Source organism: Falco biarmicus, chromosome 3, assembly GCF_023638135.1.
Source record: "Falco biarmicus isolate bFalBia1 chromosome 3, bFalBia1.pri, whole genome shotgun sequence".
Classification (NCBI taxonomy): domain Eukaryota; kingdom Metazoa; phylum Chordata; class Aves; order Falconiformes; family Falconidae; genus Falco; species Falco biarmicus.
In genome coordinates, this window is record NC_079290.1 from 95266156 (window position 1) to 95338244 (window position 72089).

A 72089-nucleotide genomic window follows, 5' to 3' on the forward strand; every position below is an offset into this window, starting at 1 on the left:
CTGTCACACCTGCACTTCTGAGATGCTTTACTAACCTTTTTCTTTTTACCCTTAATTTCTCAAGCATATCTGCTGAAAACAGACAGTTGTTAATTTTCCAGGCAATATTTACTTATGTCATATAGACTACATTCAGATTTCTCTTTCAAGAAGAAAACATTGCCTCAAACCGCACATACATGTAGGTAAGGCACCTTTGCTATATTTAGATTATTTTTTTTATAGCTGGGATTTACATCTTCCTGTATTGTTTTTATACTGCTGTTTCTTTTTATTAGGGTTTTTTAACATATTTTTCTTGCATGGCTATGGCTTTCTCTGTAAGCCTTGAAAATATAAGTGAAGCTTTTCATACAACAAATAAGAATTATCTGATTTCAGAAAACGAAAGGACAAAAAAAAAAAAAACCAAAAGATTAAGGTGGGGTTAAAGGCTACAATTTGCCTATAAATGCAGTCTAGCACTTACACAGGCACGTAGTTTTAACTATATGAATATTCCCGCTGAAATCTAGGACAGGGAACTGTATTTAGAACAGGTTTTAAACACTCTTCTGACCAACTGGGGTTGTAACAAGTTTTGCGTTCAAGCATAACACTATTAACAACCACGAGGAAGGAAAAAAAAAAAAAAAAAAAAAAAAAAAAAAGAAAAGTAGGCTAAAGTGTTATCCCGGGTTGCCTGTCGAGTGATTTTATTCCTGATGCCTTCCCTTAGCTGGACAAATAGTAGTGCCACAGGAGCTCACTGGGCATCCCGAGGTTGTGGGACAGCCACTTCTGAACATGAGAGCAAAGGCTGCTCTGCCTTAGCTCACTGCGTGGACAGGACCTGAAGCGCTAGAAAACAGACGGAGATGTTAGACCTCGGTAATTCAGGTTTGTGGGAGAGTGCAGTCACTCTCAGTCGGGCTGCTTTTTTACCTTCCTTCTCCAGAATTAAATCAAAACTGACAGAGTAAGGAGAAGATTAACACATTTGGAGTTTGGGAGCAGAAAGACTGACTCATTCTTGTTTATAATTCTTGCCTGGTTTGTGATTTGGAACAGAAGAAAAGTATCCAGCTACATTTTTCAAGCACATGCCAAGCATGAAGCGTTGCCGGGCTTCAACCTTCCTCGTGACATCATCTGAAAGGCTACATAACTCCCTGCAGAAAAATATTGACAGAGATCATAGCAGCTTGCTTCAGCAGCAGAAATCTTTTTGCTGTCCTCTACACACTTGCATTTGGGGGAGGGTTTATGATTATTATCTAACTGGGGGTATGGAAAAGTTCAAAGGCAGTTTGTAAATGAACAGGGAGGATAGCTGGGTAGAGACATTAAAACAAAGGTGTGATCTAGTGGCAAAATAAAAAGCAAGAGCTTTCTCTAGGCTCCAGGTCCCAAAGTCCTTAATCTTTCTACCAGAAGAATTTGCGATCTTGTGGAAAACTAACAAAAAATAAAGAGATCTCTTTCCTTCTCCCAATAACCAGTGATCATAAACGATCTGTCAAAAATAGCATCTCAGCGCTGCACAGACCTACTTGATCCCTGTGTGTTGAAAAATATTTATATATTTCACCACTGCTAACCTAGTTCAGATAGTTTGTGGACCTAGCTTGATTATTTTCACCTTGTGGAACAACAAAGTTGTTAATTTAATTCTAATTCAAACTTTTGCCTTACTGCTAATGCACATATTGGGAGAACACCTTTTAGCTTTCAGATTTCAAACCAAATGTAATAATTGTCATGTCTTCCTGAGAGGGAAAAGCTGAATCCACATATTTCCTACGTTATTTCTTCTGTGTAATTTCTTTTGATTTAAAGAAAGATTGCAGTAAGAGAAACTAATGCAAATTCTGTTGTCTTTTGACAAATAGAGTAATCTTGTATTTTCAGACTACAACTTCCAGACCTGAAGACTTCAAGCATTAGAAAAAAACTTGTATTTTTATTACTGTGCCTTGTCTTGTCTTTATCCTTTTAGTTCTTCAACGCCACATGGTTTTAAACAGTGCTAGTCTCAATCTGAGGTTTTTAAAACAAGTCAAAACATCAATCTTGTGGCATCACTAGTAAAGAAATATAAACTCAAGTCTGCATTTTTTACATCAGTTTGCAACTTCTGGCTGCAGAAATTTTCTTTTCAGGAAGCTGCTGGTTTTGGCTGGGATAGAGTTAATTTTATTCATAGTAGCTAGTGTGGGGCTATGGCTTGGATTTGTGCTGAAAAGTGTGTTGATAACACAGGGATGTTTTAGTTATTGCAGAGCAGCTTGCACAGCATCACAGCCTTTTCTGCTTCTCACTTCACTCCACCAGCGAGCAGGCTGGGGGAGCACAAGAAGTTCAGAGGGGACACAGCTGGGACACCTGAGAGCTGACCCCAACTGACCAAAGGAAATTTCACAATCACAGAACAGTCAGGGTTGGAAGGGACCTCTGGAGAGCATCTACCCAACCCCTGCTAAAGGGGGTCTGCTCAGGGTCTCCCAGGGCAGGCTGCACAGAGCCGCGTCCAGGCGGGTATGGGATGTCTCCATAGCAGGAAACCCCACAGCCTCTCTGGGCAGCCTGTCCCAGGGCTCTGGCACCCTCTAGGTAGAGAACTTTTCCCACATATTCAGATGGAACTTCTTGTGTTGCAGTTTGTGCCCGTTGCCCCTGTCCTGTCGCTGGGTACCACTGAAAGAAGCCTAGTCCCATCCTCTTGGTACTCGGTCTTAAAATATTTGTAGAGGTATTTGTAGACATATTTGTAGATAAGATCCCCTCTCAGTCTTCTCTTCTCCAGGCTGAACAGGCCCAGCTCTCCCAGCCTTTCCTCATCAGGGAGATGCTCCAGCCCCCTCACCATCTTCATAGCCCTATTCCATACCATATGATGTCATGGCCAGCATATAAAGCTGGGGGAGAAGAAGGAATGGGGGGACACAGATTCAGAGTGATGGGGTTTGTCTTCCCAAGTAGCCGTTAGGTGTGATGGAGCCCGGCTTCCCTGGGGATGGCTGAACACCCACCTGCCCATGGGCAGTGGTAGATTAATACCTTGTCCTGTTTTGCTTGTGTGCAGCTTTTGCTTTATGATTTAAACAGTCTTTACCTCAACCCACGAGTTTTCTCACTTCTACCCTTCCAATTCTGTGCCCCATCCCACCGGGGGGGAGCAAGTGGCTGCGTGGGGCTTAGCTGTCAGCTGAGGTTAAACCACGACAGGGAATTACAATTTTTTTTCTTTAATTTCAAAGTATTCAGTTAGTTCTTTCTAATGGATACTGCAATCAACATTAGAAACCAACTGGAAGTAAAATAAAGAGCTTGGGTTTGTCTTTCAATGATTATGCATATAGTAGATAAAAAAGGTTGAGCTCTACCACTTTGAAAGCCTTGATGGAGATTATGAACAGAAACAGTTGGTTTAACTATATCATTATACTGTTTCTTTTATTTAATATGCTTGATTGAAATGAAAAAAATCTGGTTTAAGTACATAAATTTCTCCTCCTGTACATCTATTAATTTTAAGATAGATTTACATACCTAGTAAGAACTATTATAAATTGTTTTTCCCTGCAGTTGTAGAGATGTTGTGAGTTCCACAAAAACAGTTTTTATCACAAACATCAAAGAAAAACTAGTATGCACCTAATGAAAAAGAGGTACAGCACTCACTGTATTCTAATATTATGTGAAGTTAAAAAATGAGAAATTTATACTGTATTAAACTAAAAAGCTGGCTAATTGAATGGGCAAAGATACAAAATATCCTTCTGATCAGCAACAAATACATGAAGCAGGCAGCTTACTTCCTAGGATGTGTTTAGCCACGTATTTTACAGCTTACCAACCAAAAGCTTCCCGAGAAAGGGAAAGCTTTCTAAACTGTACCAGAAAAGGACAAATGCTAACAAAAGTCACAGATAACTTAAACCAAGTTAACCTCATTGGTTAAAACAAAGAATTTAAATGCTCGAGAATTAAATCAAATCAATGAAAGCTTTGGGTTTCTACACACATTTCACACGTATCACAGTGAGACCCTGGCACATGCCTGCCACACCAACAGTGGTCATCCATGCCTGTTGTTGCTTTGGAGCTCTCTTCTGGTAATCTGCTTCGACAGGTTCCCCTGCCAACAGGATGGTTTAGCTCTGGGCCACAGCTGGATTTTACCCATAATGTTTAAGGGATGCGCAATCCCAGAGGTTTGAAAAATGTGTCGTACCTAAATGCTTGCCAAGTTGCTACTAGTAGTTCGTGAGCCACTCTGGGACGGTATGTGGCACAGGCCTGGGAGCAGCACTGCTACCATGGCTGCTGGTACCCAGAGGATGCCAGCTCCGCATGACAGTGACCTGCCTCCTGCCCTCAGAGCAGAGCAAGGTGGCAACTTCATTTTCTCCCAGGGTCTGCAGTGACCAGTCTTATAAAGATGACCGTGAACTTCAGGTTCAGAGCTGTCAGCTGGACCTCTCATGCTCCTTGCAACAAGGAGGTCCCTGCCCATTCCTGCCCAGGATCTCCTCATATCTGGATGGGGATGGCAGTCAGTATTACAAACAACCACCAACAGGCTTTTGCTTTGACAATAACTCTCAGCAATATTTACCCTTTCTCCAATACTTCTTTCTCACAGGGAGTGGCCTGCAATGGCTACATCAAGGTTTGTTTGGAGATAAGAGTGTCCCCTGATCTCCTGCCCCTCTTCTGTTTCAAGCCAGCCACTGTGCTGCAAGTTGAATTTCTCTAGCAAAGAGTATGACCCACCAGTAATAAAGTTTACCATGTGGTAGTTCTGGGGGAGATAAAGAGACAATTTCTTTGATCTCTAAATGTGTAACCTGCAATGTGGTGATGGTGAGTCATTTGGCATTTCCTTTTTACTAGAAACCCACCAGTTCCAACTTTTAACTCATTGTCTGTCTTGCTAGGATTGAAACCTGAGCAAGTGAAACACAGTTCAGAGCTCACAAAAGCCTCCAGTCAAGGGGCAGGCTTGATAGCTGGTCGCACAAGAGAAGAAATCTATCTGGTTTTATTTCTGGTAAAAGAAGTCATTTTTTGAGAAATTGGATCTATAAAACTGCAGGGCATGATACAACGGTAATAAATGCATAGAAGCTTTCATATTTATTAATTGCACATATTATAAGATAGAAACCAGCCAGAGTAGTTTTCTAAATCGGGATCAGAATTTTTTAAAGCAGCAGCTCTTTTAGCTGCAGCTACTCATACAAAACCCACCAGTGAGGTTTCTGAGTATCGGGAGACTGAGTACTGAATTAGTATTCGAGAAAAGGCAAACAAGACTATCATGTGAAGTGCACAGCTCCTTAAAATTACCTTGTTCATATGTCCCAAGATGGACATTAAAAACAAAAACAAAGCAAGAAGTGACACTTTCTAAAGTCTTGCCCCAAACCAGTCAATAAAAAGCAACTTCTAGAGATCACTTTCTCAGAAATTATTTGCAAGCTTCCATTTAGTGTTCTGAAACATGAATGGTAAGTGGCAAGAAACTGCTGTTATTTCCAGCTTAGAAAGCAGAAATTCAGGCACAGAAATTTTATGTATTTTCTTCAGAACTCACAGAGGACTTGGGAATACAACCCCTGTCTTTAGCCTCAAGATCCTTCATCCATTCTCCAGAAATGGGAGACGTTACTGTAATGACTGTATCGTTTTCCTTTCAGTGGGGGGTGAGTTTCCTACCACCCTATTTTCTTGATATTGAATCTTTGATCTTTCTTGTCAAACTGCCTCTTGGGGCTGTCAACAGGGCATTTAAAAAACAAAATGTGTAAAGGAAAAGCTATGCCACATAGCAGGTATGAAACAATTCTAAGGATTGGTGCAAATATTAAAACATGCCTCCTACATTTAACCTGGCATTTTTCTGCTACACTGGCCAGTGGCATTTCATTGTTTCCTACAAAACTACAAAGGGATACTTACATTTTTCCTTTTGCTTTTATTCCAATAATTAGTCACGACTGACATTTAAAAGCATGCAGGGTGAGACACCCCCATGCATTTTCTTTTGACATTCCTCGAATTAGGCTCAGTGCTAAATGAAAACATTTTCCTGCTCTCTTCCTCTACATTTTTAAATGAATGTCATCCAAATGGTATTGCCATTCAAATGCTACAGTGAAATTCCTTGCATGCTGATAGTGCAGCGTGGGAATCTCTAAAATTGTCCCCCGTAGGTTCGAATTCAGCCCCTGAAGGTTCACTTGAGCTTAATTTCACTAATCACACGGGGACAGTTATTTTTTGCTCTCGCTCAGCTTCTCTTTCACATGCGAGCACACACACCATACACACACACACACTCACGCTGCATCCCTCCCGTTCTGTTGCACTTAAGTCCAGATTAGCTCTGACCATCCCTGCACGCACGCGGAGAGCGACACAACACCGCGGTGCCTAAGACCATAGGTGGGTCGTTTGCTTCAAGCCAATTTATTCACATTTGCAATGGTAAGATTGATTTTTATCCTGCATTTCTGAGTTTATTTAACTGATTTCAGAAACTGCCACAGAGGTGGGGGCAGAGATCGTCTTCAAGGTTGCTGTCATCTGGAATTTTATGTCCTTCATTTTCTTTCACTCTGTATGCCTGTCACATCGGCTTAACTGTGAGTAGCGTACTAGCCAGTACCTCTGGCATACTGTATATTAATAGAATATTGATATAGCCCAAATACTGTTGTGGGATTCATCATTTGGTAAATCCTCTGCCGTCTGCAGTTTTACAGAGCCGTTTAATTAGCAATTTTACAACCTCCTATTCTCTCATTAAATTAATTAATAATTAAGTTCAAATATAGGCATCTTTAATGTCATAATTATATTTCAGTTTTATGGTCACCAGAGTTTAGCTCATTAGGCAAGGTAGTCATAAACCATAGCTCTATTTAGGGGCTGAGGCACTGATGCACAGGTAGTCTGCTTCTGCTTGGTATTTTTATCCTTCTCGTTTTCTCCTCTTCTCCCACCCCCCCACCCCCCACTTCTCCAGCTCCCCTCCCTCTCATTGCTCTCTCTGCTAGCACTAGCTTTTTTTTCCTGTAGCAGCTCTTTCTCATTCATAGGTAAGGTTTAAAAAATCCCTGACACACACCCCCACAGCCCCCCCCCCCCCCCCCCCCCAATTACTCTCTCTGGAGCAGCACAGTGACTCTGGAGCAGCACAGTGATGCTGGCCTGTCATGGGTCCTGCTTCCTTGCAAGCCTCAGGGACCACCACCTTCAGCCCTGGGCACCCAGCAGTGGCAAATTTTCTGTAGCGTCGTATTGGTGTCGTTGTACTCCTGTTTGACTGTGTGATTTACCAAGGCATGGGACTTAGTAATGGCATTTCACACAATATGATATGTTGTGCGTTGTTTTATACGTAGTGGATTTATTTCAGTCATTATCACTGATTAAACCAGCTTAGTTGAAAAGACAAAGCAAAACTTGGCTTTGAAATTGTTCTTATTTAATTTTGTTTGTGCTCACATAACCCAGGACAGCACTAATTATCTCTTTAGTGTAGCTCATATTTCTAATGTAATTCATATGTAAATTGTAATTTAATTCATATGGGAATGTTTGTGTTCCTTGCATATTCTCAGTAAAGAGCACAAACAGTGAATTAAAACTGTTTGGAAATGAAAACTTCATGTTGCCTTTTTTGAACTGTCTTTGATTTGTTTTGGCTTGTTGTTTCTCTAATGAATTGTGATTCAATTGGATGTCTAAGGCCAACGTATTCAGTCTCCTCTCTCTGTATTTAGGCAGCTTGCTCACTGGCCTGCTTTTCCTCCTGGGTTTGGAAGGTGGGGGGGAGCTTTCTGCATGCTTGGTACCTTCGGAAAAAAAATCATCATGTGATGACTGTTATTAAGAACAAATAATTACGGGGCACATTTGTATGACTACAGAGCCTACAAGCACTGCCTGGCACTATTTGTGCCACTTTGCTCCTCAAACAGAACCACGAGAGCACAGCACGGCTTTATTTCTGGCTCAGCATATCTGATAACATTAAATTAAAATTTTAAGCCCAACCCAGATTTTCCATCCAATAACTTTCACATTTTTATTGCCTTTTAAAACCATCAAACCGCTTAATGCAATGTTACTGCCATCTCTAAAAACTGCTGTTGCCCACAGTGGAGTGGTCTTTTGACAGGGCAAGTCAAAACTTCTGAGTTGTATGAGTAAAGTTTGTATGAGTAGGCCAGCAAAAGTTGTTCCCAGGCTGCTGAATTTTCAGGACAGGTTTGCTGGCTGTACGTGGGAATAACGCAGAGGTACGCCCTAACACCAAAAGCAGAACTAAAAGTCACAGCAAATGCAACAACCTGGGTGTCACCAGGAGGGTGAGCTTGGAAGCACGCGAAGTTACGGGCAGCAGGTGTGAAGTGCTATCAGCTAGTGCAGCAGACAAGGTGAAGCGAAAGACCTGAAGGAAACAGGAAGGGTAAAAAGTTCAAATGGAGGAATAATTAAACCTGAAGAGCTGGCAAGTTACTGAACGATGACATCAGCTACAGCTTTCTCTGCTGGAATGGCTTTTCACATTTTCAAACTGCACGCACAATATTGGGGAGATAATGAATGTCTATTTCTCATCCTGACGAAGAAGATCTTTGCTCATCCCACGCCAAATGAAGCCACCTGTGCTGTAACGGCCGAGGCCAGGCCCAGAGCCACTGCTTTACCCCAGCGAACCACCACCTGACCTGCCAGTGGCCACAGATTTGGTGCCACCCCCACGTGCAGACATGGTGCAGAGGACTCATGACGTGATGGTCCGGGAAGCCCCTTCCCATAGATAATTGCGTCTCAGGCTGGTATGCAAAGCCCTCAGGGGAAAAATCCTGAACCCCCAGACATCCTCTCTGTTGCTCCTGGGTGTTGCTGTGGCCAGAAGAGAGGTAGGGCTTTGAGGACTGATATTTGTGCGTTAGTCCCTGCTGCTGTAATGCCGAGCTCTGGGACAGGTGGCCCTGCTCTCGGGTAGGAAAAGTGGCAATTTCCAAGAAAAGAGGCAGAGGCATCACACCCCTCCGCCGACCTCCCCATCATGAAAAGCCCTCTCTATTTTATGGCAATTTTGTCTTTCTTGGGCTTTGGGGACCCCCTGCAAATAAGCTCAGCTCAGGAAGGCGCAGCATTAGGGCACTCTTTAGTGGAGCTGAGCAGAGGGAGGACAACATGGGCAAGAGGGAGCACTGGTCAGTTTGTCTGTGATCACACAGCCCCCCCGCAGCCAGGTACCCTCCAGGGAGGGATGCTGCCACATCTAGGGCACGCGTTTGAAACACACGTGTACACACACACACACACACGCACACATGCATGCACACTCCCTGTGACGACACAAGAGCTGTCCGAAACTATTTTCAATAATTGATTTGCTGTTTAATTGAACATCATGACTGACTAACATAGCTCATTACTTTACTCATTAGTTAATTATCGGAGAAAGTAGGACAAGTCAATAAAATGGAAGGCTGTAAATTCCAATACTAATTAGCACCATTTCCTCAGAGACATATTTAAGGGCAGATTGGCTACCCGAATGTCCCCGGACCTTGTAGATGAAGGGAAAGGGTAGACTTACCATAAATCTAGATTACCGGCAAGCAAGGCTCGTCAGCAGTAAGTAGTCAAGTACACAGGTGCTGAGCTACTGCCAGGCACCCTGTTTGAACTGGAATATTGGAACGCAAGCAGCACAGAAATTCCTATTTTTAAAAGAAAAGAGGGGGGGCAGGGGGAGTGCTCACACACCAGAGAGTATCCATATTTAAAATAAATTATGCAAACTGAACTACTTCTGCAGAGCACATTTGCTTTCCTAAGATCTCTTTCACAGTCTCTCTCACATGCATTCACTTCATCCTCTCTCTTTTTGGCAGTCCAAATCCTAGTCAAAACATCACTGCATCCCTTCTGGAGTGGACACATTTGTAATGTGACGGTTCTGAATTATATCTCTTATTTCATGTTTTTGAAAAATAAACTATTCCAGTAACTGAAATTATATTCTCCTTTTATTGCTATTATTTTTTGTATTATCTTTAATTTAAAATAAGTCTGAAACACCGTCAGAGGCAGAATTCAATGTGTCCAGCAGAGCTTTAATTGAGCCAAAAAGTGATTTACACAAATAAAGACAGTCTCAAAGACTGGGAGAAAATGAGGCAAAGAGTGTATATATGTATATGCATGTTTGTATTCATGGTATATATTTTATATATACATGAGCTTATATTATTTAAGTATATATACACACATGTATAGAAGTATATGTGTGTGTGTATGTACATAAAAAACATGCAAGCACATACATAATGCACACACATACACAGCTACTGAAATATGCCTATATAGGGTTCTTGTTGCTCTTTAGGAGGAAATCAGCAAATTCCTTGAGTTCTGCAGTTTAAAAGCCCCCAGGTCTTACTGGCTGCTTTTTAAAAACCAACACAAGAGGACACACACTATGAAAAGGTTCTGTTGACATACTGGTACATTGTTCAACAGTTTGTCTAAATTAATTATAAAAAACTTCCCATCAGTGGTCTTCCTCTCAACAAACTCCCACTTTTGAAGAACTAGTCTCCAGGTAGGTGAATGAAAACGAAGACCACAAGCATTACCTGGGCTCAGCTAAAGCGAAGAAATCACCCTAAGAATAGCCCTGTCTGGAGCTTTAAATATTTAGCAATTCTAAAAATATATTAACAGATTAATGTAAAAAAAAAAATGCTAACAAATGTCTATTACTTGACTTACTATATTTTCTGCCTGCGGTTCTGATTCTTAAGCCACAAATTGTGATTTATTTTCAAATGTTTTAAAAACGTACCTTGCCAAATTGTTCTAAAGATTGCATGGATTTTTTTAATCAGCAGTTTTGAGAATCTGGCCTCTGGTGCTAATAAAGCAAGACTGAAATTTAGGGCAGAAGGGGAAATGTGGTTGTTTTGCTTAATAAAAAGCTCCTGGTAGAAATAATGCAAGGAAAATTCTCTAATGATTTTAGTAAAAGGTAAAAAAATAAAAAGTGGTATATTATGTACATTTGGGAGGGGATATTTGTTTGGGATGTTCTCTTCACATTAGCAAAGGAACAAAAAAAAATACTCATCATGTAAAATTGGTCTTCTATAGAACAGAGAGGAAAAGGTTTCCCCAGTTAGATGTTCACTCAGTGTAAGCTAGGGCACAAGGTATATACGAACGCTCAAGCACCACATACTTGCTAGCAAGTTGGAAGTTATAAAAGAGAACATTCTGAAAAGCAGGAGGTGTGCTCTCTGCCTTGTTTCCAGAGAGTGCCAAGCACTTTTTGACACAGAGATATTTTTTTTATGATTCTGGTGGGTCACACAGGATCCCTAGCTACGCTTGAACACCTTGGCTACAGAGCATAGGGAAAAAACCCCAAACTGCACAGCCAGCATGCTCAGCCTGCAGAAGGGCTCGGTGTACATGCTAGGGATGGAAGCGAGAAGTTTGGGAGAGGACCCAGCCTCAAGCTTTGAGTCCTGCTTTAGAGCCACAAATGGCTCTAAAGCGTACACTGAGGTTTAACATACGCAACGCTTACATCTTACACTGCTGTTTCATACCTACACAATGTAAGGTAATTCTCACTTGCATTTTTAACTCCTTGTCTGTACCTGCTATCAAATACTCCAAAACTGGAGGCAGAAGTTGATTACCAAGTGCAATACCTAAAGTACTCCGTGCCAGCTGATGGTAAATGCGCAGACTGGAAGTGCTGTGGTGAATTTGCAGTGGTCCTCTTTTTGAGATGGGGCCCCCAGGCCCCTGCAGCCTTTAATCAGCTGTAACTGGAGTGAAGCTGTCAGCTCCTGCTTGTATTCTGTCAGCTTCCGTACCACTTAGAGCATCCCTGACAAATGCACAATGCATATTGAACAGTCAATCTGTGAGCAAGCTTTTGATTTCGGAAGAAACTTTCTAAGATTCTACAGGGGAAAACTTGTAAATTATTAAGGAAGAAAATTGTGAAAAACATCTTTTAGTCACACTCCTTTGTTTATGGAGAAACCCAGATGTTGCTTTTTCTTTAGTAGGACGATGAATTGGCTCAGTCCAAGGTAAAATCTCAGGCAGTGTAAGACAGAGCAAGGGCTACTGTATGACAAGGACACCTCTGCCAGCCAAACTGTGCTCACTGTATCATATGTCAGCCTGGCGTCATTAGTAGTATTGTCATATAAATTATTCATACTGAAATATTTGTTCAGTTCTGGTGTGTTCATAAGTTTCCCATTAGGAATTCCAGTTTAAAGAACTTTTCCAGCTGCATAAACTTCCCTACATACCTTTCCCCCCACTCACCTACCTCTGGTGTTGCTTCAACAACATCAGGTGTAAGCGTGACTGCCTGGGATGAGTGACTTTGAGCAAAGCTGTTCCTATATTTCTAAAATACTAAATACCTTTCAAAACAATGCAACCCCCTCATCCACACCCAAGAATTCCTTCCTATGTGTAAATCGTTCGAAGATTTTTTTCCTTATCCATTTCCTTCCCAGCACATGGTGATTTTTTTTTTCTTTTTTTTTTCTTTATGGACAGTTTATAGGCTAAACCTATTATTCGCTAATTAAAGGTCCTTCCTCCTCCCCTTGGGAGCTTAAAAATTCTAATATTATTTCTTCACAGAGCTCAGTCCTACAATATCCCTGCTGTAAATGCAGCTAAATCTTAGCTAACGGTGACAAAAATAAGGCCATGGCACGTCTGAGCAGACTGGAAGAAGGGACGGACACAGCCTCTTTGCAAGTCAAAGCATTCCATAGCATTCCGTTTCCCCACAGTCCCCCGGGTAATGTCATTGCAAGAGGGAAATTATTGTAACATTACAACACTGAGCTCCAATAACCACACTGATCCCTGGGGACTCTGCCATTTGCCGTCCCACAACACAGAAAATTCCCTGAATAGGCTCCTTCCCTAACCCCATTAAAAACAGAGATTTCCCAAGGAGAGGACAGAAACCTCCTTGAGGTTGCTCTAAGAGATAGAGTCCTCATAAGACAGTATTTGGAGGCCTTCTACGCCATTTCTGTAAAATGGGAACGAAAACACTCTGGACTCCTAAAAGTGCCACATGAAGATCATGGCAACCTCATCCAGACAGAAATTAGGAAATGAATTCTAAATTAATTAGAAATTAAATTAAGCATTAGAGTAATTAATATTTATGTGGCACCAATATGTAACTATTTATTACTAGTAGTATTACTGTTGTTGGTGTCACTTTTACTATTTTAATTATTTTTTCATTACTGTAGCACTTCGAAGCCCCTGCCACAGTTGAGACCGATGTTGCATCAGCCAACAGACCAAATTGTTGTCCCTTCCCTAAAGGACTGAGGAGCAATGGAAGCAGTTCTGGTCCTACCAATGCAGAAAGTTGCCTAGTGAAATATGGAAGATTATTTAAAGGAAAAACGTATTAATTCATATTGCTTTCAGTGGGAGTTAGGTGCCTAACAAATATTAAAATCCAGTCCCGGATTAGGCAACCACAGCTAGAAAGAGTATTTACGGGCAGACTCAGCAAACTGAAGCACAAGGCACAGCTTTAAGAAAAAAAAGCAGCGACAAACTTTTGCAGACTTTAAAGCGGGAATGTTTCCAGTCGTATTTAAAAAGAGAAAAAGTTTCACACAAAGCCAGGCCTACCCATTTTGCAGAAGTTCAAGAAGCGAGCAGCGTGCCAAAGAGTCCAAAATGAAGCCACCCATCTCCATTACACATTAAGAGGCAGGCAAATGAGGAAAGAAATAAATATTTGTGCATATACTTGAAAAACCCTTCTTTCCTGCAGTTAACATTCATCACATTCTCACTGCCTCTCCCAGTCAATCCTCTCCTTCAATTAACCAATAAGTCAATTTGTTCCTTCTCCATCAGAAAAATCCCCCTCTCAGCAAAAAATGCATCACTTCACTATCAGATCAATTCGCCCTTCCTTCTCACAGCTCAATCGATATACTCCTCCTCTGCATCTGCTAAACAACAGGTCAGCTGAAGGAAACCTGCCTAGGAAGCTTCTCTCCTTTTATTTGGCATACTACGTGTGTACAAGTGCCTCGCCGGGCACCTCCTGAGTACGCAGACGCGGCAAATATTTGAAACAATACTGTCGAGAATCGTATTTTAAGACAACAAAAAATTTGAACTGAGCTTTCATTTCCAATAACATGTTCAAATAACTGCTGTTCAAATAACCAGTGGAATTAGATGTTAAACCAGTAGCGCATGCAACATTTCACTATATAAAAACAAACAAAAAGTTGAGGCTGCAAGGACAGACTGCACCTTTTTTAGACAAAGTACAGCTTCAACAAAACATTCTATTCCACTGAACTGTTCTGATAAAAGTAACAAGTGCCCATACACAAAGCTCTAGGCATCCTTACATTGCAAATGGAGAATGTAAAAAAAAAAAAAAAAAAAAAAAAAAAAAATATTACTGAAATCAAGAATTACTCTAAGCCAGGGACTTTTCATTCAACTTTACCATAAACCATCAATAAAATTCAGTGCATTCAAGACGTCTTTGCAAATCAAAAACGTAATGAAATATGGTATTAGAAAAGCACAAGCTTATCTAAGAGGTTGCATCTTCTGTATGATACACATGTACAGATACAAACCCAGAGACTCCTTCAGCACAGGCAGGCATCCAGCTCTGGATGAAATACCGTTACCGTGTAACTAGACAAAGTGGCAATGCCCGGCAGATTCAGGCACAAAGTGAAAAATCTGAGGAGTTTGGATTATATAAAATAATGCAATTTAGCCAAATTGGTTACGATGCCAATATCAGTACTCACAGCAAAGAAAGGGCAAGAAACTCACTTCCACCAGAAACCACAGGCAAACTACAATAAGCAACAAGCACTCCATCCAGTGATTAGAAATAAATGTGAGATTGTGTTTTGGGGGGGTTCTCCACCATTTAGAAGTGTGAAGACTTAAAAGTATGAAGTGCTAAAAGCAACAGGACTTCATGCAATTTTTTAAAAAAGTACTGCTGAGTGTCTTTTCACTTTAGTTTTGTTTTTGGGTTTTTTTTACCAATTCAGTAGTTTGCTTTCTATAGCAGTGAGACTGGATGTGGATGGAGTACATTTTTTACTTCCAGCTGTTTATCAAACTAAAAGTGAAAGCTACCCTTTTTTTCCTCTGTGATCTCTTAAGATTTGTGATTATTTTCATAACTAGAGCACTACTTGAATATTCATGGATAAAAATCCATGTAATAGTAATGAGTTTACCATTCTCATTCGCTAGCCTGTTTCTTAGTCGGTTTTACCATCAATTGATAATCCCAACACAGCAGTCCAAATTAGTCTTGGGAAAAAGTTTTGGCTGAATGTTTTATTTAGGGAAGAATGTAAATTTGGGCCAAGCCAAACTATTCTAAACTTGTGCTGGATTTTGTTAGTAGGTCACCTGAAACAAAAAAGAAAGAAATTCACAGAAGTCAGACTTCCCCTTTCCCTTCCTTCACAACCATGTTTCCAGTTGCTGTCTCAAATTGATGCTTTCTGTTCCAGGGAGAACGAGGTCTCAGTTTAACCCACTTAAATACTTTCTGTGCAACCGCAACTTTAGGCACCAAAATTTCCCTCTAAACACCCAGGGAGCTGTAGTCTCCTATGGGAGCCCAGCTGGTTTTGAGTGCCTTGCAACTGGGCACGTCGCTTGCGTCAAAGAGCTCCCGGCACAAGGGCTCCTCCCTGCAAGGATGCTGCATCTTGGCTCAGGCAGCAACAGTGCTGCCGCAGTGAGCTGGGACCTCGCACCGGACCGCAAATTTAACTCTCCGCAGGAGAAAAGAGCCAGAGGTTGAGGTTGTAAAAGATGCTACAAGATGTACAACATTAGAAACCTTTTCAACAGAAAAGCTAGAATAAGATGCAGCTTCTTTCAGACAAAAACGTCTTCACCTTTGAGACATTTAGGCCTGCATGTATAACATATACATACGTATTTCACATTATAAATGTCATACTGTGAACATGTACATATGCATTGCTGATCATTTCTGATACAGCCTCTTTTGAGACCATCCCACAGAAGCTGAGACTTTGCCAGCGTCAGCACTGCAGTTCAGTTTACCACTGATTTTCTAGGCACAGCAAGTGGAGGTGTTTTTAAGACTGAAAGCTCTGTGCAATCTCTCCAGCCTGACCTTCCATAATATAGACATGAGTTTACTTTGGATCGCAGCTGATTGTACGTGCCTTAAGACTCCAGCATACGGAAATAATCTTGCTTTACTCTGTTGAGCTGCCCTGGGCTGGATAAACACAGTTTTCAGTGTTACCTCAGGGCTGTAAGAGCTGCATGGCGGGGAGGGAGGGGAGGACTAACCTGTGTGCAAGATTATGGAGGGGAGAGAAGAGTGCAGGACATAGGCAGTGCCTACCACACTCTTTGTGATCATCACCCAACAGGTCTTCCTTAACCTGAGAGTACGGGGAGAAAAAGGAGAGGATGCAAGATCTTTTTTTGGCCAAGCAATTTACTTCCTCATTGTGTGGTAACAGCAAACAATACCCGTACATCACTTGACCAGAAAGACATTTTCATGCTGTTTCCCTTGAAATCCATATTTTTGTTAACCACAGGGCTTACGGCTTCGCTCCCCTTCCCTGCACCCCCTTCCCTCCCAGCCCCTGGTAGCAGGGAAGGGGTCGGGGCAGCCCGCTCCTGGCCCCAGGGAGGAGGTGGCAGAAGGCTGCCTGTATTTGCCTTGGCCACTTCCCCATGTAATCTGGGTAATAGTGTGGCTAATCGGCAATGCGGAGGAGCCCCCCATGCTGCGATTCACAATGCCGACCCATTCATATTTCATACAATAGGGTATTTAAGTCATCCCATGCCTTGCCGAGGAGATTGTGCTCCCTTTGTTCCAATGTTTTGGGCAGGGGTCTCCTGCCCTACCCCCTCTTTCACACCAGCATATGTCCCAGCTCTTGCCTGCTGCAGCTGGACAAGGGCTGTTGTTTTTGTTTTCTCCTTCGAAACCAATGAATTGACTATGGTGGTGTGAAATGTGGGGTAAAACAGTCCTCCTATGTATGCATACATTAGCCATTTGCTACATTACAACTTCACAGCAAGGTGACCGAGGAGGCAACAGTGTTCGTGCTCTTCCATTTCGAATGGGCAATCTGTTGAGCACAAAAGGAAATAATAAATAAAAGACTGACTGCACGTATTGTTTCAAAAATGGCTTGCCATGCTATATCAAAGTGACATAAAAGTGCCTCTACCCCAATGTACTGCAACCATAAAGATCAAAACCTGGCCTGTAACAGAAAATTACAGGGTTCACATGTATGGATATTGAATATTAAATTCAGACCACATTCCTGCAATAAAGATTGCTATTGCATATTCACCTTTACTTGCTACCCCTCTCACATTTGGGATGTACTAAACTCAACAGACTCACAGAAGCAATAGGATCTGACCTCATCTTTGTACAAACCAAAACCAAAAAACCCTGCAGTTCAGGATTTACCCCTCATAGGGTGTACTGATCCATGGATCGGAATTGGCACAGAGGTTTTGCCTTCCTTTGCTAGACTGGACTATCAGCTCTCTTCCAGCCCAAGCTTGCAATAAGTCACATCTCTCCAAAAACTCTTTTGTAGCTTGTACAAAACAAGTCCTGTGGCTCCATTTCTCTCCTGAGGTATAAAGAAATGACACATCACAGGAACTCCCTCAAAATTAATATTACAAGCTAAGTTAAAGTCTGGAACAGAAATACCTTTTTCATTTTTAAGAATAACCCTAAATGCATTATAATGTAATTCAGCTAATTAAAAAGATAGATGTGTTTAATGACAAGCTAGAAAATGTCATTCATTCCTGGTTCAGGTTCATGTTACTCCACGGATGTCACTCCTGACTTTTCTCTTAGAAATGCCTGAGCCGTGTTCTTTGGCTTCAGTTCAGCATTTGGAAGTTCACACCTGTGCTCTGTATTACAATCAACTTTCATTTTTGCTCCTAAAATTGGGGGAAAAAAGGCTTGAGCCTCCGTCTTGAGAGCCAATTTTCCAAAGAAAGCTAAACTTTCTATGAAGAGTTAATTAATTAGAACACGTGCAATATTTTACAGACTTATAAATAGTACTGTTTTGTATAAAGTGTGCAAAAGGAAAAATTTGTACAGCATGCTCATCTAGCTATTTGTGTGCTAACTGTGAAACTAGAAGCCAGGAAATAAAAAATCTTTAGGGGAACAGAGGGCACAACACAGATGTATTTAAAATTTCATTTTGATGATCAAAGAAGTTACAATATCTTCTTTCAACAGCTAACTTTCTGATGTCAATATTTTGAAGCCTCTACTCCACCCCACCCACCCCCTTCTCAAAATCACAGAATAAGAAAACCAAAAAAAGCTTCCCAAGGCTGATCTTTGAGGGCTACTGGCACTCTTGTGTGCAGTAGCAAATGATCGATCAGTACCTCTCCCACTGAAGTAAAGCAGATTTTGTTGAAAATGCTATCAGTAGAATTTATACCACTTGAAAATGATCCTAATACAGCTAAATTTGTAAATGGTTACCTCCCCCAGCACCCAAACAGCAGGGACGCAGCTACAGCAATATAAATGTGCTAATCCCAGCACAATGTATTCCCACATCTCCCTGTATCAAATCATTCTAAAGGGTTTTCAATATACAAGTTAATTAGCTACAATGAAGCAGCAGAGTAACATCTAATGAAGACCGGGGCTTAAAATACCAGAAGTGGCCTGTTGTACCCTTTCCCCTCTCTTTAATATTGACATACTTGTCTGAAATAGGTTACAGATATAGTTCAAATGTTATTTAACAAGGTATAGAAGGCACTTAAAGAACACAATTGTTTTGACTATATTGGAAACACACTGGACATATTTAAATTTGCATATTCAACAATATCTACAAGAATACCACTTCTGTATTAGCACCTCAACATGCTACTGCCATACAGTATCTATCTATAAATATACAGATATACACTTGTAATGCTGAGCAAGAAGATGGTACCATCTTGTTACTGAATGTATAACATTATATTCTAATTACATACTCAGTTTCTCATTGCTTAAAACGATCAGTGCATGGGGAAGTAGTTATGTATATTCTTCTCAAAAAAATAAATCTCTCTGAAATGAATTGCACAATGTTAAAATGATGCAAGCAATCAACGTCTGCAAAACACAACTTGAAGAAAGAAGACAAAAAACAACACAGGAGAGTAAACTTAATTACCTAAGAAATATATGCTACTTTCAGAAACAGGGAGCTGCCACGGTTGCATGTTTCAGATTTAACTAAGGAATGAAAAGCCCTAATTAATTAAACTAAATTCCTGATCCTGACTGGATGTGGGAGTCAATGAGACTTTACCCATGCGAACCTCATTGCTGGAGTGGGACTGAACTCTTCCTTTTGCTGTCTATCAAGGAGGAAGCTCATCTTGTAATCCCACCACTTCATTAGCACCTTTCCAGAACATTATCTTTGCCCTAATCCTCCTGTCACTTTAGGGATTCAGGGTCATTAGAGCACTTGAAGGGTCGATGTTATTGTCGAGGAGGTGTGAATTGATCACTAAGATGACAACTGGTGACAAGTGTACTTTATTAGTCTGCTACTTTGCCTCTTAATTGCTACTGATTAGCCTGTCTGTTAGAAAGGAAATTTGGGCTCCTTCTGCCCTTGCCAAAGATTACACTGCTTCCCTAACAGGACCATCTAAACAACTTTCCCCCCCTGCCCCCTGCAGTGAGCCCATTTAGACATAGTATATTCTCCCAACTCAATGCAACTATTCACTTGAGTAAAATCAACAAAGTAGGGCCCGTTAACTCTCCCATTACATTTAGTGTAGCTTTTAATGGATAGGAGAATTTCTCTGTTAAAAACTAAAATATTTCCAATTGTTTCTTTTTCTTCCCAAAGGCACGAATAGGATCATCTTTTTTTCCAAAAATCCCATTTTAGACATGGCCATGCTTACTATTTGAATGGATTTCCCAGAGGATGTGCTGGCTCTTGAAATATCATATTGCACTTAAACTACACGTTAAGACAAAGCAGAAAAAAAAAAAAATAAACCATGCGTCTTGCCAGAGTTCACATGCTTCAAGATTTAATTGCTGTTGACCACAAGAATTGAATATTGAGTCATACAGGGCACATTGGCCAGCAGCGAAGAAGTCCACTCTAGTATTTAGTTTTATAGAGCTTGCTGCTTAAAAAGAGGAAGAAACAAGAAGAAAAAAAAAAGAGAGAAAAAAACTTTTTTTTTTTTATAACTAGATAGCTAGGATAGTAGAAAAATCTTAGTGTACTGTAAATGTAGGGTCATAGTTGCTTGACAGTGACAATCTTTGCATTGCTAGTGGTTTTTTTTTTATACCAGGTTAAACATATCTATAAGGGATCGTGCTTAGCAGCAAGATAATACGGATGCAGATCTCTGTAAGCTGTCTGTTCACTTTTATCAACTGTGATTCAAGAATAACAAGGACAACAAAAAGAAAACAACTCCCAGATCTCCTGTTCCTACTCCAAAACGCACATAAAAATGAGTCTGTGGATTACACTCCCTTCCAAAAGCAAGTGCTAAACCTAAACCGGCACATATTAAGAGCTTTAACAAATACCTAATCTTGAATTGTGCACTGGAGACATTACAGTATGACTCTAGCTGCTGAGGATGAGTATTTGACCTTCCTGGAGTCACCTGAAGTGTTCAAGGTTATTTTACAGAATCGGTATTACACATCCTAATTTTCAAGGATGACACATTTCCCATGAAGAAAAGCTGATGCGTAAAGTTCCGTGATTGGCTCTTTGAATTTAACTGTGGTCAAAAGAAAACTTCAAACAGCTTGTGCAATAACCTGATCCCTCCCCTCCTCTTTTAACCATGCCTACATATAACATCTGCACAGGCATTTTGTTTGATTAAAAAAGCTTGAAGATGATGGGAACCTTTAATTATTTTTTTATTTGATTTCACTAGGGAAAAATAGCAAATACTTATGGTATTAGTTGTCCAAGAGTATGATTGCTTTTTATAGATAGTTGTACGTGCATAGTCCTGTTCAAGAAAAACAAAGGTTCTTTCACTTTACCTCCACAGGTTAACACAAAGCACACATCTGCTCCTGCCTGGAGTCTTGTTTGGTCTTCTGGTATCACTGTCTTCTGCAAAAAGGAATCCTACTCATTATTTGGATGGAAGTCTCAGTAGATCGTATTTTAAACTGTAGCTACTCTAACTTCACAAGTTCAGGTTTTAAAGCGTATTAATTTAATTAAGCCAAGGCCCATGCGTGGTCAATGCAATTTCAGGCTGAGTGACACACCTCAGTTTTGATTAACCAGGACCTAAACAGCTTGGCTTGCCTGAAACAAATTGGCCTGTGTGGAAATAATACTCTTACTGACTACAAGAGGTACTGTGTTGATGGGCAAGATAGCTGGGAGACAGAAGGTATCTGGGAAGTAAACGGGAGCAGGTGAGCACCATCGAGGTCACTTCTGAAACAAATGTCTATGCTTGCTTTACACTGTCTAACAAATGTACCCTTAGGAAATAACCGTTATCTGGCAGTATTTCTGGGAACAATAATTCCTGGACATTCATGCTACAAGAGGGTTACTAAGAAACAAGATACTGCAACGGCATCAAGACAAACTGGTGCAGTGAGATGTGGCTGAGGTGTTTCCTTACCATTGTCACTCTGATGATTCAAAATGTGGCTCCCACAGAATGTAATTGTCTTCCTGCAACAGACAACTAGTGAGCAGCCCCTCCGGGAAGGAGACTGGCTGACTAGCCATGATCTACTCATTATGATTTAGGTAAATCATAAGGTCAGGTAGATTTTTGGCTAAAAAAAAATATTTCAGGCAAATGATCCCTGCTTGTCTGGACCACCTTTCCAATGATTTGAGATCTTTCTATTTTACATTAGAAAACACGGACTTTCCTGTTGGACAGCCTTTAAGTGTTAGTAGAAGTGTGTCAGACAGCAAATCGTGTGGTCAAATCATTTCATACTGTTGAGCTCTTTTCTCCAGGACTACTCACAGATCAGAAAGGTACTGTCCTCTTGTTGAAGTTTCAACTACATTAAAATACAAGAAGATCACCTATCTTACAAAAAATAATTCTCAGCAGGTCCAAAAATTCACAGGAACAGCTTTCAGGAAATTCCTGGAAAAGAAGGTAGTGTTTACGTGAGATGGGAAACAGCAGCTCAGAAGAAAGGACACAAAACAGCTTGGGGAGGAGAACCTTAGTGGACTGCAGTGGCTAACTGCTACCTCAGTGGCACGGACAGGACAACACCATGGAGAAGCAAACAGGTGGTATCACCTCTACATCTGGTAAAGAGAATATTGCTACTGAAATACACTGATGTCCATACTTAAAAGATGGAGTAGATAATTTGAAATATTTAAGAGAAGGATCACAAAATTAAAGGGCTGAAAAGTATGACCAAAAAAAAAAAAAAAAAGGGAGAAGACTGTAAAATTCTTTTACAGAAAATAGTGTCAAAAGGGAAACTAGGACCTCCTGGCTAAAAGCTGGGAATAGTCATGCTCTGAGCTGAAAGAGGGCATATATTTTTCAGCACAGGGAGGGTATACACATTCCTTTGCAGCAACTGGGCAGAGATTGTTCAATAACAGCTCCATCCTCACAGGCAGAGCTGAACAGTTTTCTCAGAGACTTGCTCTTTTCAAGCAGAGCATCAGCAGATTATAAGGCACCAGAGTCAGCTCCAGAGTGGAACTTCCTGAACTTCCTGTGGCAGAGGCTGTATCTGACGGCAGCAGTGATGAGTTCTAGACTTAGCATCTCTATAGAAGTATCCCAGACCCTACCAATTTCCTCTCACTGCCTGAGTAATTCCAGGGTTTCTTCCCTCCCATAGCCTTGGCTTCCCAACCTCTTGCACTTGTGTATAACACCCAGGCATAATGCACCTACTACACACCCAAGGCCCTCTCACAAACAGCCTTAGTAAACAAGCCTAAGGATGCCATAGCACATGATCACAAAGAAATTAAGGTCGTCTTTTACTAAAAAATATGCTGATACTATGTATTGGTGTTAGCAGGACTTTCGGTTCAAGAGATAGCTGTTTGGATAGGCAAGGCTCATGAAGTCCTGGTCAGATTGATAGCTTAGCTCAGAACTCTGGCATTTGGATTAAAGCAGTATAGAAATGAATCATATATTTGACATTTAAAACACTTTCAAAGGGAACCTTTTCCACTGCCTGTAGTTTCTTAAATCATAGCAGAAAGAACTGCCATGGCAGAACGGTGTGAGAAATTACTGTCCAACTGCTTCTCTGTTTTCCCACATTATGACTGAAGACATTAGTCCCTGAATCATTTTACATCCTGGCATTATGTGCAACAACACTGTGCGTAATAAACAGACGATGCAACAGAAAAAAAAATTTGAAAATTCATTTCTCCTTTCCTTTGAACAACATCTAGAATATAAATGTGGTTTGTGGCAGCTCCAGCTGAAAGAAAAGAAAGGGCTGCTTTCGGAGGGCTAGCATGACTAAAAACTTTGGATTTATACAGCCAGACTCCCATTTCCTACGCGACCTTGGCAAAGTCACTTATTGTAACATTTTCAGAAATGGATGCTATTTCCTCGGGCTTTCATTCTACTTCTCATCTCCAGAGTATCTGACTGTTTTGCATGTACAACCAATAGCAAAAGTAAATGTCTCAAGGGATTTCATGGAATCTCTTGATCTCGATCCTTTCGGGGCTTCAGAGCTGTTTGATGTAACATATACATGGCATGATTTGTTAGCTTCTTCCAGGACTTCCCGCTCAACACTTCAGTTTTTACAGAAAGTCTTTATGGACTGCCAGAGTTTTTCAAGCCCTGTTTGAGATGGCTAAGTCATCCAGATGAAGTCGGTGGGAGGTACAGTAGTTCCAAAATATTAGATCTTTTTCCAAGTTAATTTCTTCCCATGCACATGAAATGATATGTTTAATAACTGAGGGACACAAAACAGAGAAGTGGGTGTTTCATCTCTCCCTTATTTCTTTGCCCTCAAATTGGGGGTTAAGCTATTACAGAATGGTTGAGGGAGAAGAAGTAATGAGACAACCACTGAACAAGCTGAAGACCTCCATACTTGGTGGAAGTTCAGTAATATGGTTTATACATATGCTTTTTAGACATAGTGCTTTGTATATTTGCTAGCAACTTCATTGGTTTATAAGAAACATCCTCTTGAACCCGGATATTCAGATTAAGTTAGTAATTGCAATCTCACTCTGCCGCAGCATAAATAAATAGTACATACTTTAGGACTGAAAGAATCAATCCAGGAAGGACGGACTACATCAGACTATAAATACAAACAGAACAAAGCTCTGCTGATCTGTTAGATCAGTTATTGTAGGAGATTCAAGTACACTGCGTACTTCCTCTTTACCTTCACCAGTCTCTCTCCTGCTCAGGTTTGGCCTGAGATGGGCTACCAACCTTCACAATCATCAGAAATCTCATTCTGGTGAATATTCAGGCAAATCTGGCAGAGCATGGGAAGCTGAGTGCTCTAATAGGGCTGGAAAAAATCAGACACTCTGTTGGCGTTTGTACCACCAGCCTTAGATATTCTTTAATTTTTATTGTAGGATGATTTTAGTGATGCTGTCTTATGGTTCTCACTGAATTTTTCCATGTATATGTTCTACATTTTACTGTGCCCATAGGAAATGTCATTTCTCATTGCCATGGCTTAGATTTTTATTTCCACTTTCCTCCTTTCAGTTGTGTGCATATGAAGTTTTCACTGGCTAACATTTCTTCTCCTCTTCTTTCTTTTTTAAGAGTGTTTGTAAGCATGTTATCACTTAAAACGTGCTATATATTTCTTAATAGATGTTCCATTAAGTCAAAACTATGCCAAGGTGAAAATATCCCTTGCTTTACATGCCAGATCATAAAAACAGCTTAGCTTTTCTTAAAATTCTGGACATAAGGTTTGCATATAAAAAATGAAAATGCTAACGAACCTATGATGAACCTATTCTTCAGTTCTTTTGGACAGCTCTAACGGCCATCAGCAGGACAGCAGACAATGGTGTCTGCTGCTCTTACCAGCAAAACCTACAGAGGGACAATAACCAGAAAAGAAAGGAAATTGCATGTATTTTTTTCAGTAATTAAATCAAAATGGAGTGAAAATCTTCTGACAGGTGACCATAATATTGCATACCTGTTAGTGGAATACTGATAAATAGCTGTGTCAGTCAGTGTGTGTGCACTGATTGCCTTTTACAGTAGCAAAATCCAGTTGTAGCAAGATTAGCCAATAAAAAGTAATGAAAGCTGATGAGTAAACTATGATATAGGTATGAAATACATAAAAGTACTAAACGGGGGGGGGGGGGGGGGGGGGAGGGAAGAAAAGGCAACACCTGGAAAACAACAAAAACCTGTAAAACCAAGATCTGAATAGGATCAGACAAATTAGCTGTGGCGTTCACTTCAGATTTCCTCAAAACATAATGAAAGATATCATTGTTTGTAAAATCAAAAAGGGACTTGGCTCCAATAGCTTTCTTAACTGCTACTTTGTAGTGTTTTGGAAACAAAGAAACTGCAGTACACTGACTGTTTGAGCTAAATGAGAACATCTAACACCTCAGTAAATACTTGAAAGAGTGCATTACTCTAATATCTGTAAATCAGGGCACTTCAAATTAAACCCATGTTCATTAAAAAGCTTGCTGATTTTATGTTTTTGTTATCATTCTGATACAAGTCTGAGAACAAAAGTGCTTAACAATTCCAGTCAAATAGGATAAGGGCATTAATTCTTGTTTGGATGCAAGAGCAACATAAATCATCTGTTCCAAGCTAACAATTTAAAGAGTGCACAGCACGTTACGTTAAATAAAGTATTAACACTGAGTTAAGAACACCTATTAAGGGACTTTGAGAGTTCTGGCTCACATTACCTTACACCAGTTTTGAAATAACCTTATTCCAGGTTTTTAATCTCATAATTATTCCACAACAGTATTGTCAGAAAACTCCCCTGCTTCTAACAATTTATAGCTATAAGACATTATGTGAACCACTTCAGTTAAATTCTTGTACTTCATCATATTATCAGCCTGGCCCACATTAGTGACTTATCTTTTAAGCTTTAAGATAAATAATTTTGTAACTGCAAGATGATTAAATGAAGTGTATTTGATAATCTAAATTTCAATCTTTTTCAAAACTGCTAAATACTGAAGAAGAAATCAAATTTCATGTGTGCATGCACGTATATGCACATACACACACACACTTATATTTCACTTATGACTGGCCTTCACTCAGTCATTTAGCAGAATGATTTCTTCCCAATCACTTTCAAAGTTTATAGGTCAACTATCTGAGTTTCCTCTTTCAGGGCCTCAGTTTTCTTTCCAAGATGTTTTCTCTTGGTTTATGACAATTTCAATGGATGTATTAGATCCACCGGTGTGCATATACTTGTATTAGATATTGCCACAGAATTAATTTAATGCCTGAGATGCTGAGAGGAGAGTGTAAGAATTCCTGGCAGAAAAAAGGAATGGTGGGTGGCGCATCCATGGCCTCAGGCATTAGTTTGTGTGCCTGGTCAGGCAGGCCATACCCATCACTTGTTTGAAGCAGGAGAGACACTTCTACCCTAAGTACCTGTTCCGAGACATTTTGCACAGCCTCCATTAATGTAGTTACATCTTCCTCAGCGACACCCGTCTTTGAATCAAATAGGTGGGAACTGTGGTGTGTGGAGTGTCTAGGGGCAATATGGCAACTATGTATGCTTATACAAATACGTATCCACAGAGAAAGAGCTCTCCAGTGTTAAGAATTATTGGTGTTTAGCTAGAAATCAGATAAAATTTAGAACATTTTTCTAATGAAAAAAAGTTCAGATGATCTGAAATCAGCACTATGTAACAAACCTAACCAAAATACCTTCATGTTACTGTAGTTGTCAGCGATGGCAATCAATGACCTTGAAATAGCAGGTCTCTCACTGTCCCTACTTTTTGGCCCTTCAGTACAAGAAGGAGAGGGAGAAACTGGAGAAAATCTTGCTGAAGGCAATCTGGATGGGTCCAGGACTGGAGCTGTACATGGATTTTGTACTGGACAACCCCCTCATGTCCCTTCCAGCCTGAATTATTCTATGACTGTTAGTCTTTCTGGTACCTTTCTTAGCTAAAAATTACTTGGAATATAACAGGAATAATATGAAATATAAAAAGGTCCCAAGGATCATCCTCATCTGTTCCACTTTTATCCCCTGCTTGGCCAGACTTTTTGATCTGACATAACTCCATAAATCTTTAAGCTAGCTAAGAAAATAGCACCAAACCCTATTGGATGTAACTACATTTGTCACAGAAATTGATTGGAACAATTGGCTGAATAAATAGATATAGCATATCTTTTAAGTGCCATAAAAGTGATGTGACTGCAGGTAAATCATGTAAATAATTACAACCAGGATTCAGGTTTTCCAATCACTCTTTCACATGCTTTGAATCGCAGGGCCTTCTGGTGACTAATTTGCCACTTTCTATAGAGAAATTAAAGAACAGATTTGCAGTGATGTCCAAGCTGCAAGGTACCAGTGAATGAACAGCAAAAATACTCAAACATGACACTTTTAAGAAACATTGAATTTTGCTTCATCTTTGTTACTTCTCACAAATATTAATGTGACTACGCTGTCAAGAGACTGAATTTTATGTCTGGAGCTGAGATTAATTCATTCATGAAATGAAAACAATTTTGTGAAACAAATAAGCCTTACTTCAGGCAGAAGTGAAAGCAGTTTATAAAACCTTACCCAATCAGTGAAATAAGAAAACTGCATGATTTAGATAACTGCTCTGATTGTATGAACTATTTAATTCTCAAAGGAACATTCCAAGCAGAGAATCTGTGGGAAAATCAAATATGAACACTGTTTACATGACATAATTGACATTTTTTTCATTTGACATTTTAGACAAAAATTCCTTCTTGATAAAAGAAGGCCCGTTCTATTGAAATGGTCCATTGTCAAATTAAAATAAAAGCTAAAATGGTAAAGAAAACTAAATGGAACAAACACAAATTAAAATTTCCCCCCATTTTACTACATACCTCAGTTGGCTTTGGAGCTGGGAAGATTCTGAAAACCTCTGGACATACTTTTAAATACATATAGAGAATTTGTTTTCATAGAAAGTTTTGAACACCTGACTTCCCAGTCAGGCCTACTTTTCACAGAAATGTTTAGGCATCTGAAAATAATGAGATTTGCACTGAAAAGACTAATTACTACTGAGAAAAAAAGGACTACATTTTCTGAAAATAATAAGCTGCTATTACAGATAGGTTATCCAGCTCATGAATTTACCAGAGAGATTCTTTCTCTTGCATCCTGCAATAATTTAATTTTAGATTTTGGACTTCTGATCTTAATATTTTCTTCTTTATATGTATGTATATACATGTGTCTCTGTGGCTTACTCTTATATATATATAAACCAGCTGCACAAACCTGAGACAAACTCCAACAGATAAAACCTCATGTGGCAGTTTTGGCTAACCTTTTCTCTCTCTCCTTTCAGCTTGTTTTATTTCTGATTAACACAATTACTTCTCATTTCACTATAATTATTTTTTACTTTGTGTTTTTAGTAAGACTTTTAGTAAGACTTGAACTCTGCAACAAGCCAAGAGTGTATTGGCACGGGCCAAGACGTTCTCTTGTAAAGGGTATTGTAAAAGAGATGGTTTGGGGAGCAGGAAGGGCAGGGTTTTTTGTAGTTTCACTGTTTCAGCTGAAAGCCACCGTTGTGAAATGTAGCTGAACCTCTACTTTGAAGTGTCCAAGGGAGAACATGCATACTTGCATTTCAGAACCGAGTCTCAGCTTGGCCAAGAAAACCAGAAATGTGCCCCACCACAACTGGTTTTCAGTCCCTCTGAATGGGATCCTCCTCTAGATGTGCTGATAGTCCCAGGTGTGAGCAAATCCATTTGAAAATGTCAGGGGAAGAAAAAGACAAAAAAATGTTTTGCATTTGTTTGGTAATTATTACTTACGGAAACTGGGTTATAATCTAATGTTAATGATTCATAAAGGTTTCAGACACTCAGTTTATATAAACACACAAAGTCTGGAGGGGTACCCAAGTATTGTCAGTCTGGGAAAATGGTGAGGATTCACTTGCTGGGTCACTAGCTCAAGCTTCCAACTGCATTCGTGTCAGGCCCTCAGCTTCTGGATCAAACCAAAGCAAGTTGCCAACAACAACAGACAAGAGAGAACTAGAAGTTTTCCATCCTGAGGAAAAATCTAGTTCAGATGGGTACACCCTGATTTGGACCACAGTTCAGATCTGTTGTTTTGTCTGGTCTCTGCCTTCATGAGACATACAAAGAATTCAGATTCTTACTTACATTTGCCAAAATAATTCTAAAAGCAAATCAAACACCAACAATTTAAAATAAACATAACTGAATCTTGGTCTGAACTGGAAGAAAAAATTGTACAAACCAGCAAAGCCAGCAACAAAGCAGATGGCTACAGTTACTTAGCAGTATAATATCACTGATACTATACTAAGCACACAGGTTATAGAGCTCCTTAGGCTTCCAGAATTTATTCATTTAGACCCACCTGTTCTCTTTTCTTTTTTTTTTTCATGTGCCAAATGCTAGCCCTTGGAGACACAGACCTTCTTTCTTTATACGGACTTTGAGTTCCTAATGCAGCGGAGTCCTACTTCTCAGCTGAATCCTATGTGTCAATTTGAGAGATCAAAACGCTCATACACAATGGAGCTGCAAGGAGACAAATGAAGATGGGTTTTCCAGACTCTTCCAGCCTGGTTTTCTGTTGAGTAGCAGTGGGGCATCAACAAATTTGGCTACAATACAGAGGTAAGAATGCTGCAGTTAAGCTCCCTTTAGGTTTATGGGTTCAAGGGTGCTGTTTAAAACAAATAAGGTGGGAGAGGGGAAGAAAGTAACAGCCAGTTTTGCCAAGGTTTGCTTTTCCCAAGCATGTGCAGTTCTGCCCATCAACAGGCATATCTGTCCTAGTTTCCTTCCATGTCAAATAATGTCATGCAGTGTGCTCAGTATGGGCCAGATGCTAACACAAAAAAGGAGGGGCTGAGGCCTTTCTAAGAGTGTGTTCATTTGAAGAGGTATTTATTCAGTATATTAAATCAGTGTTCCACTGGGGATGGTTCTGTTCTCAGTGTTCCTCTCACTGAACTGATTTGGGATCAATGCCTGATCTTGCGCCTCTCTTGCAGCTTGCCTTCAGAGTCTTCTCCTTAAGGAAATCATGCATGGAAATTCCTTTTTACGAGCTTTTACTGAAACCACAAGTCTGTATCTGAAATATATACTACTGCAAAATTTTGCCCAAAGCTTTGTCTTGGCTATATAAAGAAATTATAGGTGTGGACCAATTTTTGAATTAGCATGAAAACTGCTTTTATGTGCATATGAGAAAGGCCTTTGAAACATCTTGCCAAAGGCTTTTTTGTCTTCTGGTTGTTATAAGAAAACATGGTTGCCCAAAAGAAAAAACCTGATCATGGTTCCACCTTAATCAGATTCACAATCGTGTCCTAATGCAATTTGTCCTAATCCATTTCTAGGGAAGACAACCATTTATGATTTGGAAAGACATGTGGGAATAAATGTGGCTATATGGAAAACCCCTGAGTTCTTTATGTACTATATTTTACCAGTTCATAAAAAAAACTAATTACATTTTAGAGAAGGCATTATAGATGCGATGTATATTCTAATACAAAACCCCTCTGCCCAGGTGTCCTACAATCAAACTGTGCTCAGTTTGCAGTATCACGGTGTATTTTATATCTCTGTGGCTGGTTTTAGAATAATGATGCCATGCTTAACACATTTTAATACTGATCACACATTTCTGCACATGGCTGCAAATGCTGCTATGCTTATTTTGTTTGGTGCAAGAATACCTTCTGCTTAGTACGGCAGCAAATTACCCTTGCAGCAAAATAGTTAATTACTTGGTGCCCATGGAATAAATTAATTAATACTTGTGCAAATATCTGTATACTCATCCATACAGAAAACCCTATATAGTTATCTCATTAAAATGACGTGCTCCAGAGAATGAAGACAGTTCAGCGTGTTCAGGAATCTGCTTTGACATCTCTACCTCACCCTGTGCACATGCAGGTTGGAAAGTGAAGGGTGGGATGGGAAAGGGTGCACGAAAATGCCTAAGACTTACCTTTATCCATATGAGTTATCCCATTGGAATTGTGTGAATAAAGTTAACCATAAGTGTTTTGAGGACCAGGTTCCTAAAATAATACAGTGGAGTTCCAAATGTAAAACAGTTGAGGTTTATTTGCACTGAAATTCTTTCATGTGTTATTTCCCTCCATACACACACATTAAATATTATAAATGTTATTGTTAGGAAAAATTTTGCTATAAACATTACTGACTATAATGAATGGCATAAAACTGGGGCAGGTCAGCAGTGTAAATAATCAGAGTCTTCTTATTTACCCATTTGTAATAATTAGAAGATCACGTAACTCATGAAATCATAATTATCCAACATTTCATCCTTTGTTTTTTACTTGAAAAGTTTGGGAGAGAATGTTTTTCTTTTTCCCGCTCGCATCTGTGGATGATCATTTGCTCTTTAGGTGGTGAAAACTGAGGTCCTAATTCAAAGCTTATCATCTGCCCCATCCTTTTTATCAGGCAATTGGTTTCACGTATGGGAAAAGTTGCTGCTGCTGAAGAAACAATGGTTTTGCATGCACCCAGTAAAGGGATTTATTTTTATTTGTTTGCCTTATGAAAAAAAGAGCTCCACTGAAGTAAAAGTTTTGTTTTATACAGGACTACAAAATAGAAAAAATTGGCCCTGTTCCGAACTGGAACAAAACCAGTGCAGTTGCCTCGGAAGGAAAATTCCATTACTTGTTCAAAACACGTTGATCTTATTTCATGCAGCTATAATATAAAATAAGACAAACAGGAAGAAAATAAAGTGAAAGGCTGTAGAAAATTAAAAATTTGTTTGAATTCCAAAATATCAGAGCAATGTTTCAATATGAAATTATTTTTTAAGATTTTCTGAAACAAAGAGATATTGCAAAGGATTTTAATCTTTATAAATTTGCATATTTCAAAAGTAAAGTTTCCTCAAAGTGTCTTAAAAAAACAATGGAAAATTAAGTGCTTCTTCATAAGAAAGTATGTTTTTTCCTTCCTTTTTTAATTATTTACTTTTAAACACACAGAAGTGCAATACCCCCACTTGTTCTAATGATTCTCTACGTAGCGCACCATATGACTGAAAAAGAATTGATTTACCCCTTGAAATCTTCTAGTTACTGTCAGAATTAATTTTGATATTCAGAAAACTTCATGCCATAGCAGCAGCATCGACAATCAAAGACTCGAAAAAACTTTTGGGGTCAAAAAGGAGCATTGTACGAACAACTTTAAAAGTGGCTTTTAATGAGAAGAACCAAGGTTAGATGCCTCCTGATTCATAAGCAGAACTTGAAGTAATTCAACTGAGTGAAGTTTAGTTTCCAAGAAAATACAAAGTATCCATCACTTTTACAGTTGAATAGAAAGTGAGACAATACATTTTTGTTTTCGTGCACTGCATGAGCACATCTCCAAACTGAACACCTAATTAATGCATGAACCAAACACTGCAGCAACTCAGTCCATCTCATTTCAAGTTACTACACATACACAAAACAGAACTGTTCTTTGATTTTTGTTCTTGTTATCGTTTTGTTGTGGGGGTTCATTTTTTATGGGGTTTTGGGCTTTTGCTATATTAGAGCTTGCTTTTTATTGGAAAAATCATTTCTCCCCACTTACTTGGTTTCAATGTTTGTCATATGATTTTTATGCACATATTGCATCACATGTAGGCCTGGCCACCATCATTGGTCCAGACAATACCGCTTGAGCAAACTTTGCAGTCATATGACAAAAAGAAACTTTTTAGTGTTGAAGAATATTGGAACTAGTACAGAATTGATGTGTTTTGAGATGAAAGGCAATCAGCATTCAAAAGTGACAAATCTAACCAGGTGTGACAATGAACATGCTCAGCTTGAGACATTTTAGAAAGAATGGTTGCCATAGAATGGACATTCAGCACTTTCTTAAATTTTACCTTCTTTACACTGGATTTCCAAAAATAGAGGTACTAAAAATCTATTTTTTCATTTAATTTTAGTTTTATTAAATTTGAAAGTTGCAGACATAGCTTTTGCAAGCTCAGCATGCTCAATATGTAACTTTGAGTACCTTTAACAAGACAAGACTGATTTTCCTGTTGGGAAGATTAATTTTTCATTGCTGTTGTTGTATAAGTATAGGCCTGTTTTCTTTTGTAATAAATAAAGCTGAAGTCAACACATGTAACCACCAGTATAATACGTGCATGTTGTGAAACTTGTCCTGACTCAAATCTGTTTAATGGTTTTCCACTGAAAATTCAACATCTGCCAACACCACACAAATCTTGATAACTGATGTCATCATGAACCCATTAAGCCTTAGTTTTTAACATGTTAGGAAAACAAAGGGTTTATGGAAGACTGCTAACAGAGGGCTAAATCCTGGAGCCCTTATTCAACAGTAGGAATTGTTCCTTAAGTAAGGTGTGAGTAAGAACATCTTAAGCCTGGCAAAATGTAAGCAAGCTCTTGTTCCACATTAAATTTAATTAGCCAAGCCATTCATTAAAATGACACCGTAAGATATGAAACCTGTCACTGAAATCACCTTTTGTCACTGAGGCTGATTTGGAAATGCATGTCCTGCCACACCAGCTACTAGCTTTGATGTGTCACAGCTGTGATACTGCAGCAAGGAAAAGCCATTTAAATAGAGGGGGAGCTCCAGAGGAGTCAGGCATTTTCCCCTAAGGATCTGAAACTTCTCAGCAGAGGCCATCCAGAGATACATACTGAATAAAAACGTCCTCATACTAAAATCTCATAACATGCCTGCAGGATCCCTGTAGCTGTAGCTAGAGGAAAAAGCTGTGCAGTGTTGAAACAATAAGGAGCATCCATCCAGATAAAGGAGGAATCCCATGTTATCTCTAACATCCATACACCTGCAAAACTGATAATGCTTATCCAGCAGTTTGTTTCCTGGGCACAGAGGTGGTTAATCAAAGTTACAGCATAAGACCTGTGGGGGAGGGAAAGTCATTTAATTAATGTGCCAGATATCCTTGCCAAAGCTTTTGCCAAGATTAGGTTCAGATTGCAAAGAAATCTCCAAGAGAAGGGTAATTCTCAACACCTGCGGGCACTTTTATTAGCTGCTTGCACAGAATAGAAAACCTTATGTTAAGGTATTTGTCTCCACTCTACCAAACTGACCTCACATGCTTTTATCTGGCCATAACCATAAGCAGATTTTAAAGCAGGCTGCAGAAGAGATTGCTAATGGGCAAGTGCTCTGTGGCAAATCCACTTGAATAAAGTAACCTGTGGATGGAAGCAATCATATAAAGCTGTTCAAAAGGGACGCCGTCAAAATTCACTGTCAAGGGTAGATTCAGGTGCATGGAGGAGGAAGAAAGTGAAAGACATCACTAGGATCTTTAACACATCCAGAAGAGGCATCCACCTAAAGCAGCATTATGCCAGACCCAGGTCCAGGCCACCAGGGCAGAACCTTGGCTGCCTCTAAATTTTTCCCCCTTGAAAAAACTTCAGCAGTGTTCTGGGGGTTTTTTGTTTGGTTGGTTGCTGTTTTGGGGGTGGTTTTGGTTTGTTTTTGGTTTTCTTTCCAGAGGCAGCAGATTCTACAGCACTCTGCAGAATGAGGTTCAAAAGTTGAATGCATAGCCACAATGCTTTTAAGGAAACAAAACCTCAGTAAACACCTGATGTGTTTAGAAACATATTACAATAAATCTAGGAAATTGTTATGTTTTGGTACTGCATAATGTAACTCCTCGTTAAAAGAGTGAATTGAAGGTTCGTTTATCTGTATTTTGTTGTGAAATAACTTGTTTGCATCTGAAATGAACAGTTACAACTGTCTAGTGGAGACTTGTGGAACTGTTACTCACCCTTGATCCAACAGTATGCACTTTTAGCATATATAAACACATACACATGTGCAACCCGATTTCCACAACCATTTGCAGTAGTGAAACATGAATTCTCAAATGTTCATCATTCCACGCACTTTAAACAGTCTCTCTTTAATCTGTTTTACCCATTTAAATAGTAGCTTTCAGGAGTTCAGAAAATTCCTACCTCTTTTCTAGTTAGAACAATAGCAAAAAGGCTCTGATTTCCATTTTGCTAACAGTAATGAAATAAAATTACTAGTAATTATAAAAAATATCAACATCCACGACTTTGGAAAATATAGTAAAACACAGATTTTTCAAGAAATAGTCTTGAAATGTTGCCCTGGTGTTATTGTTCTCTTTGCATTTTCTTGCTTCTCTCCTAGCTGCAACGGAACTCTTTTAAACAGAACGTTAATGACAACTCACAGCTCAGTAATTTCATGTCAGATTCTTCCTCTTCAGTTATGCTAACTAGCATCTTACTCTGCAACAGCCTAAGTCACTAAATGAGTGATGATGACAATGAATAAATGACCAGAAACATCAGGGAAGCTGCCGTAAATCTAAACCTTAACTCATCTGTCCTTCCATTTTTTTCCCAGGAAACATCACAAAAACAGTGAATCACCCTAAATATTGATTATCCTTTACATCAGGTAGGGTAATTTATGGCACTTGCCACTTACTGTGCTGGCAATGTTGCATGCTATAAAGAGCTGCATGAGGTAAGGAGACCAGAGCTGTGACAGAGCCCTGCCACTTGCCATCATTTGCAAGGGAATTGCAGAATCAAAGCCTGATGTCACGACCCTAAAATTCGGGAAGCAAAGCCCTCCCACAGCCTCTGAGAATACTGCAACTGATCTAATAGCTCACACACCAAAGTAACTCCTGAGCAAATCCATCAGTTCAGAGCTGATGTCGCTTCTTAACTTTCAGAAAGCTGAATATAGCCATAATTACAACTAACTTTGCACACTTTATACATTATAAATCTATAGCTATGATTAGCTTTTAGAAAACAGATAATCAAAAAAAAAAAAAAAAAAGCAAATGTATTAGGATATTCCTAAAGGTATTCATGCTTGTCCATGAAGATAAAATTGATATTAGGGCTTTTACACCGTAATTCCTAATTTTCTGAGTCGCAAGAAAAAGAGCAATCCAGCACTTTCTGTATATTGGTCCTCTCCGCACTCCAAATTCAAGGTGATGGCCTTCTCCTGACATTATGTTACGACTTACAATCATTTTAAACCTATCCCTAGGAATTTACTTTGAAAACAATTTGGAGTGTATATATGGAAGAGCCATCTTTTAGAAGACTGATCCTAATACTTAACCCACCTTTTTCAGTACAATAAAGATCAAAGGCAGCTGTGCAGATATCCTCGTTAGCATTGCTGATACAGGTTTATCTGGGTAATACCTAACTATTCAACTTGCTACGAACAAAGGAATAAGAAATGATGCAGACTTCTGTAAAACATAACACACTTGTGTTCTGCAGAATTTGCTCGGGCCCCAGCCCCACAGAGTGCATACATCAGAGTTTTACACCTGACTAGTTCCACCAGTTGAGAGAGGGTTACTCATGCATATCATGTTAAACGTGAAAATAAGTGCCTGTAGGATTTTAAGGAGCAACACAGGCACTGAAAAGACAGCATAATCTTGATGGGCAAATAACAAACATGTTCCTCCATGAAAAAAGACAGAAAGTGAGCCTGCCGTAATAGCTTCATCAGTGCAAATTTGGCAAACACAGCACCATGGCGCTGACTGCAATTTTTCCACTATAAGCCTGACCTGTAACTTATTAACCTACCACTAAAACAGTATTCACCTCATGTTCAGTTCTTCAAAATACTCAAAGGAAAAAGAAATTGGAATCAATTTTTATTCCTCTCCCCTGAAAAACGGGTAAGGCATGCCATATTTGTAAAATTTCATAAACACTAGAAAAGACTGTAAAAGAATCTATGATGTGTTCATACAGCACTCAGAATGGCTTTCACAATTTTTTGTCCACATTAATGTCATTAGACTGTAACTCTTCTCTGATATTGCATTGCTCTCAAACAAAAATAAACAAACCCTCCTGTAACACCAAAATTGCAAAGGTCCAAGACCAATGATAAACCTGCTTCTTCTTTATTTCCCTGGGTACTTGCCGCCTGCCCCATGGCTAACACTGTACTCCGTAACCCTTCTGGGTATTTCTGCAAACCCCACAATGCCACCAAAATGACTTCTAAATCTTTTTCTAGAGCCTGAGTTCATGAATGACTGTTAGTTTAGGAAGTATTAATGGGAGCCATTTCATCAAATACAAACATTGCTTTCTCTTTCATGGGATTGTGCAGAATTTAAGACAACCTAAAACTGAGCCCACGGTTGTTGTTTTTGCGTAGGTTTATCAGAGTCTGTCTAATTGAAGACAGGTCCATAAATAAAACATCAGGCCATTTTTTTCCCTGTTATTATCCTCATTAGGATAAGATTAGATCACACAAAGGTTATAGTATGTGAAAAATTGTGGAGCATTAGATTAGACCACTCTAACAGGAATAAAACCAGTACTCCCCAGATTCCTTCAGGAAACTCAGATGAGTGGCTCACTCAGAAATTTCCAAGCCACTGTCTAAATAACTTCTCTCCAGCTTCCATAAATAAGTATAAGTTTGTAATTTGCTGAAAGATTTTAGTGATTTCCTTCTCTTAGTTATTGCATAAAGCTCCTAACTAAAGCACTGCAACTTCTAGAGAAAGGAGCATAGGTCCCTGCAACCTTAGAAACACAAGATTATTTTTACTTTCTTTCATAAAAGGGTTTTTGTATCTTGATTCACCCTATCTCATTATTTACTTTTATTTTAAGGTCATTGAATTTTCAGGTTGCCCCTTGACAGTAGCAAAAGTCACCCGTAAGTTACCAATGCACACAGACTAACCAACCTATTACTTTTTCCCTGCTCTGAAAATTGTCTAGTTAATAGATAACCATTAAACTCAGAGATTCATAGCCTTTACTTTGGTGTTTTCTGTTTCTATTTCAGACCAGAGAAGACCTCGTTTGCCATAAAGCTTGCCTGATTTCTTCCAGCCGTATTAGCTGATTAAAAAAAGAAAGGACTTCTTACAGTCCTGGGCAGTACTCTGCAAGTCATCTTGAAGATCATAAAGGCTGTGGAGCTTTCTGGGAAGAATCTTTCTTTTGTTTTTATTTCTGCACTCCAAGCCATGTAATTAATACTGCACAAGCACAGATACGTGTAACTCTTACAAGTGACTATTTATCAGAATTGATGCCAAAAATGCAACCTATTGTGATTTGTGTTTTTAAGCTGCATAGCAGAGACTGATCAGCATTGCATCAGCAGTCTAGAGGCAAACTCCTGTGCTTATACAGGCAAATTACAGGTCTGGATGAACACCAAGAGCAAGCTCTTCATTCCTTCAGCATTTTCTGTACTGCCAGGTCTGGTTCTATAAAATATGACCTTCAAATGGAGGAGGGTCCTAATCCTAATTCTGAGTTACATGTGCCTAATTTCAAAGCTTTATGCTTGGGCACTAGCCACAGTGAGACAGATACTGCGTGTTGCTCACTCTTCCTCCTTTTCACACACTTTTCTTGCCAAGGTGCAGTTGTAGAAAACAGCTTTAGAAAGCAGTAGTTTGAGATACTGTATACCTGTTTCCCCCAGTAAAGCACAGCCACACAGACATTTCAAAGAGTGTAATTTCTTTTTGTCTTTCCTCTTCTTAGAAATGATGGTTTATAATGGGTTAAAAATCTGCTGCTAAGCACTGGCCATTTTAAGGTGTATTCTTCTCCCCTGCTGATTTGCCCTCTGACCTTCTGGGGGCCAGGGCGGCTGCAGACTTCATTTTTACTCTATTTCCTGGTCTCTCTCCTGGCTGTGCATTCAATGTTTCCACAGCAGATTAATGACAGCTAATAATATCTGATATATCTGGACATTGCCACATAATGAGTTGCAGTCCCACTGGGTGCCCAAAGTGTCACTACTAACAAATTCACCAGAGCTGCACATAATTAGCATGTAAAGGGAGTGATCATGCAGTAAATCTGGAGGGGAAGATGGATAGCTCATGAGGAGAAAATACAAGGAAAAAATACTGTTCTTAACACTCATTGGTAAATGTATGTTTCTTGCCATGAATATTTTCTTGATAACAAACTGTGGACAGGTTACCTTTACAGTAACATTATTCCTTCCACGGCTGATAGGCAGAATTTCATTATGCCACTGCTAATGTTACAATATTTCTGCAAAATGTCACCATATGTAAATTAGAAGAGGTTAGGGTTTCCATCTTAGTTTTCTTTCAGGATGCACTGTCCCTTTCTGCTATGGCCTAATCCCCCCTCTTACTAGTTTACAGACATACTAACATTGACTCAACCCTGCAAAATAAAATCGGCACTGGAGGAAGGCTCTTACTTCTCCAATAGCTAAATATGAATGAAGAAACTCAGGACATGACAGAGGGAGCAAAGATACGAGAGTAGAAATTAGCTTACTTGATGAGGTTTTACCCGAAGTATAACCTTCCTTGACGCATTAGAAAATACCCAATAAAGAAAAATGGGATGCACAGACAGTGTGAGTTACCTGACCTGACCTGAACACAGGTCTCCACCTTGTGACCACCTGGCTGCCCATCACAAGCTAAGTGCTGCCTGCAGTCTGGATCTGTGCAGGCAAAGAGGCTTTCCCAGGAGAAGGAGGTTGACAAGGAGTAGATGAATTATCCTGATGGGCTGCATTCAGCCTGAAGAGCCCTAAACAAGGCAGCTCTGCTCTAGTTTAAGTCATTCATTCCTCCTCATTAGAAACCATTGCTCACCAATGCTAAAGACTTCATTTGGTTTGAGGTTGTGTCACTTACACGCTTTTTGCTGCTTTGACATCTGGGTGGGAACACTTGTATTTATGTGACTCCAGCTCTGAGGTTTATTTGGGCAATTGGCCAAAACATGGTTAATTCAAAGTGTAAGGGCTTTTTTGAAATTATTATTATTATTATTATTATTATTATTATTATTATTATTATTATTATTATTATTTTGCTGAACAGAGAGGCCTTTGGCCCTGAAGGCTTCAAGCCTTTAAACTGTTCTTCATAAGGCACTTCAGTCATTTGGGGGGGGAGTTAACAAGGAAGCCTCACTTCAAGAAACAAACCCAAATTCCAACAAATAAACAAAAAATTATCTACAACACATACACTTTCCCATGATAAATAATTATTTAGAGATGTGAAAAATTCATAAGGGCTTATTCTGTTCTCTGTAGCTGCCTTCTGCAGAGAGCGAGCTTGGCCAGGAGAGCCTTGTGATCCTCAGGCTAAGCAAGCCTGAGGCTGACTCAGAACCCATTTTATATTGAAGGCAGAAATTGCACAGAGCTCAGGTACCAGCTCCTGTTTGAGATGCTGATGAGCACTATCAATAACACTCAGCACTGTAAGTGTGAACTGCTACTCAGCAGTACAGGGAAGCACCCTGGAAATTACTGTAGCTGCTCCTGTCCACTACTGCATTCCTGTTTCTGTCATTAGCTAAGTGGTCATGAGCCTCACAGATTAGCTCATAAACTCTGAAAATTTCTGTATTCACAGCTCATACTGAATTTCATGCTGACTCGTGTTCTGTTGGAGAATCACCTTTTAGAGCCATGCGACTTAGCTTTTATCTTTTTTTTTAAAAAAAAAGAAAGTTTCCAAACTGAATGTTGCACAGAGAAGTATAAACCACAGAGGCTTAAAACCAGCACAGTTAATTAAGAAGTGAGCATGTCTTTTAAAAGTCCCTCCGCTTTTGCACCTTAGAAAGGGCAATCCTACTGGTTTGGGTTTTTTTGAGGGAGGGAGGGGAGGAAAACCAACCCAGACATTAAAAATCATTAAACTCTTCCTGACAAATAACAACTTTAATTTTGAACCCCTTGTTTTACTGCCTTCTCTCTGCAATCCATATGGTAACTCTCAGCACAATTACTCATTTCAAGATTCACCTTTTCACATAATTTCCTTGTATACAAAAAGGTCCAAATGAAAACAAAAACAAAAACCAAACAACAGGAAGGCTTATATTGTTTATCTTGTTTTTGATGAAAGAGCAAAGCTCACACACTATCCAGCTCCCACAGGGGCCTTTTTTTATGCAATCTTAATGATAATTAACTGACAGTGATTGATGACCAGTACTGAGGTAATAGAAGATATAACTCCACCAGTCTATCCAATTCACTTTTCTATTTTTTTATAAGTTCTTGTTTATTTCTGAATATTATCAAATCAATTATTTGTCCAATTTGAATTTCACATTTAAAGATCATCGGAAACACATTTGCCCAGTTGTTCTATCACCTTGCTGACTGGGATTTCATATCCTCAAATTTCATTCTGTGTCAAGTTTCGGGAAGGCAACTACTTTTGCATTAGAAATACAAGAAAACACTCACATTTCCATATGATTTGTAGGTAAAAGTATTTCTACTGGAAAACAGGCCCCAGAGCACTAAGGCCATACAGAATTTTTTGATATGTCCACATGGAATTTTGTTGAAGGGAACATGAGTCTTTTTTAGCTTAATTTCAAAATATTGTTGTTAGCATTGTAGACATCTCCAGGGGTATTTTTTATATGCACTGAACTGTTTTATTACAAAATCACCTTTGCTGAAAAACTCCCAGTCTCACATCCAACTTTGGTCTTGTTGAATCTCACAGCATCTCATACATTGTCCAGAATGGCTACATGAAATGACTACATTTTATGCTTTATTCTTCAAATCTACAGTTCTAAATAATTGTTGGCATTGTGCTGGTTGTGTCAGCCTTAAAATTTTGTATATATATCAACTGTTTTAAAAGCTTTTTGAAGAGGTCTATTGCTTTACCAGGAAAATGGTCCAATTTGAAATGTGTATGTTACACAGAAGACCTCATGTGTTAAATTTCTTCATCTGACAGGTGAATTCTCTCCAGTATTTTATCACTTGTTACATTTAAATGATACTATTTTAACTGCTTTTCTGAAAGACTCTTTCTTTCTTTTATTGGTTGAAAGAAGAATAAGTTCTTTTTAGACATGCAGTGTTCCCTTAACAGCTTCACTGCCCTTTCAGTGTGTCATTACATATAACAAAATGTACACACAATGCATCCCTTGGGAGCTGAAGCTTACCACGGTGCAGTACTTTCAAAGTGAGTGTTTTATACCATTTGGCACCCTGAGGATGTGTGAGGTGACACCACTGATCTCTCAGGAGAGACATTCCTGATTTCTTACAGGTCTCGCTGATGAAGAAATTAGTCACTAATTATATTTTGTAAATTCTAGCAGCCTTTTCTTTCCCTTGCCCACCCCCTCACCCCCCCATAAGACAGAGAATGTGGTAAAACTGCATCTGCCTGGGCCTCAAAGCATGTTCAGGTTTTGCCTACCTTTATGCCCTCCTTGATGAGAGCAACAAAGGAGGATCCTTCACCAAGTCAGATGCTGCTAAGCCCCAACTACTAGGTAAGACTCCCATGGAGGTCTATCAACAAGTCTCAATCATCCATACAGGTTATTGCTCAGGGACAAGGGACATCACTTTCCACCCAGAGGCTGCCTGCTGCCACTGAAGCATCTTTTTCCAATACAATCAGTGATCATTTGGCACACAGGGGACTTCCAGAGTTATGGCCGATAAACCCTCCCCACTATGAGAACAACAGAAAGTGGCCATGAATCATGCATTTTCAAGCACTAGAGAAGATGGGCGACGCATAAATACCTCCTTACTTAAATGATTTCCGAGGAATGCTTTCCTTAAGGATAGGCTGGGAAATGCTGGTCTGTGTGCAAAACAACATACCCCTGCCTCCCACAGGAATGACATGGTCCCACTGCTTCACAGACAACTACAAATGGAAATAAAACAATTGCAAGAAAACTGAAGGTGATCTTTTTTGTCTTCAACTGAAGGAACAAAGCAGCAACAACAAATATTTTGTGTCAGAAGAAGCCTTCCAAGTGATCTGAAATTAAATGCCTCCTCACATACTGCAAATAAAGCAGAGGACGTGATGCACGGAAGTTGTGACACAGGAGCTGGGAAAGGCATTTTTATCTCTCACCCTACTAACTGGCACCTGGATGCAAATTCATCTTCTTGCTGAATGAGTTTGAACCAAATGCCCCCTGCCCTCCTCAGGATTGTCCTGCCTGGCCACCGGGCAATCATGTATTTCTGTCTCTGTGTACAAGGTCAAGGGAAGGGAGAGCATTCTTAATTTCTTCTATGGAAGCACTGCCATGCATTGCCATGGAGAGCACAGCAGCCAGTCATTTGCAGTCCTGTCTTGCCACTGGGCCAAATTCAACTTTTTTAAAGAATCAGAAGCAGCACTAATAGGAGAGGCTGAAGGACTCTGCACCACTTCCCTCAAGTTAAAATACAGCAATTCTGACATTCTCAGGGTAAACGGGTGACTTGACTTGAAAACCCATCAGGTAAAGGTAGGAAAGGAACTGAGTTCTTCCAAGTCCTAACCTCTATGATGCTGGAAAGGTTGAGAGGCCAGGGCAGCTTCACCCTCTGCATTACCAAAGTTTAGTCTTAATTTCTTTCATCAGAGAAAATTACTCATGAGCATGTGTTACTCATGAATGTAACACAAATCAGTGCTTTTCAGTAGGCTTGCTTCTAACCTTATGTACACGCATCTATCATATCTGTACAAGTAATATCAGGAATATATAGTAATGAAAATAATCATCTGATTATAAATCATCTGGTATCTGAAACAACCGTAGGTATCTTCGTGACAAGCAGGAATTATACATTGCATACAAGACTTACTGAGATAATGATAATTTTATATTCTATGGTGCTTGCTGTGTGCAAAATAACACCCGAGATCATTTAAGTTCTAACGCCACAGTGTAAAAGACATCCTTAATTTTATGCTGGTGGCCCACTATAAAACAAAATAATAGCTAGACTGACCTTCCAGGTCCCCTGTTTTGGGCTATCGCTTGCTTTCAGCAAGGCACAGCTACAGATTTGTGAACTTCTCCTGCTGATGGAACCACCTTTGTGTTTTGATACTTCTGCTGCTTCCAGTGGAGTCAGTTGCCAAAGTGCTTCTTAGCTGGAGACTGGATTTACAAAAGACTTTGATCAAAATACCTTTGGTGGGCTTCAGGACAGAATCTAATTTACCTATACAAATAGTGATTCTGCTGCAAAATCTAGATACCATCCTATACCACAGAATTATGGCTGCTCTCTTTACTGTCTAAATCAAGCTTTTGCTTTTCTGTTCAATTCTTAGGTCTACAGAGCGAGGAAAGATGAAAGAGAAAGGACTTAATCTCATTGTCTCTTGTATGTTGTTAATTTAGAGGAATATGTTTGAAAGTAGAAGCAGGCAGCAAAATACACTGGAAGCAACAGCCTCCACATGCACTGAAGAACAATGTGAAAATGATAGCAGTAAGTTATATACTCTAGTCCCTAGGCTTAGACTTCCATGTCTGAAGATTTGGACCAGGCCTGTTCTCCTGGTTCCTGTTGCATCTGCATTCCACACAAGCGATGGAAATCCAACATGCCAGCTACACATAAGCTGGAGGAGACCAAGAACTTTGTTGTGACCCCCTGTTTGATTTCAGGAACTGAGGTTTTACAGATAAAAAGTAGGGGAATATATTCCTCCACCTACATGTACTTCCATGTGGTTCCATGAAAATGAAATGTTCCAGAAAAATTAACAACATAGTAACACCATATCACTGTCTCTGGAAGGTTTCTTTTCAAACCAGAAGTATTTCTCTAAAAATATTTCCTCCTCTTCAAATTTTAAATACACCTGGAAAAGTGCTTTCCCATTGGAACCAGGATGCTCACAGGATCATACAAATGTTTGCTCCAATTAATGGGAACGGAGTTTATTTCTAGAGAAAGGTCTACCTCCCTTTGGCCCACTGAGTTTCAGATGAGGTTTTCTAATGCAGCTTGAGGGCTGTTATCAGGCAAGCAACCAGCCTCTTTCAGAGTGGACAAATTAACTGATTAAAAGCCCTGCTAGTGTCATGACTCCATATACACAATTCTATTCTTATGGGGTATACTGCTTGCCAAAATAATATCTAGTTAGGTCCAGATGTTCAGGCTTCCCTGTTTTACCCATTTGTACAGGCACCCATTAATTCTGAGCCAATGTTACCCTGCCAACACGTTATATAGGGGGACTGGAAGAATGGAAAACAGCCTCTACTAAACTTGGTGATTCATCTAAACAAGTTTTGTTTCAGTAAAGCAAAATTTGTACCAGTCTGCTTCCCAATTACCTCAGACAAATCTGCAATGATTTGTAATTACATTATTATTTTAAATTAATCTATCTGTGAATTACAGTTGCCTTTTGTTTATTCACTTGTTTAGACTGGTCTACAAAAATGAGCAAAGCGTTCAGCCATTTATAATAAAAGCAAAATGACTAAAAAGACCTACATTTTTTTTTAGTTTGCATTAATGAGTTCATCCAAAAATATATATGCAATAATATATGAAATTAAGTTATAAATGTAGGGATGTGCTCTGAATCACCATGAAAATCTGCATGCAAATGCATAATAATCACAAATCTACATTATTACAATATTAAAAAATACCTACAATTAAATTATCATGTGGAAATAATCATAATGTTATTGGAAACTCAATTATTGTGGCAACCCTTGTCGGGGAATTAGCAGGCTATGGCAAAGGCAAGTCAGACCTGAATTCATCAAATATATATTATCACAATATTACATGTTCACTTCGATTCCATGCAAAGACAAACATCCTCACTCACTAGTATCTGCTCAATGCATTTGTATTATTCATGAACAACTCTGTGATCTATTATACATACAAAACTGATTGTATGCTGCTTGCCGGAGGCTACAATGCAGAGACACAGAATTAATTTTATTATATACACATGCATGATAATTGTGTAGAATTCGGTCAAATATCAAACTCTGCTCCTGTGCTCCATTATTTTACTTTCCAAAAAGAGGTCTAAGGTCAGCAGCAATTTCTCTTTGGCGACACTGAAACTCTTTGTCATTTAGAGTAGAAAGTTCCTGGGTACTAATGAGCCTGGAGCTGTGATGAATGGTCACACATTCCCTTTCCTTTCCAACCCCCACCCATCAAAGGGAAAATGTAACTTTTATTGAGATTCTCAAGAATTCCATGCCTCTCTTGCACACAGAAGTCACTTTGGGCTGTGGACTTAGAGACTTGATTTGTCAGAGATGGAGACAACTTTTTTGTTTGTTTTGGAGACTTGTCTAAAACTGTGCGAGAAGATGTTCAATACAATTAAGGAAACTTGTTTGCAGCAGTAGTTTTGTTCCTGTAGGAACTGCTGTTATTTTCAAGGTGTTTAAGTAAACCCTCCAGAAGTGTTTTCACAGGGCCTTCTTCCTTGCTACAAATTTTCATTAAAAGCAAACAACTCCCACTTTCTTCAATAGCACAAGGGACTGATAGGAAAGCCTTTTTCTTCTTCTCCCAAATCTTCCAAAGGTTTTGCCAATAAGACAAAGATTAGCACCATCCAAGACATTTGGATGTTTGTAATGTTTGAAGACACAGGGAGATAGAAATGCATCAAACCTGAGATGGGACTTGAATAACGTGCACCACCACAAAGTCCTGGTCCAGGTTCAAATGTCATTGAAATTCAGTAGGACACCTGACTTCAACGTGTTTCAGTTTAGACAAAGTCCAGGTCTAGGGGAGTAAGCAGTATGTGCAACTTCTGCCAAAAGTTGACTACTGTCATTCAGCTTCAGAGATGGGTATCAACTCCCATCTACTGTAGTTACACAATCCCTTTAGCACGCATCTAGCCCAATGATCCTTGTTTCAGGAATGAGAAAAAGAAAAAGGTCATCTTTAATTGAGAAAAAAAAAACCAACAACAACCTGTCCAGTGTGCCGTTCTCCACGCTGCATTAAAAACCAAACCCTGAAACATCTTTCTTTGTAGTTCTGTTCACTCCCCCTCTCCATCTACCATCCAGGCTTTTGGCTATCACACTCATCTGATTCTATGAGCTTTAAAACTGAGGAATACTTACTCCTTGCCTGGCACACCAGGAGCAGGGTCTCATTCAAGCACATCCCAAACCTGCTCTTGCAGTACCACGCTGCTTTCAACAGTCATAAGCAAAAGGTGCACTCCAATGCATTTATATTCTAGATTCATAACATTTACAGAAACAAACTGTAACAAGGACTCTAAAGGGTCTCTCTAAGTCTGATCATGAGCTAGGGGAGATTTAAACCTCCTCATCTTTAAATTTATCTTTTGTATGCTTATGTCATGCCCAGAGTCTATAATTTTCATAGCTCTGAGAACAGTGCAGGGTGATCCACATTTAATAGTGTATGGCTCGCAAGTTTACCACAATATCATAAATATACTATAAATTGATAAAATCATCACTGTCCTAATTAAGGAACATGATGGACAGAGAAGAAAATATCAGGAAGGAGGAAGTGAACAAATCCCCCACATAACATGTGGCTCCATCATAAGAGGTAACAAGTAAACATGTTAAGCTGGATGTTTATCTTGGTTGACTCATAGCCATCAACAACAGAAACAGCAAAAAAACAGCTCTGACCAGTCTCCAGGGCAGTAGTTGAGCCAAATGAAATGCTGAAGGTGCTGAAGAATAGCTCTAGCATTAAAGATCATCTCAGTAATCCACTGTACTACTTAATTGTTTATAACTCCATTCTGTTCTTAAAGATTTGTGGTTTTAGGTAGGCATAAGCTACATCTTTTTTGGTGAAAGCAACAACTCCATGAGAGACAGCAGCTTTTAAACATTTCACTCCTCCATGGTAAACCCATGGTCATTTCCTGCCATTTCAGGCTGGCTAGGAAGTTAGGTGAGCAGCAGGACCTTAAAGCTCAGGCAGCATCTTTTAACTTCAACTTTTGCTGTAAAAGTATGTAACATAAGCTGCCAGGTCACAGAGAAAGCTCTGGAAGGCAGCAAGATAATGGGGACAAGGGCCTCACCCAAACTACTTATTTTTTCATCATTACTTAAGACCTGTGAGTTCTTATGTACATATATGAAATTTCAGTAATTCAAGCTTGTACCTCTCGCTAGCACTAAACTCATGCAGTTTGAGTTCAGATAAATATACAGATTTTAAGAAATTTAGTTGAACCTCATCCATATTACTAAACCTCTAACCACATGAGGAGAGCAAAGAATTTGAGAGCACACACTTTATTAAACCTGAGATTGTTGCTGTATCTGGTATGCCTGAACACACCTCCATGGGTTACCCATGGCATCCTGGCACCTTCCCACTGGCCTTCAACTGCTAAAACATACAAGGAAAAAAACACACCTGCTAAGCCACATTTTCCAAGCTTGTAAAATAAACTAATTTAAAAATTGTGTAGCTTTCAACTGGTTTGCCCAACTCCAGTTATTAGTAGCCACACTAGAACCACCAGCTAAACAGCAAATTGTTGTAAAGACCGATGTTACTTCCTCAGTTAACATTTATTTTGCATGTATCCATAAAAGCGCTACAAGGAAAGAGCATGCACACACACAACAAGTCCTGGCTTCATTTTCCTGCCAGCTATCAGACAGCATTGCTTATGCACAAATCTTTTGGCATTTAATATTCACAGTGCAGAAGCATCTGCTGATCCCAGATAGGATGTAGAAATTTTATGAGAGGTGTTGTACAAAACAAAGATTGTCACAGTTCTGCCACAAAGCACTTACAGTTGCACAGGTTGACAACTCAACTATTGCTGCACTGTATATCATGTGAGAAGTACTTTTTAATATTATTCTAGTTACCCTTAAATGCAAATATGACACTACAGGTAGCTCTATGCAGTAATGGAGGGTGTTCCACTTCTTGCAACAAATGCAGGACAATACTTAGCAGCTACTGAGGCAAAACAGCTACTTTGTCTTAGCAGATTTTATATATATATATAGCTATACATATATGTTTGTGCATATATTTTATTTCAGTGGAAAATTCAATGACATGATAGTATTAGAATTATCTGCTAAATTAGATTCAGCTTGACTTTTTCGAACAAAAAGTTGGCCAAAATTAATAAAACTATATATTTTTACTGCCTTCCTAATGGGAAAAATTTGACATTTGATTTCAAAATTAAGTAATATTTTTGAGATGTGTCTCTTCTCCAACACTTCTTTCCCCAAGAGAGTGGACGTAATAGCGGTTTGCTTGCATTTGGTTTAACACAACACTTACTCTCATTCTTAACAAATGACAAAAAGGCTTTTCTAGTTCATGAAGTAATAAAAAAAAAAAAAAGAAAAAAAAATCAAATATTTGCATAGCCTTATTGGCCATGATCAACCTTCCTTCTTGGGAGGCATATTAAGACAGAAGAAGTTACCTTTGAGGTGAGTTTAGTATTTAAGCATTCTTTGGGAAACCTGCATTGCTGCCAGAGAACAGCTTTCCCAAGGCTAAGCAGAGAGATGCATGGGATCAAAGCTCTGGAGTAATGTCTCCCAGTCACATGCGATCCCCAGCTCTCTTCTGCAGCCCACTAAAGGCCCCTGGCAACCTGAATCCCCCAAATGAGGCAGTAGAGGATGCTTCTTCAAATATCTCCTTGATGCCAAGGATGTTTCTATGGTAATTCTGCATTCGAAGTTACAGGCTTGTGCTGTGTGAGAGGCTACACCAGGGCCCAAGGAGATGAATGAACCTATCTAAGGTTGTGCATACCCAGGGGGCTTCCATAATTTTGGGTGCGCAGAAATACAAAGACAGAATAATGACAATGTTGTGCTGCACTTCAATTGTTGAATTACTTCAATACCTTGCTCACAGATGTGTGCATGTGAATCTAATCAACCAAACTCCTTGCAGATAGCAGAGATTATTTTGAGAGATTATTCCTGCTTCTGCTACAGAAAAAGAAGCACTAGTCTTTCACAGCCTCTTGTATACAGGGAGGTGCGTGTGCGTGTGTACACGAACACCCCCCCATACACATAAAAAAAAGCTGAGGATAAAAAGTTTCCTATATATATTGCACATTATTCTCAGAAAGCTATGGCCTCTAATAACAGACTCACTTTTTTATGCAGAGCATACCAAATACCTGTTTGATTGTTAATCTGCCTAAACATTGATAATAAAAACACAACAGGGGAAAAGGAAAGGTGGCATGATCAGAAATAAATATCTGAAAAAAAGAAGAGATTTTTCCATATCACTTTAAATCCTAGAAAAGGAAGCTTTTCAGTCTTGTCTCTTCTTGAATCATTTTTCACTTCAGATCCTATTCAACTATTCAATCTGCTGTTCAATAACAGGGGTTTACATTGCCTTTAATCGCATACAAAAAAGTTGCATCTTTTTCCTTTCATTTTCCCAGTGTGTTTGTTGCATACTGACATCAAATTCCCTGCAGGCATCCTAACCTTGCAATTGGAGAAACAGTGCTCTAGGGTTTTCCACGTGTCTAATACACCTGGATAAAAAGTGTTAATTGTCACCAACTTCCATTAAATGACAACAGTAAGGCACAAAATATGCTTGATTTGCAGACACTAGTGCCACTGGGAGTTAGCAGAAGACTAGTAATTGTGCAGACCTCAAACATTCCCCTGGCACTGCCAGTCTGGGTTTCCAATGCAACACCAGATTACAAAGCCTTTGTTTTTAGCTTGTTTTCCTGCAGAAATAAGGTTTAGGCAGTTGCACCGTCTCCCCATGCATGTGTCTGACTGTCCTTCAGTCAATACTGCCTTCCCACAATAATTTCTGGTCAACCGGAATTAATTTTATAGGAAGGAAGAGGTTGCAAAAGTACAGTGGCATTAGCAGTTTTGTGATAAAGTAGGTAGATATAATCAAGCCTGTGGTTAAGTGTTTCAAGCATCCAGGCTTTCTAGATTCAGGTATTCTTGCAGACAAATGAACCACAATTTTGCTCAAGTTTTGTTAGCACTGAAAGTAGAGGGAAGATATGCCATATCACATGTTCAGCAGGCAACAACTCTTGCATCGGACCATCTTTACAGATCAGGTGTCAGACTCGGTTCCCAGTTTGTGGGGTTTTTTTCTATTTACAAGCCTGTATGCCAAAAATCCTATTTCAGCTTGAGGCTTTGACTGCGTCAGGAGTCAGCTTCTTGCACAGGTACAATCTTGCTCCACTTTCCTCCAGATAAATTCAGGGGCCAACACTTTACCTTCCCCTTTCTTCTTGCTCTGCTGCTGCCGTTTCCTCACTACTCTCAGCACACATGGGCACGTACTCTTGGGTACGAGGACACCACCCCTATAGCATGCAAGCTTAATGATGGCTCTGGTGGCATTACAAAGCTCATTTCTGCATGCAGCAACACGATTATGGCGAAGGTGAGGGCGAGGTTGAGCGAATGTGTTTCAACACTTCTTTCTTGGTATTTATTACTGTGCCGTAGCATTCCTGCAATCTGGCCTGCTGCTGCTCCAGCTGCTTATGCAAGCTCCTGATTGAGCGCAACAGCAAAAGCCGTCGGTACATAGCTAGCTGGAGACGGTACTTCTCCTTTTCCTCCTTTTTCTTATTTTCTAAGGTCTCCATTACTTTTGCAGTCTTTGCCCAAATCACCCGGCCCAGACTGCAAGGGGCTGTACCGCCCTTGGCGCCGCTCCCTGCATGCTGCATGTGGCAGCCCCTGGGGTCAGTCCCGGGCAGGACAGTGAGAGTCTGCAGGGTCTCACTGGCCCTGCTGGGCACCTTTGGGACCTGCAGCACCTCTGAATTCAGGTCACCATTGCAGCAGGGGCTTCTGGAGCACAGGGAGGCAATGCCCACCAGCTGCTGGTTACAGACCGTTGCAGGGTATGACGAGTCACCTAACAATGCATTTACAGCTGCTGGATGATGCTCAGCCAACTCAGAGGCTGTCTTCTGTGCCTGGCCACTGCTAACCACCTCTGGGCCAGTCAGGGCTTTTGTCTGGGCCAGAGCATTGCTGGAAAGGGTGGACAGTTTTTCTGGCACTGCTGAGCTCCCCTTGTCTTCGTTAAGGCTGGCTAAGGAAGGGCTGGCAGAACAACCAGGGGATGCCACTACAGCATCACGATTCAGAAATGGGTCTTCATTATCGCTGTTATTTTGGATGTCCTCTTCATCTCTTGGTATTACACCTACTGTCTCAGCCATTTATTGCATGAGCTACAGAAACTTTCTGTGGACAAAGTGGAAGCAAGAGGATTTCATTTCCACATACACACACAGAGAAGACCAGTGCAGAGTGACATTTGAAGAAAGAACCTCTCTTTATATTTAAGCAATGGACCTATTACATTTCTAATAAAGCACAACCCTTGGGTCACTTCAGGCCATTTCTTGTGATTTGCATTAGATGTTCTTCGAGACACAACATTAATCCAATAATAATTAAAATGATATACTGTACTATTAACATTCTCAAATCTTTAAAGGCAAGTGATCTATCCCTGCAGCACTGGCTGTGCTGACTAATTAAACAGAATACAGTTGTAAATGGGCATTGTAAGCACTTCTCCCGTTTAAGAACACAGCTGTAACAAGTGTAGTTTGTAGAGACGGGTAAGTTATCAGGATTGATCAGCTTTAAAGGGAGGTGGATGTACCACAAACAGCAGGTTGCATTTAAATGCCCTCTCCAAGATTAATCTGTTTGCTAGCAGTTTGCTTACAAGGTTGCTTCTCCCCCTCCTATTAATTCTAACAGTAAAGCTATATTAGCACCACACTAGCCATAGACAGGAAAAAGAAACCAAACACTTACCGAGGTTACTGGGGGAAAAGAAAAGAGTTACAGTGCACTGTGTCTGTGTATCATGTTTTCCTGAATGTGAGTCAGCACAATCTGGAACAGAAACATCACGGTGCCAGAGCAGGAGCAGCAACAGCATTATGCTGTTCCACCCAGCAACAACACAGTCAGTCCCAATCACAGAGGAGTGCAAGGCTGGTTTCTCCCCCACCCCCCTGCCACCCCCAAAACGGATATTCCTCCCTGGCATCCAGATTTTATGTCATCTTTGAGCACCAAAATGAAAATCAGGGTTGGATAATATTTCTTTTCCCACCTCAAAAACAAACATACCTGATTCACTTATTCTACAGGGGGACAATACCTACAGCCCTTCCCATCCGGCCAGTCAGCCAGGAGGTAACCCAGCACCAAAAAGAGGGTGAAGCATTCTTGACTCCAATGTACACATTTTCCTTCAGAGAAAATAAGCTTAGATAAACTTCAGATGTATGAACAAGTTAAACCCAAAAATGAAGGAAGCATTCAGCACCAACTGAATGTGAAACATAAAGGCAGATAGAGGCTGTAGATTTAAGTGTTTAATGTACACACTTGTTTAATTATGCTGGCCTAAACTTTAAGCTCTACATCCAACTCAGGTATCCCATAGAACAATAAACTTTATCTGCACCTTTGATGTTCAGAAGAGCTACCTTCAGCATCCTCTCTCGCTTGTGATGCCAAGAATAAAATTCACAAATCATCTATCTGCATCTACTTCAGTCAATTTACCATAGGGCTTCAGTTGCCCCAAGACTTTTTCTACTATGTTCTACTAATATAAATAGAAGTAAGAACCAATCCAAAATACTACCTAGAATCTCCCTGGAGGTGGAAAAGAATGAAGGTAGATCCTTATCTCCACTTCTGCATGTGCTGCAATACAGATAATAATTTCTTATGTTGCATCTGTACTGATTATCCTTTTTTCTGATGAATCTGTTAGGATATACTTCCAAACTTGAACATACAAAGGCCAGTTAATGTAAATTCAGATTTGTACTCTGAGGTCCAACTTGAATGCATTTTTTGGAGCAAGAGATATTTTGCACTGAATTGGTAAAATAAACCAAACCTGTTGTGTTTATGTGTCAGATCATGCTGCAGATCATATAATTAATACTAGAAAGAGATTAATATCCAGTGAGTTGACAAAACTCTGCAAGTTTTTATCTTGGGGTTTCCCATTTATCTGAATCACAAGTTACAGTCATTGAAGAGTATGGAATTCAGATAACAGGGATTCAGATAACAGGGATTTTATTCTATTACACACTGGAAACATTCATCTTAATACAGCATTATGTAAAGAGTCTTCTAGTTTCAGCTGCTCTCCTCCCCAAAGCACTTCAGGCACATCTTCCCACTACAGATAGGACAGGGGCTGGGTGCTAGGCAGCACAAAGTCTCCAGCTGTGTCAGTACTTTTATATCAGCAATAGTATTCTGTTCCTCACTTATACCTTTGTAGCAATCTGCTGCAAAATATCTATTTTCTAATAGTCTAACAGGGCATGAAGAGTTTTGGGTTTGGGTTTTTTGTGGGTTGTTTTCTTGCTTGGTTTTGTTTGTTTTGTTTTTTTTCAAATCTCTTTGCAGCTTTGATTTTTTCAGCAAAACTTTACAGTCGCTGTCATTTGAAGGGATGGGGAGGGGGGCAAAAAGAATAATTTTGCACACAAAATGAGTTTAATCAGAAATAATATTACATGTTTTATAGGTGTGGATCTGGATAGAATAAATAGCATCTGATACAATGAGCTAAACAATAAAACTACAATCAAAACTCATTGAGCTAGATGGCTTTTCATAGAATATTACGACTTCAGCTGTAATCTATGAAGTTTAATAGCAAAAAATATTCAGTCCATTGGACTTAGAGGTTCAGCAAAATAGAAATACTGTAAAAGATACATATTTATTATTGCTGAAATGCAAGTGGCATTTATGGCTAGGGCTGCATGCATGTTTCTGTTATTATCCTCCCTTCTGTTGTTCAAAGTTTCCTAAAACCTCACCTAGAGCATCAGATGGAAATTTTCTAGATTCAGTTTCTGCCTGAAGGTGAATATATACTGAACACTTCAGCCAAAAAGATTGAGACGCTCAAGCACAAGAACAGTCTTACAGCTGGGGAGACTTACGGAAACCTTTCAGGAGAAAGGCCTGTTGCGTAACTGACAGCCAGGGAACAAGACCACAGCACCTTTCAAATGGAAACATGTAAATTCTTGTTCTGAGATGATACAACTATCCGACCCTTCTTTTCCCCCCAAGACTGTTACCTCGACAAAGTGACTCCTACAGTTTAGCTCCCTTTTATTTGCAATTCAGCAGTTTAATAAAGAGACCTGAAATGACCTTATGATAGTTTCTTCTGTGAGATGCATGCTGTGCCATTTCCCTGATGAAGAAACACTTTGATAAGAGTTTCTGTCCCCCTGAGAACCTGTTGCAGGTGAACTCTGTTCAATGCCTCTTGCTCACTCCTGGACTTGTTCTTCTATTTGTGGGAGCCTTTCCAGGTAGAAGCTGCTTCAGATTTCATGATGAATACATCTGTCAGACCAACACACTGAGAATTTCAGGTAGGTAAAATGAAAGCAAGGACACTTCCAGCTGAGGTTCATTGTATCACAGGTCAATGTGACTGCAGCAGTTTCTAGGTGTAGACCCCAGGGAGCCATCTTCAAGCTGTCAGGTTTGCATGCCCCCGCAAGGTCTGTGCCAGCAGAGGTTTTAAACCATCACATTCCTTCAAATATTAGCTACAAGAGGTACTTGGCAACCTACAGGCTCGTATCTGTAAGCATGTGCTGAAATACTCTGTGCTTGCAGGCTTATGGAATGAGGGCTTAGCTATCACGGTTGTGTCTCGCATGGTAGCAGGAAAGAAATGGTCATGGGGGAGTCCCTGCAGATAGTTATGACAACTATTTCTCCCTTCTCTTCCAATTATAATGCCATTCTTGAGCATGGACAGATGTGAGGACAGGAAGGTGCTTGGTCCTGTTTTTTTTATTAAGTACAAATGTTTTACTGAAGTTCAAAGCATAACAGCCCAACACATTTACAAACAGCGTCAGAAGGTGATAAGCATTGGCAAAGATATGCCATTATAAGACCATGGCCTGGGAAGCTATGTTGTTTTGTATTTGAGTTTGGGGAGTACTTCTAACAAAGTAGTAAAAAATATCCTATTACACAGTAGTGTAATTCCATATTTTATATTAATTGCTCTTAAAAATCAAAAGACATATTCTGTCTGTTAATGTACACACTCACATGGCCTCCTATGAAATCAATGAGATCCACATGTGTGCATCTGAGGCCTAAATTTTTCCCCAAAGATTCTTTAAAATCTTTTTACAGCCTAGTAAGTCATAGAATAAAGTCGTATGTTTCCTTTCTTCTGCCTCCATACCCAAAACAGACACAAGTTATTACAGGCTGCTCTGCATTATGCTGGATGGTAAAGGTACCCTGAGGGGCCACTGGCCAGCCAGGGATTGCCATCGTTCTGTTCTCACACTCGTGCACACCTAGACATTTCTGCAATCCTTTTACACCAGCACAGAAATAAGAAATGGAGCCCAGCTCCATGTGCAGCCCACTGATGATATCAAGAAGTGCTCCAGGTATTTCAGTGGCAGGGAAAAGTGCAACAGGACATCTCAATGGCTTTCAGACCGAGGGTAATTAGGAACATGTACAGAGCTGCAGCACAATCATGTGTGCAGATAACCTGGAAGCTTTTAAGAGAAAGCAGAGTGGATATGTGATTTTACCAGTGGGGAAAGGTTCAATGGCTTCAAACATGAAAATCCAGGGATTCCAGCAGACCATCTTTATATTAAGGGTAAAAAATTTTGAAAAAGTCTGCTATAACCAGCAAAAATTAGCAGGCTTGCTGCCAGTTTCAACAGAACGGCCTGTCAGAGGTGCAAATCTCTGAAGAAGTAGCACAGACTGTACTCAGACTAAGGTTGAGTTTGCAGGCTTCAAAATCTCAAAACTGCAGGTACCAAAGCAACCCAACACTAGGAAAAGCTTGATGACAGCTCTCACTGCAATATTTCAGCAACTCTACCCCTAACCCTGCTTGGGCTTAAATATTCCCAGGGACACAAAATGAAAAATATATTTGTATGGCTTTATAAGACATTTTAAGAGTGGAATGTTTTGATTTTTCCTCAAGGCAGCAGCTGTTCTCCCTACCATCTATGTGGAAAACATTAGCCTATGATTTGAATCACCTTTCACTGAGTCAAAGAATAATGGCATCGTTGCCTAAACCAGTTTATAGTCAAGTCCACATTCCTGCCACCCAATCCACAGAGCCGTGTTTTTATGCTGAAACAGCCACAAAGAACTTTCTAAAAATCTTGTTGGGAACTCAGGGACCTACTTAAGTAGATAGCACAGTAAGCAATTAAGATTGGCACAGAGGCCAGGGTGGAAATGGACAACCCACGGGTACACCTAGCTGTGCTTTTGTTTGATTTTCTCCCATCTGGGCAGACTGATCTCTATTGGGCAGAACCAACTGGCATCAAATGGTCTGGCACATCTAAATGTGGAGCAAACTCTTTGCATTTGTAGAGCGGGTTAAGAATGCCTTGCAATTGACAAATAAAGGAGGAAGGCTTGCATGACAAGGGCATCTGCAGCATATGCTCTACAAACTAGAGGGGGGGCAAATAGAAATCTTTATGGTGACAAAAAGCCTTGAGAACTGCCCTTTTACCCCATTTACTGTATCTTCTTCTAATGGAGAATACACTTGTTTATAACTCATTACAATTGTACTGAAAAGGAAAATCTGATTATACACTGACAAACTGACGGATAGCAAAATGTAGCTTCCCTTTGGTGTTCAGAAAATTCTAAAATATCAAAGGTTTGATTATTTTTTCCCCTAATGAAGAAAAAATTGTGTTTCATTGTGGCAAAATTAAAGGTGACCTTCAATGTGATGTTCCTGCCTATATTTTTTTAATCTTAATTTTGCAGGATGCCTATCATTTTGTTCATCAAAAAAAAATGTGGAAGGGGGAGAGAAAAAAATGCAAAAGAATTTAAAGTAGGAAGATCAGGTAACCTGAGATGCTATTACAATCTGCCTATGGAGAACAGACTAAAAAATCCTTCCTGCAGAAAAGACGATACTTGAAATATATTTGAATAACCTCCAGTATTAAAAGATTTAAAAGTATTGCTCATATATTGCAAGAACTCCATGCCTGGCAGGTAAATACTGAATTACCCAACCCCGCTGTTAGATTTCAGATGTGAAAATGAGTATGTAGACAATTCACGTGTCTAGTTACAATTCACATCCGGTATGCATTGAGAGAAAAGTCCTTTCTACTAAGGAATATGTAAACAGAGTATGTAATTTTTGAAAATTAATGCTTGTGTTTGCTTTCATTTTGACACTTGATCATAACTGACAAACCAGTGGCTAGGAAAGAAAACTTTAAGCTGCAAGAATAATAAACAGATCACTGAGAGAGAGGGGGTGGGGGGTGGGGAACCAAACAAAAACCCATACATGGGAAAAAAAAACTTCAGGAAGTGGGACTAAGCCACAAATAGATAGACAAGTAATTGTTTGGTGTTTCATCACAGCTTTAAATGAACTCACAGACCTTTCCAGAAGCCAAGTGCATTTTTTTTTAAAGTAACAACATTAAATGCTTTAAAAAGGGTTTAAAAATGCATTTTCTGCCTTAGCTGTTTAAACCAGAATGCTATAAGGTGAGAATATTAAGAGAATTACATTTAATATAAAAACTTCTGTTAAGAAACAGTTTCAGAACAAGTAGATTAAAAAAATATAAATAAAAATGTATGTATTGATGCTGTTTGAGCCTAACCATTTCTATGAATCCTGAATTGACTCATGAGGAGCTTAACTCTACAGTTCAGTATCAAGCACTGAAAGACTGCCTCTAAAAACATCTTCTCAAACATTCTGCTTTCTCATTCAATAAGTCTTGGTGCACAGCCCACTGTGATGTCACCTACCTACCAAACCTTGCATAGGGCCCAAAGCAATCCAGCTTTACTCGTAGTGTCTACATTGGCTCACCTGCCATATGTGTTGTCCACACAACCTTCCCCAAACTCACCTGAGCTGAGAAGGTGGTCAGGCTTCCTCACTCCTTAACGCCTTTGAAGCTGTTAATGTGGCTGAGATGGATGAGAACAAGTAGGACACAAGCCTGTCAGCAGAAAACGTGATCTCAGCAGTATGTAGTGTAATTGATCTAAATCTCAGCTACAGCAGTTCACAGACTCCAACAGGGAGGGAAGGTATATGGACCACAGGGTTTGTTGTACTTGATGGTATTCTTACTATGCAACGTAGGCATTGCTCAGCAACAGGGATTTTTGCAGCCTGCTGCCAGTGGTTAGCACAGATAATTCTTTCACACCAGCAGTTTCATTTTTACATCCAGAGGCTCTTTGCTGAGTGTCTGTCAAAGTCCAATTCATTACCTGCAGAATTATCAGCTAAAACCCTATCACTTTCCTCTAAGTAAAATTTTTAAGAGATCAGACAGCAACAGAGAAAAGATAGCCATACACAATTAATGAAAGATAAGCCTCCAAATGTTTGGAAGTTTATTTTACAGATGTGTATCTACAGATACTTATTTCTTAAAGGAAGAAGAGATACAGAGTCCAACTTTCACTTGATTGAATAGAGGACAGCCTAAGAAAGAAGAATCTGAGATAGCAATTCAACTGAAGTCTCAGGCTGAAAAGAAGAAATAATGCATCCTTCGCAGAAACCGCAAGCATAGTTATGTTCTGGATGTCAAAATTAGGTAATGCTTCCTTGTATCACTTAAGTTCCCTGTAGCTCTGCCTGCTTGAACCCCTTTGAACCTGCCTGAGCCCCAGGCAAAGGTCTTGCTAGAACCCCATTGGCACATATAGTCCCAAATCCTCCTTGTACCCAGAAGGCACTAGCAAGCTGTTATTAACTCCAGTGACACCAGTCCACAATTTTATCCTGTCATGCTTACAGTGCCTCCTTGAGATCTACCTGAAGAGCATTAAAAGAACACAGAGCAACTATCAGTGTATTATTTGCCACCTTGCAAGATTTATCCCCATTCTTTCTAAAACTTTCACCAACGCACCACCAGCACCACCTTACTGACTCCTGAAGAGATCCCAACGCTTAGTGGAGGTACTGTACTAATTAAGATTTTGAGAGCAGTAAGCAAAACCATCTTGTTTGACCTCACACTTGGCAAATTATTCACAGTTCCCTTCACAAGATTGTCTTGATAACAACCATTGCCAGTAGGGATCTGAGACAGTGAGTGCAGCAAACAAACAAACAAATAAATAAATAAATGTCTACATGTGTGAACTGCATTCCTTAGGCAAAAATAATGATGTGAAGGATCTGCTGCTCTCTTATGTATGGCAGTTGTACATACAACAATGTGCAAGAAGCCTTCCAGAGACTTCTGTCATCACTTGGGTAAGCGATAATTCAAATTGCCAGCCTACAGATTTCAGGCAGTTGCATTACTCCCAAGGTTGCTGTTTTGTCATTCTAAAAGGGCGGCACACCTCTGCAGCTTCTTTCAGTATAGGTTAAGGGAATGAGCGTGTATCACATATGCCAGAAGGAGGTGGAATTGGCAAATTAAGGCAATCCAAAACTCTGAGACTAGGGAAAAATAAATCCGTGCAGAAGGACACATAGTACACATATGAACAACACCCACACAGACTATCTGAGGCCTTGCTTTCTTGCTTGGAAGCACAAACTCCTTTCTGAACTCGGCTCATTTTTACCGACAAAGCCACCAAGCTCACTGGACAAAAGTACAAGTAATAAGAGAAGTACAGGGCACCTAACCTAGGGAATTTATCTCATTCTGAAGTGTTTTCAACACAGACAGGAGAAACTGCCACTTGGAACAGGCTTCCTTTAACTTCACTTTCAAGCAACACAACTTTCAGATAACTAAGTCCACCTTAACCATGAGACACATATTACTGAGAGCATCTGAAAGCTCAGCCTTAACACTGTTAGGAGCAGGAACTCTTGGTGGAGAGGGTGATCCTTGAACTGGTATAGCGAAATAGCTTCCAGCAGCCAGGGTTTTAGGGATTTCCTGTGTTTGATGCTGCATCTAGATAGCTGCATTTAGCAGTCGTTGATAGAATTTGCCTAATTCCCTTCTGAAGCCACTTACGCCTTTTGGCTTCTATAACATCCTATGGCAATGAATTCTGCAATCTAATTTTATGTTGCGTGAATAGCATTACTAACAGAGTAAGCCACACCTTTCCAGGGATTCAGTAAAATGCTGACACCATCTTAGTTTTGTCTTGTTTAATCTCATGAATCATAAGCAATACAACAAAGATTTCTACACCTGTCTGCTTTTTTCCCCCAATATTAAAAAGCTCTTTTAAAGCAATGGCCATTAACAGGCAAATGACCTAGCACGCTTTTGAGCAGAAATGTGTATTTCTCACATAGCTCATACTACTATAAACCTAGAGCTGGATGAGGCTACTCAGCAAAGGTGTCAAAAAATGAGGAATATTATTTGCAGAAAGAAATGTGAGGCTGGGAGGGGACAGGGAATCTTCTTAGTCTGGGAACAGCCCAAGTAGGAAGCAGTGGAGTCTCCCTGGAAGAGAAAAGCTAGGAAAAACCAGCAGGAGTTTTAGAGGCAGGGTGAATAAGAAAAAGAGACTGGGAGAAGGTAAAAAGATGACTTTAGATTTCCACAAGAATTAAATTGGAGAAAGGGAGCAGGAGGAACAATGGAGAGGCAGGTTAAAGGATTGTATTCCTGTCATCGCTAGCAGAGAGCAAGTAGGAAATGAGACCTGGACTGCCTCTCTCGCAAGTCTGCTGCCCTAGGCAACTGTTTACTTTGCTTTTGCCCAAGCCAGCGTGAGATGTTATAAAATGAATTTCCAAAATGCTCTGAGTCACCAGAACATGGATGAGATCTGTGGATTCAAGCCACCTTTCAAGATTATGAATCTCTTCTGAATATCCATTATGCCAACAATATATAACAAAATCACTGCTGTAATGTGATGCCCATGTCAACTTTAAGGATGCAGTCTCTGCTCAGATGGCATCAGCAGAGGGACACGTCAGCATGGTGGATTACCAGAGCAAATGCTTTAGCATGCAAAGTGATGCAATGTGTTTTGACAACAATTGTTCCCTTATGTTTGTTTCTGTGTCAGGTTTGACTATCTGCTAGGACAATGCTCAGGCTCCTTTGCATTGTTTTGCAGAAGCTGATTATGTGATCAAATGCTTGAAGCACATAAAATCACTTCCAAGATTCAATGAGATAGACTTACCAGAAAAGTCAGTAGGTGTTTGAGATCATTGACACTAACAGCTAGATCTGGATTTTTCAAAAGAATATGTGCTTTGTTTTGGATTTGGGTTTTTTTCTTGGTAGTGGTTGTTGATTTTTTTTCTAATCCACTATCATATAAACTGCCTAGAAATTCAGCCTTAGCATAACGTTCACATCAAATGAAATTCACCCATTAAGAAAGAACACACAGAGGATCCTCCCTGAAGTGGAAAAAACAGTCTTTGTATAGAGCAGATTAGATACCCTGTGAGCCTTTTTACCCTATGCACATGCCTAGAACACAGCAGACTCCAATGACATAGTAGATCCTTGTACAACTCGGAGGCTCAGTACTGAACTATATCTCTTAGCAGCCCTTTCCCCATCTGTGACACTAAAGTTTTTGCAGTAAAGCCACAGGCCTCTATAGATATGTTGCATATGTGGATAGCTGTAGAAGAAACAGGAAGGGTTACCTGCTTTCATCGCTTTTGTATTGTATTTCCAGCCTACCCTGAAGCACCACACAGTCTCCAAAGTGAGGAAGCATCATTCACATTCAAGAGACAAGGGCAGAAGGCTAAATGACTGTAGCACTTGCCCAAACATCATGATCTCATACAGAGGCTTCACTCTGCTCCCAGTGTTGGGTCTAGCCAGGCACCAGCATCTCACTATAGAGCTTTGCAAGAGCTTCAGGCCCTCAGAGGTATTTAGGCAATGAAACCAATGAGAAGTTGTACCGATACACTTTCAGAAATCTGTCTTTAATTTCATCATCCCATAAATCTCTTTAATGGAGACATCCTTCATCTTTTCTGCTTCACAAGCCAGTTGTGAAGCTTAATTGCACGATGATTATGAAGTCCAGTAAATACAACATATATTAAGATCAGTTAATGAGATTTCTGTCACAAGGAGACTCTATCTTCTGTGAAATATTACTCAGATGTTGAAAAAAGAATATGTTTTTAAAAGAAAAAGACAGACATATTCAATATAAAACAAATCCAGCTTGATTACTTCCTTAAATAATGTTATAAAACTCAGTGATATTTATTAACATGGCACGGAAAATAGCATAGACTTTCCTGACCAGTGTGGAATACCATCTGCTCATCCATGTGTCAGTTGTTATCTGCCATGTCGGGCCATGACTGGGACCCTAGACCAACAAGAGACTCCAGAACCACAAGTGACCTACTTCCCAAGGGATCTAGTTGCTTAAATACCTCCAAAGACCTCACGTGAGGTCCCGTTCCACCAAGTACCATGTAAATCCACCACAAAAAGATGGACTCAGTTTCAAATCGTGTATACTCAGTAATGCAGTCTTACCTTACCACTGGGCCCCACGTATAAAAAAAGGTGCACATAGCATCACTGCAACTGGAATGTATTCAGCCAGTTCAGATTCCTCACACTGCTTCAACCATTTGTCCATAGTCTTTACATGACCAAAGCACCTTGTGTCGCCAGAAAAGAAGAAAGAAAGGAAGGAAAATAAAAAAAGAGGTGTCAAAGTTTATGCAGTATTAACTATGTAATGGCTGAAGTGGGTACAGTGCAAAGACAAGTACTTTCCAAACAGATATTCACATACTGACCAATTAATTAGTTTCATAGCATGGTGGACCTTGGTTAGATGACTATGTGCACACGTAAGAGTGTAGTGCTGCTTGCATATTCAGTGCTTTCTCAAGCAGCAGTAAAGCATATAGCCTAACAAGGGCAGAAGGACTCAAAGGGGGAAGGAGTGATTCCTGAAAAAGACAACTCTTTAGCATGCATGCTTCCCAGACACGGCAAACATCCTTCCTACCTATGCTGTATCCGGGCAAATATTTCCTGTCAACAATTATGGTATGGAATTCATAAAGACTTTTGCAGAGCTCAGGCAGGAGTGATTTTCAGCACATGAAGCCCGTTACAACAAGTTCTATTAATATTCACCAAAGGAAAACCTGTTTGTTGACCTAAAGTGCAACTGCTTCCTATTCTCTTCTTGTGAAATTATTTAAGTCCTGTGGGACAACTGTACTGAGCTTTTGACGCAAATATTAAAATTCTATTTAGATGTACAATGTTTTAATGCAAATTTTTACCATAAAACCAAATGCTCCATTCAGTTAAATTAATAGAATTACAAAAAGATGTAATGATAGCAATTAAGTCTTGAAAATGCAAATTTTATAGTCAAGGACAATTACTTCATTTATAGTATACTGGAATGATGCCAGATGAAGGTAATTTAGATCCCCCTAGCTCACAGTTATATCATGAAGGATATCTTAATTTCATTAGTACAACAAAGATGGGTGAGAAGTTAGAGAATGCAAAAAAAAAAAAAAAGATGGGAGAAAAAATTTGACCTTTCTCATTTCATTGCAGCTAGAATACATAGATCTTACTAAAGTATCAGTAATATTTCTTTCTACTCCCATCTCTGAAAAAATGCTTTTTTTTTATTAGCAGCGATGGAACATTAGTATGTAAAAGGTCAGCCTCATTCAGATACTTAGAGCCAACGTGCCCATGCCACAACAGTTATGGACCTCCCATTATTTCAGTTTTAAGGATGCATACAGTGTTAGCTCATGGCTTAAAAGGTCTCAAGCCACAGCCTCAGGGCCACAGAATTCTGTCCACAATAGGACTTAAAACATTCTTGAAAAATTCTGCTCACTCTTACAAAAGTACTCCTGCCTTCCCAAACAGACAAGTCAAACATCATTAGCTTTTCATTAGCATAGCAAAGAGTGATCAAGTAGATGCAGAATAGAGTAACTCTACTGCATCTCCTGGCCTGCTTTGCAGGAAGGAGGGGAAAAAAAAACCCATATTTTTTTTTTAATACTGTTTCATGCAGATTCTTTAGCACATTACCAAGTTCAAATAGGAGTCTGAGACTCCAGAGGTTCTTCTTTCTTTCCTCACTGCCCTTAAAGCTACTCCTAACCCAAACAAGCATCCAGGGAAAGGCATATTAAATATAGTGCAGTATGCAGTTTAAATAAAAAGTTTTTACATCTACCATTTTTGCTTCATGACCTGCTGCAGCCACTGCAGAGAAACCCAAGCCCAAGAGGGATGAACTCACAGAAGAGCTGTATCCTAAATTATCCTAGTCATACCAAATCCCCTTCCCAAAGCCTAACACATGATCCTGCCAGGCCACGCCAGACCCCACCAGACCCTGCCAGGCCACACCAGGCCCCGCCAGGCCCCGTCAGGCTGTGCCAGGCCATGCCAGGCCCAGCCAGACCCTGCCAGGCCTCGCCAGCTCACAGCAAAGCAACTCGTGCACTTCAGGAGTATAGGGGGTTTTAGCCTTCATCTCATTGTTGCCGTCGTGTAATGTCTTTAAAGGGCAACATGCATACGTTAAAGCCTTTCTGGGAGAGGAGCATGAACAAGTGAAAATGTTTCATTAATCTAACCTATAAGTTAATTAAATTTGTTCTTCAGTGATTTAGCTAAAGGTATTGTTTACCACAAAAATGGGCTTCTTAGAAATAAAAGGACATCTACGACCTGCATTTAGTTAATTATTGGCCTGATGGCTATTTTAAGGAAACAAGCCTATTCTGATGGAAAAAGCTGCCTCACTAGGGCTTGTGCTTTTCCTCCTTATTCCTGAATTAAAATACAGCTGAGCACACATGGAGACACGCTGGCTTTGCTTCCTTAGAGATGATCTTGTGAAAATAGGAACAGGCCCAGTGCTTTTGCCCTCCCACTACTTGACAGTAGCACTGTCCCTGGTCTGCACTGATCTCACAAGTGAAAGTCTGACCATGCTGAATTGTGCCAGAGAAACACCACTGACTTCAATGGCAGGATTTCACCCCATATTTCTTCAAGTCACGGATGCTATCAGTCACCCCTGCTGCTTGAAACCAATGGATGATATTCTGTCTCATGGAAAAGTCATCGGCTCCCTGTGGAGTTGAGATTTCCTTCAGTGAATTCTGCCTTCTACCACCTAAGAAAAAAATTAGACCTTGTACCAATATTGACTTTATCCCACACTTCTGATTGTTATACCCCTATTAGACCTGACAAGGTAATATAAGCTTGTTATTTCTATTTATTTATTTATTTATTTATATGGACTGATGTAACGTTCTAAACTCTCAGAAAGTCTTTGTGGATGTTGTTTGGAGATTTGGCTTAATAAGGAGTGCTTGAGTGAATTAAGATTGGATATGTTTGTGCTATATTGTACAATACAGCTTAAACTTCCATGTCATTTTATTGAAAAGCATAGATTTAACAAGCTAATAGTTTGTGAATCTGTTGAGTCTCAGCCGTTGCAGGAAGAAATGTTTTGTCCAGGCTATTCCCAGTATGTCTCAGTTGTAAAAAAACAGGCTGTGATCGTAATAGGATATTGATTAGTCTGGATCCCATACAGAGCAGAACTTGATTCTTTGGTGGACCACTAAAGGTCATATTGCTTGATTGCTCCATGGCTTCTAAAATACAAGAAATATTGAACCAAAACTACTTTCAATTATATTCGTGTTATCTGAGGCCTGGGAATGTAACTGAGGGCAGCATTTGGCCCATTCTGTTAAAGAAATGGGCTGATTCTCAGCATTTCATTTTGTCATTAGCAGAGCTGAACATCAGCCCTGTCTACTCTAGTTGATGTCCTGAGCTAAGCTTAATTCGCAGGTAAGCAGGTGCAAATCTGTTTGATTTCACGGACTTAGGTTTGGATGGATCAGGCATACAGTGATTTGTGCATAGTGTTACCTTAAAATTACATTGTGTTTAGGACTAGTTTTGGTTTACAACTTCATATGCATTTTTGCAGAACAGTATTTACAGCTGTATTATGATCTCCAAATTCTTCACTTGACCTGAGTGTTGCAATGCTCTTAGGTCAGTAATAAGCTAACAACTTGCTGTTAAATAAGATTTAATCAAAGCATGATGCTCTAGTCAGTGGAATTATTTACCTTTTTGGACTAACAAAGATCCAGGTCAAAAATTATATAATGATGTCAAAAGATATTGTGGAAAATCCTACAGATCTAACTCTTCCTTTTATTACACTGAAACCACTGAGATTGTAAGCACAGAAATAGGCTTCTGGGAAATGTTATACGTGAAGGAAAAATTTGTCCTAGTCTATCTCCTTTCACGAAATTCAGTTTTCTATTCAGAACTCCAACAGAATAAATTCTGTTTGTGCTCACCCAGACAATTCAAGACAACTGTGGAGAAGAATTATAACAAGTCAATTACTTCCTTGATTCTATCAGAAATGTAAGTTAGATTTAGCTTGATCCTAAATTCTACTAAATCCTAAAATGCAGTAGAGAAATACAGGAGTCATACATTAGTTTTAGTCAGTACTGTTCCTACTTGTTCTGTCACTTGGTAAGTTTGAAAGCAACTTCTCTAGTGCATATTTATTCCAAATTAATAGAGCAATTCTGAAAAAAAAATCCTTTTCTTTTTTATGCATTTATGGCATTATTTATTTATTTATTTCTATTTCTAGTCCATACTGCAATGCTTCTTATGGAGTGCAATCCCCTTTTTTGCTCCAGACCTATATCTGCTTTGAAAACTGTATGGATGGGATCATTTATTTTCTGTTTTCTGGTGTTTTCCTTCTCACTTTATGAATACTCCAAAATGAGACAAATTATTTCTTATCATTTTCCATTTTTCCAACTTTCAGAATGCTGGAGTGGGTTTCTTTTGAGATGTGATTTAAATAGAATTTGAGAACTTGCATTTAAAAGTCCGTATTCTCAGAAGCTGCCTGTGATTTCTGGAGACTCAGCAGTTTGTGTGTCCAGTTTAGACAACTACTTGATTTTTAAATATTCAGCACATTTGCAAAGCCTGTTGAAGCACAAAAAAGGCTTTCAGTGTTCTCTAGGCTTATTCTCTTCATTAATTCCATACTGAGGTATTTTGGTAAACTCTTTTAAAAACTCTTTCTTTCAATGAATTCCACAGTCCTGTGTAGAAAGACAGTGGGAAGACTGGGTTAAGACCAAGCTTTAAGTTTTCCTGAATCTTTCACAACTTCTTGTCTATTGGCGAGTTCTCAGCAACTACTGGCATCTGTAAAATTCAAACAACAGTGGAAACTGTTCGTAATATTCTGTCCAGTTAATGGAAGGCCATCTAAAATCTTGGAGTGGTTTTAAATATGAAGAATGACTTGCTTAGATATTTTACTTTTATATATATATTTGCCTTTTTTTACTTTGTGAAAAGGATGTATTATAAAAAGGAAGTTTGCAAGACAGAAAAAATAGGCATCAAAATCCAAAAAAGAAGGAAAAGCATAGAGAGCAATCTTTTCAAAAGCAGATTGCAGATCCACGGACACTGTCTTGTTCACAGTAACACATCAAGTAATTTGGTAAAAGAGAGCTTTCAGCTTGTTCATTTAAAATGTTCTAATAAAACATTTAGCTCATAAAATTACAGTACCATGTAAGGGCTTTCATATGCTTTCCAATATAGCTTCTGACTGGAAGTATTAGCTGATGCAGCAGGATAAATAAAGAAATGTCTAGATTGCTATGGTTCCCAAAGGTCATTTTTATGAAAAGATCAGGAAATATGTTTCATTGAAATTAAAAATAAAACCATATCAAGTTTAATAACATTGTTACTATAATGACATAAAATTCAGTGAGATGGTGTACTGTTTAATATTTGACTTTCAAGTTTCCACAGTGAAATTGAGATGTGTGGAGGCATTTAAACTTTTTAAACTGAATTTGCTTTCAATTTTATTGCTGTTTCATTACCCACTTCCCTGTTTTTCCCCTGCTATAACACTGCTTGTTTCTTAGTTGGACCTGATGCTTTCAGTAAAGTACAATAAAAATTCCTGGAGGAATTAAGTCTTCTCAGGAAGACTTAATGTGAATAGGCATCCCAGATGCCCAAAACCTTTCTACTCCGATTCATTTACTCCACCAAGATAGGACCCCAGCAGTGTTTCAGGGCATGGCAAGGAGGGCACTGCAACAACACAGCTGCCTTCTGGGTTTTCTCAGTGATAGCATCATCTGAGATAGTTCAATATCAGAAACTGTATTAACTCTCAGCCATTCTGGGAAAGGGAGAGTGTGTGGCTGGCACAATGCTACGGCTCTCAGGTCTGTGTTCACATAAACAACTGTAAAGATGACTGAATCCAGCATCTACAGCCTTTTGTTGGGCATAGTGCTGAGTAGTAGGATCAGAGCACTGAAAAGTTTAGAGCTTGGCGCAGCTCTGCAACATTTGGATTTTCAGATAAATAAACCTCTGTCTCCATCCTTGGGACAGAAGTGAGTGAATACACGCAAATAACATGTAACATTTTGAGATCAAATGCTTTTTTTTAAATGCAAGCTTGGTTTAGCACATTTCCCCAGGACAGATTTTACCAGGTTAGGTTAGGTGTTGCTTGGATTCAGTGTAGAAAACAGATAGCTGTAAGTGTTCTTGCATCATGTACTTGACGTTCCTGATAATGCTAAAGTCTGCATTTGTGAGCTGCAGGAGTTACTTGAAATGTTTCAGCAACTGTAAAATCCTGCATAGCAAAGTAATGGTGTATTTGAGACAGTCTTTGAAGGCCTGTCTGTAAATGGCTATATGAATTATATACTGACCTCTGTTCTGGAGGGTTTATCTCCCGCCCTCCCACTTAGCCACCTTTTGACAGTAAACACGAGAGCACCTATATACATGTGTGTGAAAGAGCAAAAAGTGAACACAGCAGTTGCTTGTTTACTTACGATCCCATCTAGAAAGCAGGTGACAATTGTCAGCAGAGGCTCTGCATTATTTACCAAAGGCCATCTGCCAGGTGGGTTTCAGCACACCACACGGGACTGGGGCATCCCTTCTGCTGCTCAGCACTGGCATCCCTCCTTTCTCTTCATCCCTCCATAATGTTCCTTCAGGACTCACTTCACACGGGCCAGGCATCCCTTCGTACCTTGAAAAGATACAGAGATGCTGTTGTTAATTACTGTAATGCTGAGTTTTCAGGAAAGGTTACTCAGTTAAGGGACCCAGGGGGTCTCTGCAAAGGACATTTCAGAGATGAGAAAACAGAGGCAGAAAAGCTGCTGTCTCAGCATAACTTCACAGAGCCTTGGTCGCGGATGGCATAGAGCTACGTATTCTGGTGGTTTGGCCTCAGGCTTTCTCCATCATCTTTGGTCACCAGCAGATGATGCAAAGACTGAGGATTTAGGCTTCCTTTATTTATTGTCTTTGTTCATCTTTTGACCAGACTGGCTGGGATGAGTGCTTACTGTGTGGGCACAGTTTGGTCAGTTATACCTATTGTGGTGCATAGTCTGATTAAAAAAAAAAGTCTTGTTAGCAAATATAGATACTGTGGATTTTATAAATACTACAAATGTGCTACTGCCATCTCGGATGCTAGTCATTAAGTGGGTAATGTGGTGTGCTACGAGGGCGTTCTGAAGGTACAGGTCCAAAATCTACCACTGTTCATGAACAATTTTAACTTTCTGTCATTTGTGCTTGCAGTTAGTATGTGAGCTCTGTGGATTCCTCATTATGAAAACTGGAACTGTGAGCTGTTTAGATGGACTTAGGTTTGTTCATGAAGGTGAACCTAAAGAAGTCTGACACAAAAAAATGAGGAAGAAGGATTGTGATTCTCCTTGCAGCTGGTTTTGTACAGAGATTAGCTGAATTTGAATGTTTGCTGACTCCTTTTTCTCTAAAGCCCTCATAGAAGGCAGAAAGGATGATGCATCTACATGAGCTGGACCTGACTCTAAGCTGAAATGGACTTTAGGCAATGCTAAAACTGCCACTGGTCCCAAATCCCTAGCTGTGGGTCACTGTGAAACCTATGTATTTCTACATATTTGACTCAACACACGTATCCACTGAAATCTTCTCTCCATTAAAACAAATGAGAAAGCTTGTGGTTGTTCAAATGAAGTTGGAATTTCAGACACAGAATTGACTCAAGAATCATATGCTTTTAATAGATTCACCTAGCCCACATGCAAACATCTCTAATGGGGATGAAAATAAGAGTTTACTTCTTTATTTCAGGGTTTTTTTGCTTTCTTTGGATGTAAGTCAACATTGTTCAAATGCAGTGCTTGAAAGGCATTTTGAAATCATGAATAAAAGACTCCGGTATTATTTCATGGAAAATCTATTCACACAAAAGATCAATGATTATTCTTTCTACAATTTGTTTGGGGTTTTTTTGAAGCATCCTGTGAACTTTAATAGCAAATTACGAGCCTGGCACAGAAGAGTATGGAAAGAGTTAAGAAATCTGTATAATGGATGGCATTATTCTTTCAACACTGTAAACTGAAATCCTGGTGTCTTTATGTTTTGCCACTAATTTCAGCAAACCAGAAGTTCATTCTGTCATGTGTTAGAGGCAGCTATCTATCACCCTCTTAAATTCTGCTCTTTCTTTTCTGTAGGCACATCTTACCCTATTAGTTAGGTATGTCCATAACTGGTGTGAAGTCAAAATTAACTGCTGTGGGGAAAGCCA

The 72089-nt window shown here is 39.6% G+C and overlaps 1 protein-coding gene and 1 long non-coding RNA gene across 2 annotated transcripts; one reads left to right on the forward strand and one right to left on the reverse strand.

Annotated features, from left to right (window-relative positions):
• Positions 1 to 6325: 6325 nt before the first annotated feature.
• On the forward strand, positions 6326 to 38981 carry LOC130146505 (uncharacterized). The gene is made up of 4 exons (XR_008820942.1): positions 6326 to 6432; positions 6525 to 6632; positions 29833 to 30054; positions 38323 to 38981. It is a non-coding gene; the product is annotated as an uncharacterized LOC130146505 (long non-coding RNA).
• A 12633-nt stretch (positions 38982 to 51614) lies between these two features.
• Positions 51615 to 52543, reverse strand: LOC130145942 (UPF0500 protein C1orf216 homolog). Its single transcript, XM_056331506.1, has one exon. The coding sequence runs from the start codon at positions 52541 to 52543 to the stop codon at positions 51740 to 51742; it is 804 nt and encodes a 267-aa protein (XP_056187481.1). The 3' UTR covers positions 51615 to 51739.
• Between the last annotated feature and the right edge of the window lie 19546 nt (positions 52544 to 72089).

Excerpts from the sequence above, each read along its gene's own strand:
- LOC130145942 (XM_056331506.1), bottom strand. The coding sequence starts at position 52,543 with ATGGCTGAGACAGTAGGTGTAATACCAAGAGATGAAGAGGACATCCAA.